Below are 64,705 nucleotides of genomic sequence, written 5' to 3'. Positions count from 1 at the left end.
CAGAGGTGGAGGACTAATGATTTCAGACACAATGTCGTTTATCAAATATTTACGGAGAACATACGCCCCGCCCGAGGATCGGACTCGCAACCCTGCGATCCGTAGAACAACGCTCTTACCTACTGAGCTAAGCGGGCGGGCTCCCCCTAGTGTGTCTGTATCTATATGTGTGAATAATAGGCGGTAAAGGGGGAAAAAATTACTGGTTGGTTCTCTCCCCCCTAGTATGCTTGTATCTACATGTGTGATTAATGTACAGTAAAGGGGGAAGAAACTGACTAGTTGATTCTTCCCCCCAAGTGTGTATGTATCTACATGTGTGAGAAATAGGCGGTGAAGGGGGAAAGAATCTGACTGGTTGGTTCTTTCTCCCCTACTATGTATGTGTCTACATTTATGAATAATATGCGATGAAGGGGGAAGAAACTGACTGGCTGGTTCTTCCAGACTAGTGTGTATGTATCTACATGTGTGACTAATATGCGGTGAAGGGGAAAGAAACTGACTGGTTGCTTCTTCACCCTAGTATGTATGTATCTACATGTGTGAGTGATAGGCGGTGAAGGGGGAAGAAAATGACTGGTTGACAGGTTGGTTTTCTCCCCCTAGTACGTATTTGTCCACATGTCTGAGTAATATACAGTGAAGGGAAAGAAACTGACTGGTTTGTTCTTTCCCCCTAGTGTGTATGAATCTACTAGCGTTAATTATAGGCGGTGAAGAGGAAAGAAAATGACCGGCTGAATAATGCAGAGTGCAGGGGGGAAGAAACTGACTTGTTGGTTCTGTCCCCTATTGTGTATGTATCAGCATGTATAAATAACAGGCGAAGAAGGGAAAGAAATCTTAAGCACGCTTGGACCTTGGATCATAAATTCTGGTACATATGTGTAACATCATGACATACTAGTCAAGTTATACTTTGAGGTCAAAGGTCAAGGTCACAATGAACCCGTACAATTAAATGGTTTCCATGTGATAATATTAGAGCGCATATGCCTAGGATCATAAACTTAGGTACACAGGTGTCATTTCCTCCTATTATCTACATACCTAAATGATTTGTTGGTTCTCTCTCCACTAGTACTTTTAGTTTTAACATGTAGCATTTTTGTTGATTAGTCAGTCTGGTGAGACCATGGATGGCATAATTATGGACCGGATATAAAACAGACCCTATTAACATTTGACCTCTAAGTGTGACTTTGGCCTTGGTGATAGAAGACTGGGTTTTACTGGTGACATATGTTCTTATCATTGTGAACATTTATGCCAAGATATTTCAAAATCCCTTTACGGACAGCAGAGTTATAGCCTGGACAAGAATTGACACATGATGTACAGACGAGCAGTGCAATTTTATTTAATATGCCCAGCTTCAGAGTGCATAAAAATAATCATGGGAGAAAAAACCAACTGGCTAGATTTTTCTCCCATTTTGGGTACAAAAATGAGGGGAGGGGCGGGGAAGCCAACCACGGGGGATGGGGGGTTTTTTCAGGAAAAAAACTGACTTGGGGAAAAACTTGTCTCTTACACCGGAAGATAACTTGAACACGCTTGGACCTTGGATCGTACATTTTGGTACACATGTGTAACATCATGACATACAGGTCAAGTTATACTTTGAGGTCAGTAGGTCAAAGGTCAAGGTCACAGTGAACCTGAACAGTTAAATGGTTTCCGGAAGATAAGTTTAAAACGAATGGGCCTATGGTCATAAATTTTGGTACACAGGTGTAATATGATGAAATACAGGCCAAGTTTGACTTTGAGCTCAGTAGGTCAAAGGTCAAGGTCACAATTATCTTATACAGTTAAACAATTTCAAGATTATAACTTGTGAAAGCTTGGGGCTATGGATCATGAAAATTGATAGGGAGAATTGGTCATAACCAGCAGATAAACCCTATGATTTCGGAGTCAGTAGGTCACAGGTCAAAGTCACAGTGACCAGGATTATTTAAACAGTTTTTGGACAAGAACTTCAGAACGATTGGGCCTAGGATCACGTATCTTAATAGGAGGTAGGTCATGACCATCAGACGACCCCTATCAATTTTGAGTTCAAAAGTTCAAAGGTCAGGGTGAACAAGAACATTTAAACAGTTTCATGACAATAACTTGAGAACGCTTAGCCGAAGATCCTGAAACTTCATAGGGAGGTTGATCGTGACCAGCAGATGACCCATATCGATTTTGAGTGCAATAGGTCAAAGGTCAAGCATATTCGGCTTTTACATTGGCTTAGTTGTGTGACAAGGCTGTATTGTGGGGTATAATTCGTCACTCCTGTGACAACGCTAGTTTGGTTTGAGGGCCACGGCCAAATAATTGAACGTCAAAACCCAAAAATTCATCACAAGTTGAGCAGATACATGATATTTTATTGCTTACCAGATAAGGATTTCCAGTATTTTAACCGTAGCTGGAAAATCAGGAATGTAAGATGACTCTCTTGCCATAAATAACGTAATAAGAACAATATATATGTAGAAATTTTATGTAGTAAGGTATGGTAAATTTCATGACACGGAATAAAAATCTATGGCTTTGTTAGTTCTCTTTGTTTCTGATAGTATATTTCTCGATTCAAAAAGAGTAGGTTTATTAAAAATACTATAAGATTCTTTCACTGGTTGTAGGTGCAGATAGGAATATCCGGCCTCGAGGGTAACTGTTTAGGCGGTAACGAGGCTCCTTGCCGAGTTACCGCCTAAGCAGTTACCCGAGAGCCGGATATTTCCATCTGCACATATAACCAGTGACAGAATCTTTTTCTTGCATACCGATTTCAAGATGTAATAATAAAAATAAAATCAATCGAACGGCTTTCGTTTTAGAACTATTTCTTATGGCAGTGTATTTAAACAAAGCGCGGGAAACCAACGTCCGTAAACAGGAAAGACGTCATGACGTTTCAAAACAAACAACAATGATTAATTCCGGTTTTGTTTTATCAGTTGCAGCGTAACGTTATGAATTTTTGATAAAATAACGTGATTTGAATCGAGAAATGTACTATCAGGAACCAACAGGAACTGTCAAGGTATTAAATATTTATTCCGTTTTTTAAATAATAAATAAATTATTACATAATTTTTCTACATATATGTAGTTCGTTAGACGTCATTTACTGCACGAGAGTCATCTTACACCCCGGGGTGTAAGATGGAATTTTCCAGCACCGGTAAAGATACCGGAAATCCCCGTCTGGTATGCAAGAAATAACGTTACGCTGCAAGTGATGAAACGAAACCGGTACATAACGCTTTTATTTGTCTCTGAAATTTCATGACGTCTTTTCTGTTTGATTTTCCGCGCTTTGCATAAATACGCTGCTGTTAGAAAACAGTTTTACTTTTTTTGAAACGTTATGCAAGAAAAAGATCATATCACTAACTGAAGTTTCAAATGGGAATATTCGGCTCTAGGGTTACTGTTTACGTGATAACTCGGCAGAGCTTCGTTACCGCCTTTGACAGTTATACTCGATGTCGGTTATTCCCATTTGTATCTACTATAATACTTTCTTTCAAGAAACTTTTAAGGTTGGATGTCTGTCTGAGCAACATATTATTAAAATTTAAAGACGATTTAAAAAACATCTAATGAATGCAGTTTAGCCTTAAAGAGGAATAATGTTGATTTGGATGGTAAAAATATCATAAATCTTATCTTTTCATGCCGGAAATAAATAAAAATTTACATTGGTTATCTCAAAAATGTTATTATCGTATAAAATGTAAAACGTTGGGGTTGATGTACCCAACCATCCACGTAAGTACACATAAATGCAGAAAGTCATAAGAACTTCTAATCCTTTGAAGAAGAAACATTACGCTGATGTTTGCAATAAAATAAACGAATAATAAACTGAAATTTCAGAAACCTTTGTAAGCTAATGTAAGTCGTAGATTGTGTTTCATTTTTTTTTATCTCGGTAGCTTTCTTTTAATTTTACTACTTTGCGCAAAATTAATTTAATTCCAGAAAAAAATTGACTTTAAGCAAGTAAATTGGTTACGGGTTCCACAATTGAAGAAAAAAAATTGACGAAATATTCTGTCATATTCAGCCATACCAAGAAAACGCATAAGTTGCCTTTTATTGTATGGAGCTTGAAAAGCAGCGATTGATTCAACCTTAGGATCAATTTGTTTTTACTTGTCCCTGTCCCACAATATGGCCTTAGAATTTAACACAAGTCTCACAAAATTGACTCTTTGATAAATTAATTGTCAACTTCGCTTCGCTGATTCTCTCGACAAATTCCTTCATGGTCTACAGATGACTTTGCTAAGAGTTGTGGTATATGACTAGATCAGCAGTATATCGACCACACCCTTTTAAGTCTAGAAATAATAGAATTTTTAAGTTGATGTAATTTTGCAGGCAATTGTTTTCGTTCCAAATGGCGTAACTTTTTATTGAAATAATCCTTCGGGTGTAACCATGGCTGAAGCTGTATCTGTGATAGGAACTTGCTAAAATCCCTTTAAAAATCAATTTTCGTTACAAAATTGAGCATGTTCAATTTTAGCAATACAATAGCCAAGTCTTGGTATTAGAATCAGATTTTGTGACACTATTAACTATCCTGTAATCTTGGTTCAATGAAATCATTGTCCAACAAAAAATTATTATCTTTTTTTTTTAAAATGGTTTTGTTTTGAACGGTTTATTCTGTATGGATTTTTTTTGATTGCAGTAGAATCTGTAAGTTCAATGTCATGCAAAATTTTATCAGTTCTAGAAGCCACATCTGGAAACAAATGCTGATAGGATAAGTTGTTTCAGCTGTTCTCTTTGTTGAGGTATGTCATTTTTCCCCTGAGACAAATTACTGTTTACTAACCTAGTTAAATGATTTGTTTTCTATTATAGTCCAGAATATTCTATTGTGTTCTATAACAATTCAGAAAACAAATATTTTTAGAAAGGTTTGTGCTTGATTTTTCCAGAATGTTCTTTGTTTTCTTAGTTTATCATGAAAACTCTGGACCCTTCCATAATACAATAAATAGGTTGATGTCTGACATTAGAACTAGAAACTAGAAGATAGAAACATGAGTATAAAACTTTGATCGTCCGAGATCAACCACTGCTATAGTTTTGAATTTATTATTTCAATTTAAAATTTTGAGACTTTCAGCTAAAATTTAAAGATTAATTTGTGTTGGAAAACTTCTTGATATTTTTGGTACAGTATACACACCAGCAGCTATCAAAATGTCGTTTGATTTTGATAAGTTTGTGGCTGGGCCATCCCAGGAGATGTTCAAGTTAGCTAAAAGATCTGATTTACTTCTGCTTGCCGAACATTATAACATTTTTATGAAGTAAAGTCTTCCACGCTCAAACAAGAAATTAAGAATATAATTGTTCAGTATTTCATGGAGGAAGACATTGTTGATTCCTCTGCTGAGTCACTTATTGTAGAAACTCAGATTTGAAATTAAAAGAAATGCAAGTAATTTTGGAATTTCAAGAAAGAGAAATGGAAAGAGAGGAAAGAATGATAAACTTAGAAATTTAGAGGGAGAGAGAAGAAAGAGAAGAAAGAGAAAAGGAGAGAGAAAGAGAGAAGAAAGAAAAACGAATGCAATATAAATTTGAAATGAAAAAGTTAAAATTGGCAAGTAGAAGTGCAGAACCTCCAAGTTCTTCTTACATTGATGTCACCAAACATATTAAGTTAGTTCAATCTTTTCAAGAAAAAAAAGTTTACAAATATTTCATGCATTTTTAGAAAATAGCTGAAAACCTTTAATTGCCTAAGGAAAATTGGAGTCTTCTTTTACAAAGTGTTCTAATTGGTAAATCCCGTGAAATTTATACACAACTGACTGCAGAAAAAAGCTCAAACTATGATTATGTCAAAAATATAATCTTGAAAGGTTATGAGCTAGTTCCTGAGGCTTACATGCAATAATTTTGAAATTGCAGAAAGGAGTCTGACAAGACCAATGTTGAATTTGCCCAAGCTGAAGAGCAGTTATTTGATAGGTCGTGTACATAAAAGAAGATAGCTACTAGTTATGACAAACTTAGGCAGTTATTGTTAACTGAAGAATTCAGAAAGTGTGTTGGCATCGAGGTCAAAACTTTCTTGGATGAAAAACGGGTTGAAAATTTAGAAGAGGCTGCATGATTGGCTGATGATTATACTTATACCATTTCTTTCAACATACCAAATTACTTGAATATTAAACCATATTTTCCTCAAAATAATTCTAGATTCTCATCTGGTAATAATTCTAATACAGAAAGTATTCAAAAGTCAGCATTTTTAGCTATTACACCTGTTGTTTTCGTGAAATTATCACGATTTTTTCAATATTTTATCGATATATATCTCAGGAACTGATAAAAATTGGTTTAAATCAGTGGCAAAATGTGCTCTCTATTGTTTTAGTACGACAGGACAAAAATCAATCCGTATTTCTATAAGATAAGGACCTAAATGTAAAAATTGGTATGTTTCTAAAATTTTGGTCATCTTGGATTTCTAAAAACGTACCATGATGCGGCAAATGCACCTAAGATTTTCTGAAAGTTGAGGTATTCCCCTACACATTGATGTATAAATTAGCTCTGGACATTTTTTGCACACGAAACATCCCTAGGGAGTACTGCTGGAAATACAGGTAATAAACCTGCTGAAAAACCCTTGTCTCTACATGGACACATTATCTCTCTAAAGAAGAAGCAGGGAAGAGATGAGGCAAAACCTACAGGCCTTACCTCTCTAAAGTCTAAACAACAGTCTTGTTCTGAAATATATACTGTTATAGGGTCAAGAACGCCAATCCTGATTCTATCATGGAGGTTTATGAGCCATTTATATCCGATGGTTCTATACCACTTGTCGGTGATTTTACCCAGTCTACTCCTATTAATATCTTGAAGGATACTGGAGCTTCTCAGTCTCTTATTCGTGGAGATATTCTGCCTTTTCTGAGGAGACTTCTTCTAGTACAAATGTACTTATTCAAGGGGTGGAGTGTGGTTTTGTTTCTGTACCCCTCCATAATGTTTATTTAACCTCAGATTTGGTTACTGCCCCTGTGACTGAGGGTGTTAGACCTGATTTACTATTTAAAGGTGTCCATTTATTGCTAGGAAATCTCCTACCCGGAAATAAGGTTGTGGTAAATCCATGTATAACTGACACACCTTGTTTGGCTCAAAAACCTGATCCAGTTGAGCAGGAAATTCCTGACCTTTACCTTTCTTGTGCAGTTACCCGTTCTGTGGCCAAGAAAGCCAATGAGTGTGATCTTGTGTAAGACATTGACTTGTCTGATACTATTATTAATTCTGAGACAGATAATTCTGTTTCTTCAAATCTGTCTGTTCCATTAACAGACTTTGACTAAATCTCTGATCATTCTTTGTTCAATAACCAGTGTAATAACTCACTGTCAAAGTCACAACCTATTTTGGAACAAAACAATGATCCTGGAATTCCATCATTATTTCAAAAGGTTGTTATAATCTTCCCAAAAGCTTCACGCTTGTGATAAGTTTGTCGCAGTACAGTCGATATGGAGCCTCAGGAAGCTCCGATATCAGATCAAGAACAACTCCGGCACCTATCCCCAGTTCATGCCGGCCTGCACCTGCACCTTGATAGGGCTCGAAATGAATGAGGTAACCAAGCCTTGTTGTAAGGCACCGCAATTTAAACCCAAACCTTATGGAATGAATTGCTTGGCACTGTGTTTACCAAAGTAAAGAATCATGGCTCCGCCGATAGAAAGATCTTGTTCCATTTGAAAAAAAAAGCGGCCTAATCTTGCTCATTTTATCATTTGGATTTAGTTGATTGTTGTCACAGACATGAAGGTATTTCAGTATTTCTTCAAATCGCTTCCTTGACATACCATTACAAATTGCCTCATTTTTAGTGTCGTAAGTAGGGCTGCCAGTCTTTATCAAAGAAATCAGGTCGTCCAAGAGTCCATGCAAAATGTCTGTCTCTCCGGGCATCTAGAATATCTTGTGTTATCCAGTGACGGCGTGGTGCAGGTTGGCGTCTGTCTCTTCTAGGAACATTACGCATTCCTTGCTCATTCTGATTCTGTTCTACAGCTGAACATCATAGTCAATAGTGCTATCAGATGCATCGGATACAGAACCTGATGAGGACGCACTTTCCCCATACCCTGAGGTTTCTGAGTCCTCTCTGTTAGTAAGGTTAGAGATTGATCCTGTCGCATTTCTCACAGAAACTGTTGCATCCGCGCGTAATTGGTTTCCGGTCAGATTGTTTATGTTGCAACCAAGATCTTAATCATCACTATCTTCGTCATTTTTTGTGGCATCCTCTGGCCCAGTCATATAAATATTGCCTTCTTGAAAGTCTGTATCGTCTTCAAGGAGATTTAACACCTCATTTAGGGTGAATCTGTAAACATAAATGTAAATAAAATATAAGTATAAAACATTCTGATATAGTTCAAATACATAATAATATATCGCATTTTGAATACATAAGTGCTTAGCGTCCCAAATATGGGACAGCATAATGATTAGTAAAAAGTGTAAGATAAATTAGCAGATACTTATATTTCTAGTATGGCATTATATCAAAGACACATATATCAATATTACAGAAAGAATGAATAAACACATACCTTTTTCGAGCCATATTCATCTGAAGAAAATTTTGTCCATTATCTGTAAGTTTGGCCTTGTAAATGCCAAATATCTGTGTCTGTTTCATCTCTAATTGGTATTACCTGATACAATACCTCAGCCACAATACAGAGATAATAGTTAACGTATATTAATAACAATGAACTGTTACCAGATTCCCTAAGTGTTTTAAATATAGGACGCTAGACGTTAATGGGTTAAACTGGTGACAGCGTTTTGGCACTTTTACCTATATCTGGTAAACCATTACAAGCTAGATATTATGGTCCTTATACTGAAGTCAAGTGATCTTAATTACATCATTAACACTCCTGGGAGGCGCAAGCAAAAGAGCTTAATCATATGAATATGTTAAAAGAATACATTGATAGAAATAACTTTGTCCCACATCCAGTTAGTGTTAGTTTACATATTAATAAGGAAATTGAAAATTCAGCTAAATGTCATTTGGAACAATATAACAGCACTGTTCATGGTCAAATAAAATTTCAAATTTCAGACATTCGTTAACACCTGGATGAAAAACTTTTCATATTTTCATGTTTGGCACCTCAACATAGAGAACAGCTGAAACAACTTATTTATGAATATGAACATTTGTTTCCGGACGTACCTTCTAGAACTGAAAAAAAATCATGACATTGAACTTACAGATTCGACTCCAATTAAACAACATCCATACAGAATGAGCCCAACAAAATAGAATCATTGAAAAGAAGAAATTCAATATTTGTTGGACAATGATTTCATTCAACCAAGTAACAGTGAATGGAGTTCTCCGTGTATTCTTGTTCCAAAAATCTGACAAATCTGGACAACGTCACCAAAACTGATCCATTTCCAAAACCTAGAATGATCATTGTATCGATATATTGAACAGGCAAAATTTGTAACAAAATTTGATTTGCTAAAAGTATTTTGGTACGTTCCTCTCGCAGAAAAAGCTAAACAAGTTTCAGCCATGGTTACACCGTTTGGATTATTTCATTATAGAATTATACCATTCAGTACGAAAAACTCACCTGCAACATTTCAACGACTTGTAAATTCAATCATTTCTGGACTTAAAGTATGTGATAGATACATTGATGATGTCGTCATACACCACGGCACTTGGGAAAGTCATCTAAAGACCATCAGAGATTTCTTCAAGAGTCAGTGAGGCAAAGTTGACAATTAATTAATCAAAAAGTGACTTCTTTTAGGTCATGTTTTGGGACAAGGTCAGATAAAACCTATTGATGCAAAGGTTGAATCAATCTCTGATTTTCTTGTTCCAATTAATAAAAGACAACTTATACGTTTTCTCTGTATGGCTGGAAATAACAGAAAATTTTGTCCAAATTTTCTTCTATTGTTGAACCTTTTATCAATTTGCTTCCTAAAATGTCAAACTTTATCTGGAATGATCAATGTCAAAAATCATTTGAAAATTTGAAGGCTATACTCAAGAGTGAACCAGTGCTGTTGGCACCAAATTTTGAAAAAGCTTTTAAGTTAGCAGTAGATGCTAGAGATATTGGTGCTGGAGGAGTTTTGCTACAAGACGACAACTCTGAGATTAATTATCCTGTCTGTTATTTATCAATAAAGTTAAATAAACATCAGAGAAATAACTCTACTATTGAAAAAGAGTGTCTAGCTCTTACTTTGGCTATTCAGCACTTTGAGGTGAATTTATATAACCTATTGTTGTCTTCAGTGACCACAATCATGTCACTTTGATGAATAAAATGATAAAAATCAAAAATTAGAGAATGCTTAGATGGAGTCTTTTATTTCAAGAGTATAACTTGGATATTCAGCATATCAAGGGCAAAGATAATCTTATAGCATATGCCGTATCCATGATTTGAAACAAGGGTTCTATATCATATAAATAATGTTATTTAGTATCTGTGTTAAAATTGTAAAATTGATATATTTAGTATATGTGTTATAATAATATAAAAATGATATAATTTTTTTATATGCATTATGTATGTTTAATTTGTATTATGTTGTAAAATTAAAAGAAAGTAATATCACACTTTCTTTTTCTATAGGTGGGGAGATGTTATGTATATGTCATTTTTCCCCTGAGGCAAACTATTGTTTAGTAATACTTACCTAGTTAAATGATATGTTTTTAATTGTAGTCTTGATTATTCTATTGTGCTTTATAACAATACAGATAAAACTGTTTTTAGAAAGGATTGTCCTTGATTTTTCCAGAATGTTTACTTTAATTCTTAGTAAGTTATCTTTGAAAAGAGGAATTATGATTTTTGGATATACTTAGTTACTGTGTGACACATTGTGGAATTTATTTTGATTGGATTTAAGTATGACCTGGACAGAATTTGGACTATTTTTACGTATAAGGTTGGATTGTACGGCTCTTTGTCATTTTTAAAGGTATTTGTTTTGTTACTTAAATTCATGAGCAAAATTTTGTTATTGTTAATAGTTGCTGGTTTGTCTTTCTGTTACTATTATTTACTGTAACAAGATTATTGTTGAAGATGAAGATGAAGGTGAAGATTTTTTTTTCATCCAGATGTTGTAGAATGTCAGAATTCTGAAGTTTTATTTGACCATGGACAGTACATTTATCTTGTTTATTGTTACTTGAATTTTCAATTTCCTCCCTGACAGATACAGTTACGCTAACAGGTTTTGGGACAGAGCTATTTCTATCAATGTATTCTTTTAACATATTTATATGACAGCTGCTTTTGCTTGCGCCTCCTAAGAACGTTTATGGCGTTATTCAGATTGCTTGACTTCCTTTCAATAGTGTAAGCACCATAGTATCTAGCTTGTTACGGTTTTCTAAGTGAAAATGCCAAAAATCTATCATAGTTGATTTGAAAGTTCTTTCTTTCGCACATTGACCATATCTTGCTTTCATTTTATTTTGAGGAGATTGCAAATTTAAACGTGCCAATTCTCAGGCTTTTGTCAATTTAGTTCTGAAGTCTATGACTTACTGTAGCAAATTTAAAGAACTGTCATCTTCGGAAGGAAATTTCCCTTTAAGTAATTTTAAAGGTCGACAGACAGTGTGACCAAACACAAATTCAAATGGATTGAAGCCAAGTGATTCTTGTACAGCATCTCAAACTGCAATAGCAATAAATGACCTTCTGAGTGATGCATCGTTTTATGCATAAGCTATGTAATATTTATGAAATATGTAATACATTATAAAAGATCTTTGTCAGACAGTATAGATTTAGTGAGATCAAATGTGAAAAAAATAATTAAGGTCTTAACAATGGATTTGACCTTAATATTTCTTAAAGGGGTAGCTTCAGGAAATCTTGTTAAAGCACACATAATTGCCCAAAGATACTGGTTTGGTTTTAGAAAAGGAACCAACACAGTCCACTATGATTCTACTGAAAGTAAATGTGGGTATTTTGCTGAAGATGTGCCTTAGGTATTTTCTGATCAGGTCTGCCTACCATTTGGCACGCGTGACAAGACCTTCAAAATCGGGACACATCAGATCTTGAATCAGGCCAATACCCCTACGACTTACAGACAAATCCAGCAGTACCACTAATTACGTGTTAATTTACTACCATTTATAAAATTCCAATTATCACGCTGGGTCAGCAGTTCCGTTTTCTGGGGTGCTGTATGAAATGTTCAGGATATGTGCCCACTCAGATTAGGATCAGGAAAAGATAAGTAAATTAGATTTATTTCATAATGACCACAGATGATATGTTCAAAAAGAATATATGAAATCAAAGTGAGACATTATATAAGAATATGTCAAACAGTTAACACTATTAATGAGAAATTACATGATTCTAATAAAATAATTATGTACTCTTTATTGAGCTTCAGCTGGTGTATATTAGTTGATCTAATTGAAAAGACTTAAATACAATATGTGTGACCAATGATTAATCTTGGATTTGACGATTTCAAAATCAAGATGAAGAATTTCAAGCAACTATACTGGTAAACATGCATAGGCCATATCGATACCCAAAGGAAAATTGCGTATCAATAATAATTCTAATTATCAAATGTTTCTATAAAATAGAGAAAAGTGGAAACTTCACAGGTCGCTCAACACGACAAAAACGAAAATGTTGCAGGCTCGGTTTGATTGAGCCTGTTAATGGACGGTAGTGGAAATGCATGCTACCGTCCACGCCCTCTAGCCCCGGGTTGAGCAGAACTCAACATTTACACATGCTAAAAGTACAAAAAGCAATTTAGAGACATCCGCAGATGTATTGAAACGGCGGTGAACATGGAACCTTCAATGATACACGTGTTGAGGCGTGTAATTCCATAAAGAGCGGCGTTTGGTCCCCAGATAAAATAATGGATTTGCCCCAAACGGGAAAACAATGGGCAGAACTTAACAAACTGGAATTTAGGAAGGGGATCTGAGGTTATGGGCATAAAACTTGAATAAGGTTTTCATTAGCATAATACATTGAATTTTGTGATGTTAGACACACTATTTAAATATGTATTCAAGGGGAGAGGTGGTCTAGTTGATAAGGTTCGGTCACTCAAAGCAGAGATCGTGGGTTCGAGCCGTACTCGGGTCGTGACCATGACTTCTCATATGACACCAGTGCTGCATGGTTTATCCAGGAAGCGGACTCGAAAATGGTTTAAATAAGCTTGAAGCTGTCATTACAATGGAGCTAAAAGAAATTAGTATATGTCCTTTAGATGTCATAAGTGTTCTCCGCAGAAATTTATTTTAAACTGCTATATTTTTGTATGATAAATGACATTTTTCATTAATTTTTCAAATGGGGCATAAAACGTATGTTTATGGGTCTATAATGTATTTTCAATCAAACAGAATCATCAATAAGATGTGTTTATCGAATTTAAAAAAAAATGCAGAAATAAACATTTTGAGAAATACAAATTAAGCAAAAAGTTATGCAATTTCAGAATTAATTTTGCGCGCCTGGGGAAAACACTACATTCAAGTGAGACTGTCTGTAGTTTGGGATTATTTTGTTTTTGAACATTTAACAAACAACTTATTGATAACAAACACATTTCGTGTGCGTGTGTGAGAGCGTCACGTGTGTGTATGTCGTGCTCTAGACCCAGGTTCCTTGATGCATGGAACTTAATAATGAATTATTTCCCTTTATTGTAATCAAAGCACTGAAGGGACTTTTTATTGAACAAAAATGGCTCAGACCTAGGGAAACTTCTACCTGATGTTTTAGTGCCCTACAGGTTTCAACCGGAGTGGACTATGATTTTACCCCTGTCCGTCTGTTTGTCCGCAAAAAAATATGTGTCCTGCAATTTCTTGAATATAGTTTACATCTACCTCTTACAAAAAAAATCACACACATATGTATGCCATTTATCGTTAATGCCTGTCCTCTTCTTTTTCTTCTAACTGCAAGGTGAAGGTCACACTTAGCGGTCAAAGGTAAAGAATACGTCCCACTGTTCATGTCCGCTATATATCTCCTAATCTCCTATACCCTTTCAGTAATATTCATGAAGCCTGTGTCAAATTTCGACCATCATGAGACGATGAGCAGGACACAAAACCCTGGTCCTTAGCTCCAGATCATGGTTACACTTAGAGGTCAAAGTTATGGTCCATTTTTCGTGAATGATTGTTATATAAAAAAACTTAGGTGAAATGTTCACCATCATGAAACGATGTAAACAACGCAATACCCTGGTCACTATCTCTAAGGCGAAGGTAGCGCTAAAAGGTCAAAGGTAAAAAATCAGGGCCTGAAAAGATTTTCCTTCAATTTCTTGAAAACTATTACAGATAGCGCTTTCAATATTTAAAGGCACTGGCCTCCAGATTGTCCGACAACAAAAATGTAAGATTTGTTTAGATATCTGGGAATAAATGCTGTATTTCTTAAGAAGTATATTACGGAAACACACGGGAAGTAGTTGTTTTTACTACTTTTTGCGATGAAAATATCTATATTTAACGCGTACTTAACACTAAATCCCCTATCGTGCTATTGGTAACGACAGTGTAAGTCTTTTTTTATTGCCGCGGCGGTCCAGGTTCGATTCCCAACGCGGTCATCTATTTTTCTTGATTTGGCATTTTTAAAATAGTTTAGAAACGAAAACTGATAATGTAATATTCATAATATGACTAAACTTCAATTTGAAAGACAGATGATGTTTTAGCCTAAATCTGGAAGACAGTGCCTTAAAATATGTTCTACAAAGCTTAAGTTTTGACATTAAGAAACAACTTTATCATTTCATCTTTGCCGACTAAATACAATATACATGTATTGTCTTTTCCATGAGACAAAGTGCCAACACATATGCTATTCCTTAGCCTTCCGTGTATTCAAAACCATGATGTTTCAATGGATGGCAGCAGAAAATGACACAAACAGAACATATTTCACAGTGATTTGAAATCATTTACCTGATTAGTCTTGATGCATGCATTACTTAATACTAAAAAATGATTTTATACATAATCGGAGACAATTATTGAATAAAAGATCTGTATAGTATCAGACAGTGACTACCTTTTCATATAAATATATACTGAGTGGAAGTAGAATAGTTTCCAATTGCATGTTTTCACATATGAAATTACACAATAAAATGTTACTTGATCCTTATCGTGTATCTACTGGCAATTGCCCCGAGATAACATATGGTAATGATAGTCAGTGGATCCCCGTGGATCCCTGCGGTGAAAAACTGATTTCAGGTTTCACAAGCAATAATCTCCTAGATATAAATTCAAGTCCAAGAAAACTGGTCAAAATCATAGATATGGTAGTAAGTTGCAGGAGTGCCAATATAAATTGATTAAAGATTTTGTGGTATTATGACTTGGGCGTTTCATGAGCCAGGGTAAGAACTTCCTGACGATAAAATTTCATGACCACAATTTGATAATTAACGGTCCATTCATTATCAACAGGAACATCTGCTGGCCGCCATTTTCACATTAAAATACCATATTTAATAAAATAGCAGAAGGGAACCTTTGAGGCTTCATCTTCAATAACAGGCTTTTGAAATGATAATGAAATTTCAGGATCCTTGTTTTGTTCTTGAAAAAGCTGTCACCTTGACTGCCAGATATGACTTTGGTCATTGAAAAGAGAATGATCAGAGAAGGTGTCATAGTCTGTAAGTTGAATAGACAGATTTGAGGAAACAGAATTATCTGTCTCAGAGTTAAATGTTTCATTGATAATAGAATTAGACAAATCTATGTCTAAAAAAAGATCGCTCTCAATGGCTTTTTTAGCCATGGAACGGGTAACTGCACAAGATGGGTAATGGTCATGAATTTCCTGCTTAACTCTATCAGATTGCAATCCTAACAAGGTATGTCAGTTATAAGTGGATTTACCACAACCTTAGGTCCAATTCCTAACAGTAAATTGACACCTTTAAATGACATGTAAGGTCTTATACCCACGGTGTCAGGGTCAGTAACCAAGTCTGAGGTTACATTATGGAGTGGCACAGAAATAAAGCCACACTCTACACCTGAATAAGTACAAGTACATTTGTACTAGAAAAAGTCTTCTCAGAAAAAAGCAGGACATCTGCCTTATAATAGATTGAGAAGCTCCAGTAGTCCTTGGGATTTTAATAGGAGTAGGTTGGGTAAAATAACCGATAAGTGATATAGAGCCATCAGATATAAATGACTGATTAACCTCCACGAAGAATCATCATTAGAGTCATTTACCTCTGTAACAGTATTAATATCAGAACAAGAGTTGGCTTTAGATTTCAGAGAGGTAATGCCTGTAGGTTTTGCCTTATCTCTTCCCTGCTTCCTCTTTAGAGAAAAACAATGGGAGATAATATGTCCAGGTTTCTTGCAATAGCTGCAAGTATGTAGAGACAAGGGTTTTTCAGCAGGTTTATTAGCTGTAATTTCAGCAGGTGTATTATTTGTAAATTTTGATTTTTAGGAACTTCCTGTATTAGAATTATTACCAGATGTTAACTTAGTATTTTGCGGAAAAGCGGGTTTCTTGTCGAAATAATTTTAATTGTTGAAAAAAAATTATGAATCAAAGCCTATCTAGCAGCCTCTTCTAAATTTTCAACCTGTTTTTCATCTAAAAAAGTTTTGACCTCGGTGCCAATACACTTTTTAAATTCTTCACTTAACATTAACTGCGTAAGTTTATCATAACCTGTAGCTATCTTCTTTGATGTGCACCACCTATAAAAAAGCTGCTCTTATATTCGGGAAAAATCAACATGGGTCTGGTCAAACTCCTTTCCGCAATTTCGAATCTTTTTCTTGTAAGCCTCAGGAACAAGCTCCTAACCTTTGGACATCACCTTTTTGACATAACTATAATTTGAGCTTTGTTCTATAGACGACTGTTTATTAATATCAGGGGCTTTGCCAATTAGAACACTAAGTAAATGAAGACTCAAAATTTCCTTTTGCTATTTAAGATTTTCTACTATTTTTTTCAAAATGCATGTAATATTTGTCAACTTTTTTCTTGAAAAGGTGGAGCTAACCTAATATGTTTGGTGACATCAAAGTGAGAAGAACTTGGGGGTTCTGCACTTGTACCAGTTCTATTTATTTTCTCATTTCTGATTCAAATTGCATTCGATTCTCTCTCTCTCTCTCTCTCTCTCTCTGTCTCTCCCTCTCTGTCTCTGTCTCTGTCTCTTTCTCTCTCCATTTCTAACTTTGTCTCTTCTAAATGAAATTCCATCTTTAAATTTTCATCCATGAAGTATTGAATTCTTAACTTTCTGCTTGAGCATGTATGATTTTACTTCAGATATGTTGTAATGTTTTGCAAGTAGAAGTAGAAGTAAATCAATCGTTTATCCATAGTCCTGTAAACACACCCAAATACCCAGAAGTGGACATGATAACCGGCACTCGGGCAATATAAGTTTAGTCACGCTAATAACCACTTATGGCTCGCTATTGCCGTTTAATAAGAGTGTGTTTTTTAGAATAATATTGTTTTTGAAATATGTCAATACCCATTCCAGAGAGTGAAGTGAATACAGATCATTACAACATGAAATTAGTAAATGTTTATGCTTCGATGGAATACGAAACACTGGACCCCGATACAGGTGTGTATGTTTTAAAAATATTTATTTTGATAATAGAAACGAACAAGCTTGAAGTCTACAGAAGTAGCTAATGTTATGGAAAGATATTTAGACAGACCGGAATAACGGGATGACTGAAGAACCTACACATACAGCCAACAATATAATATCAACTGCTATACAATGGAAATACCACATGAAAATCAACGAGGAGAATAATGATACAATGATTTACATCAAAACACACATCATTCACATGGTTCAACAATCATTATGTTGAATTAGAGATCACGACCTAAGATGATCAGGTACCAAACAATGAATGCAATGATGTTGTTAAACTGTTTTATCGCACACCAACCGTGCCTGTTCTCTAGATCATTATATTTGCAATCTGCCGGGTAAACTATATACTAACTGTGATCATATAATTACGATAAAAAACATTGCGTTGTTTTTGCGAAAATGGCTACTATGAAGACAGATGTATAGAACCGTTGATTTGAAATTTGAATATAAAATGAACGGGAGTTTTTTTCTGTTCATTGAGATTTGATTTCATGGATTTATTCAACCAAGAAAAAAGATCTGACCACAGGAAATGATATGTAGCACGTGATTATGCAGATGATTGTCATAAGAATAAGAAATATTCTATTCTCTTAAGGCATCGCCACAGTCACAACTCAATATCAGCTCATATTTTCAGGCCGAGTATTTATTATTATTATTATTTACCAGATTTTTATAGCGCTCTTTTCATTCATAAAATAAACGTTTAAGAGCGCTGAAAATTGCACTAAAGCCTTTTTTCTTAAAAATTGCACTAAATCCTTAACAGTTGGTCAAATTATCACCAACATAGAAGCATATGATGATTTATAGTAAATACGCCGCTTGTAAAATGTTTGATCCCCGTTTAGTCGAAAGTTTACCCTAAAATATTGAAATCTTACGCATAGTCAAACTCCATTATAAAACATATTACAAAGACAAAATTTGTTCTTTTTGAAGTACAATATGTTTACTACAAATTCTTACGGATTTTTTGTCGAAATTGTTCCTGGTTATTGCAGTAGAAACAAAAAAGGCAACCCCATGTAAATTTAATTTAAAATATTGTTTGTACATGCATAATTGACCACAGCTAGCTAGGTAAAGCATTACGCAAGTTGATATCACCTATTTATATACGTGTAAATTATATGTGAACAGATAAAACAAATTGGATAAACTGATGGTATTTGGATTTTTGTGTATAATTCAGTAACAAGGTAAAATTTCAAAATAATTCCCTAAGACTTTGTTCTTCACGGTCTGCTTTACAACTGACATTATTTTTACATCTATTGAATATATATTGAGTTTAAGATAGTTCTGCACGTTTGATAAACCGGAATGGATGGCAAAACGTCATTTTTCCGGAAAACGTAGAATAATGACTGGATTCGGCATACGGAAATGAAAATCATTTTATGAATTAATCGCAACATATGAGTAAATTTATTACAATGGCACTGTTGCTATATTTCTAAAGTCAAAACATTTTATTAAAACATATCACAAATTAAATAATTCACAAAAATGCCTTAGAATTAGTGTGAAATGTCCGGTTTACTTTAATCATGGCAGAACTACCTTAACTGCAGGTAAAATTACAAAATTTTGTCATTTTGGCAAGAGAAAATATCGAATAAAGGCAGAATACAGGTAGTGAAATGCTATCCCTTTACATGCAAATGAGCACATAGATATTTAGAAGATAATTATGACAAAATTATTGACTTTATTGTTACAACTTAGTCATCTTTTATTAATATGAAAATTTGCATTTATAATTTGAGCAAAATGACCGCCATTGTGGCGATGCCTTCAATGCCAAAACGTGCGCGAAGTTAAAAAACTTTAGAATAACTGCTCTATGTTAGAAACGATGTATGCGTTAGACAAATTGAAAAACAACATTTCCTCAGGCAAAGTTAAAATTTTGTACGCATATCAATCTATAGTCATCACCGGAAACTCATATGGGCGACTCCTTCATAAGGCTGTTAGTAACTTAGATGGAGAATTATGCAAGATACATGAAACGCTCAGACTTTCAGAAGATTTTGTTTGTTCTTTATCTTACCAGGTGTAAATAGACTAACCTCTATACTGATAATAAAAACTTTGTAAAATTTTAACTTTGTCATTTTTCGTTCATTTTACGAAATAGTGACAAATGCCAGTCCATTTTAGAGATTTTCTCAGAGAACTGATTGTAATATTATGATGTTGAACATAGGATATAGTCCGGCTAGTTCACATATCAAAGATTTAAAACATATATCAAAGTCTAGGAGCTAGTCTAAGGTGTAAAGTACACAGGGCTCTTATCTCAATGTTAGCGCTAGGACTCAAGGCCCTTGGTTTCTTAGACAGTGTTGCCTCTGGGACACTGTATCCGCTCTATATTCACCGTTTAAAGGGCAATGTATCAACATTTCTGATACCCTATGTGTGTATAAAGTAGTAATTATACGTTAAACTACTTTGTATTGTTGTCAGTTTAACCTTTATTATTCTGTTTCGTAACGTTGTACCATTTATCCGCTTTTAAATATCACCTACGTCCATATTTTGTTCCCATTTGCATTTTAGGCATTGATAAACAAGGAAGTAAAATTCAGTTGGATTACAGTTGATTTAACCTGATTTTTCCCAGTGTTACGCTATATTTCAGTGATATTATTGTTTGCTATTTTAATAGCTTGAGCGCAAAACGACAGATATAGGTTAAATTTTCGTGGGTGTGTGACGATTGTAACAAACGTAAACATGTGAAATGGTTAGAATAAGGGTTGGATTGAGGAAGTTTGTAATTTCTTGCAGTCCGAGTATACATTGATTCAGCAGCGCTGCACATCAACGAAAGTAACAGTTATTCTGTTGACTTAATATTATATCAAATTTAACTGCAAACGTAATATAGTATAACAATTAATTTGAATCTCTCAGTATCTGGAAGAAGTGCTATCTAGTTAAACAAACTTTTTATCTCCAACACTGAAATATAAGCACAAAATTGACAAAAAACTGTTTTAACGATTTATCGAAGAATAGCTCATTACATGCATTAGCTTCTAATATGCGGGAAAAGCTACATAAACAGAAGAGCCTTTAATAACATTAATTAAATATATTATATCCGGGGAATACGCTTTTCAATAGGTCTTATAACAGTACAAACACTTTCCCAGAAATACGACTGTCAAGCGAATGATATCGTGAAATACGGAAAGAACGAGTGCATATTTTACGATGCAATATAAATGATCGTTTTGTTACAATCTCATTTTACTAGTAATTTCACATTTTGTTATTTTGTACGAGAACAGTTATTAAGTTATGACTTTAATGTATTTTACACTACAAGGGTATCCAATTTACATTGTCTTCAACGTTTATCGGCATTTGTCATAATTTGCTAGAAATAAAAACAACAACAACAAATATATATATATATATATATATATTTATACACTAACTTTTGGGAAATCTAGCCTTACATTTTAATTTTTGAAGCATTTTGTTTAGTAACATGCAGTGCAAATGCTCCTCTCTAAGTTTAAACGCTGAGCTTGCGTGCTAAACATATTTAAATGTTACTATTGTATTCTGTACACCCAATGCATGTATAATTTATTTTCATAGAATATTTACTTCCTAGTTTAATTTTCGGGTGTAACAGATGTGCATAAGCGTGAATAGATATTAACGTCAATGTACACGCTAAAATATGTTTAACAGAAGGACAAGTTATAATTATGATGTTTACGAAATCTGATGAACCATTAAGGACACTGTGTGTTTTCATTCATATTCATTCACACACAGGACTGTATGGATGAATGCCTCGTAAAATAGGATATAAAATGTGTTTAAGCTGAAATACGGTATACGGCTACGTAAGTTTTCATCATACTGGAATATTTGATTTTTAAATGAAAAGTAATGATGCACGTGACACAAAGAATTAAACTTACATTGGCTGTTTGTCTTTTCGGTAAGTATTTATTGGTAGTTCTGCTAAAATGTTTTCCTACCTATTTCTCACTTCTCCTTTTACACTTTCTCCTTGGAACTTACTTTTTTAACTTGATCAAAATTGATAAGATCCCTCATTAGTTATTGTTTTTCAGTATAGTCGGAAATCTTTTTGTAACGTAAATTGTTTTCTCACAGGCATTTTTAAAATCTAATATTTATTTGATACATATGCACGTAATAAACTTACAAATAAAGAGGTATTGTAAATTCATCCTTGTATGTATACACATACCTTCGTTTCATTGGAGGCGTCCCTGATATATAACTAATATTTAGAGCAGTGTAATATCGGTAGTTGGTGGCGTACCAAAAATGTACCTCCTATTATAAGTTAAGATCTATGATGTAAGTAACACATTATCGCCAAATCACCACCTACATGTATGACAACATCCAAAATTCCTGTCGCGGTATTTGAAAAGGATACATGGGATATTCCCTGTTAAGAGCCTACAGTTTTGTTTAACATATTTCCCTAGGTTGAGCAACTATTTTCTAGCTGAATTTTGTACCTTCCAAGTTCGAATTAATGTTCAGCAAGATTCGGTTTTCCAACTTGCACTGAATTCCTAAATTGCATAAGCTCGTTTAATTGATAATTTAACATCGATTTATTTAATCAAATTACTGCGTGAGAAATGCGATAATGTATATGCAAACATCGGAAGAAAAACCTAAAAGTTAGTAAATAACTGGCGAAATCCTAGTAAAAATTAATAGCTTTTCCAGTCAGTATATATGATTTCGTTACTCTCTATATACCTCTTTAGCTCCACTGTTGTTAGGGTTTAATTCTTGGAAGGTTGTATTAACGTGAAAATTGCACACTATCACAGTAACAGATGGGATGTGTGGAGGTTCACCCTCAGTATATTGTTCTTGTCTTAGACAAGGAACTAAATTTGTATATGTTGCTATATTTCTCGATTATTTTCGGGCGGGACTACACACGTATAGTGAACTAATCGTGCGAGGAATTACAAAATTAAATGTTTCCTGTAAAAGACAATGTGCCACGCACAACTTTCAAACACCTGGCTTAAATTTGAAGGTCACAGTTGGTGGTTAAAAGTTTACATGGCACGAACATGGTCTGTTTGGTGTCCTGTCCAGAACTCTGCCATTCATTAAGGGATTGCGATCTGCTTTGCATGTGTGTTTCCCATTATAAATCCACGTGTCATGCGCAACACAAAGACCTCTAGCTCAAAGGTCGAGGTCACACCTGGAGATCAATGTCAAAGGAGTTTTGTTCTTTTTTGGTCAAGAACTCTGGCATAAATGTTCCCATTTAGTGAAAAAAGCGTGTCTTGCACAACATAAAGATCCTAGCTCAAAGGTCAAGGTCACACTTGGAGGTCAAATGTCAAAAAGGTTTATTTCGTGTCCGGTCCACAACTCTTTTATCAATTTAAGACTTTTAATATTGATTTGCACACATGTTCTCCATGAAGAGGCAACTTGTCATACGCAAACCACGGACCTCTAGCACAAAGGACAAAGTCATAATTGGGGGGTAAAATGACAATGTGTCTTGTGCAAAACCCATATCTGTAGCTCAAAGGTCAAGGTCACAGTCGGAGGTTGAAGGTCGGTTAGTTTTGTTTTCTGTTTGGTCCATAACTAAGCCACCCATCAAGGGCTTTTAATATAAATTGACATAAATGTTCCTAATAATGAGGCGGTTGTTCATGCACGAGGACGAATTTCATGTAGCGGAAAAGTGTGTCAAGGTATAGGGCTTGATTTTCAAAAAGGGGAGAAATGTGTAGGCGGTCGGGTAGTTCAGTCGCTAGAGCTGGAACGATATTCTTAGACCCCGGGTCCGAGTCCCGGTTTGGCTGCATTTTTTTCTCACCCTGTTTCATTTGTATTGCATGGCAGTACGTCATTAACTTGTTTTACCTAGTTTAAAACATGTCATTGCATGAACCAGTCAAATGCAGTAACATAAGTGCATCGCAAATCTTTTTTAAAAAGTATAATCGAATGTACTACACATACTCAAAATATCGTTTTCATTCAGTGTAGATTTGTAGCCATTTAGATCATTTGTAGCTCATTTGTCATTTTTAGGTTTTGCTGGATCAGTCTGTTCCTACACTTGTCCAGAAAATTGTAGGATATCACATGAAGCTGCGACATGTAACGTTGATACCGGAGAATGTTTACTCGGTTGCCAGCGAGGATATGCCGGACCAAATTGCACTTTTGAGTGTCCGATCAGTTGTGGCATAACGGACGAGCTGTACACACAGACTTGTAACGCAACTTCAAGCCAATGTTTGTTTGGTTGTTTGCGAGGATACGGAGGATCAGACTGTTCTGTTAAGTGTTCATTGACGTGCAGACAACCTTCAACTTACAACATTGAAACTTGTGACAAAACCGGTGAATGTTTACATGGTTGCTTTCCTGGTTATGTTGGTCCATATTGTTCTTATGAATGTCCTGAAAATTGCTCGCACAACATTCTTAGCACTACAAATATATGTAATTACAGTACGGGTGAATGTTTACATGGTTGTAAACCAGGAAATGCCGGTCCGTTTTGCTCGTACGAATGTCCTTCAAACTGTATGACTCCAGTAGATATGGAAACAGAAACCTGCAACTACACAAACGGTGAATGTATGCATGGTTGCACGGATGGGTATGCTGGACCAGACTGCTATTTTGAATGTCCTTCAAACTGCATTTTTTCATCTGAGAACGAGACGGGTACATGTAATCATAAAACAGGAGAATGTTTGCATGGATGCAATCAAGGTTATGCTGGAAACAAATGCTTTGTTGAATGTCCACAGAACTGTGCTCATACTAACAATAGAGGTGACGAAATCTGTAACGCAAAGTTTGGGGAATGTTTGTACGGTTGTAAAGATGGCTTTTATGGTCGAAATTGTACATACGCATGTTCTGCTGTAGACCCAAATTGCAAGCTATGTACTGCAAAGAATGATGACAGGTAAATATAAACAGAGTTTTAAACATTTCAAAATACCAACATATGGACTTGGTTGAACGATTATTCCTACAGTTGAAACTTGTGTAATGGTATATCGTTTTATTTCTGTTAGATACGATAAATATAAACAGACAAATATCCAATGGGGTAAGGCAAGGTTTCAAGAACGCAGACAATAAGTTGAATATTTCAAGGACGTAGCAAATGGTTTCTGTGATAACCTGTGCCTGACACCTTTTAGATAATACCGTCACTAGTCTAAAACTGTTTTCAATATTATCGATTTTAAATTATTGCTTTTTTAGAATATAAATGAGAAGCTTTACATGTTATGTAACAAATAAATACTTTGACTTTAATGTTGACAAACCATATTAATTGTCATATTTTCATTATGATCTCGTTTATCAGCCGAGAAGTACAAATCAGGACATTTTAAGGTGTTGTACGCGTTCATAGAGCGAAGTGCCAAAAGATTATTGACATGTCGCCATGTAGGACAATATAAATTTCATTGATTAAATCATACCTGATTCGATTTGTTTCGAACTTTTGAATTCGATTTACTCCTTCCTTCCTATTTTTTTTCTATCTACGGAGCGTCAGCTAATTATCATTATATGTCAAAAGCAATCATACACTACAAATAGTCACGTGACCAAGAAACGGTTAGCGGTAAAATAAATCGTAAATTGAATATCCTTGTTAATTTGAACGAAAATTATATCTTGGATTTCCAGCTGCTGGAATTACGCAATGGTTTAGGCACAAACAAGGCACCTAAGATGTGCTTAAGAAACCAATGCATCTTTTTACTCTATAGAACATTTGAAAAATATTTCATATTTGGTCTAAAACCTGTACTAAAGAATTCAACACTGTGAACATGTCTAAGTCGTTAAATGACGTTTTGAAGAACTGCGCTAACACTTATTGTATTGATATTGGGTGTTAGCACGGCAAAATCATCTCATAACGCAGCTTGAACATTTTTATTCTACTTGAACGTGTTTTGGGGTATAATTATGCTCCCGTGCAATTTTCAGCTCACTGTCCGATATTTTCTTTATTTTAAGAAAAGATCTGTCTGAAAATTATCGGTCTGATTTAAAAAATGGTGATACGCACGACCTGTAAACACTGGCTCGCCCTCTTTTAGGAGGCGAGTTGAAAAGAAAAGCCTATGCTACTCCGGAGGCGGTGCTCTTTTAAATGAACAATGTCGTTATAAATGCAAGAGGGTGCAATTGTAAGTAGCCTATAAGGTTTGAGAAGCCAATACTTATTTTCATACTAGTAAAAGACGTTATAAGTTGAATGAAACTGCAAAACACTTATTTTTATCTAGACTTAATACCAGCAACATCTACGCTAAGGTTAGGCGATCATATAAGGATAAATACAGTATGGTGGAAAAATATAAAAGGAATGAAATGGTTAGCATCCATTGCAAGCGTTGGATTTTTGTGAATAAGTATAAGAAATGTGTTAATTGTGAAAACACAATTTCTGTGGGAGATTTTGTCAAAATTGCACTGGATTTTCTCGTTTTTGGCAACAACCTTGTTTCACCTTATTTAGTGCAATATCTAAAAATATTTTTGTTCTGGAATTTATCCAGAAGCCTATGCTAAGGGTCTCATATTCCAAATTAAAAGAAGAGATAAAAAAGAAAAGGAGGATTTTTAATAAAATTTATGGCAAAGCAAGAATTATTCTTGTAAAGTAAAAATTGAATAAAGTGTGTGAAAAAAAAGAAAGTATATTTAACAATATAAATAGGAAAAGTGGAAAAAATCATGGATAACATGGGCTACTTTAATGCATTGTAATCCAAAAACGGATTAGTAAATTGAAATGGTATTGTTCTATTATAGATCATAAGTATGTATAAACTACCTGCATCAAAGTTAGGATTTACAGAAATAATCAAGAGATCATTTTCGGAAAAGAAATTGAGCCGGAAGAAATGATCCAGGGTAAATATGTAGTATAAATAGTGACAACTCAACAAACACTTTATTGTTTGTTAATAGGACTAGGTACATTTCTTCTCCTGCAAACTAAGCATGGAAAAAGTATGCATTATTACTAATGATCGGTTTGAGCAGTGTCGTAAATTGGCCAGTCATCGGTGATTTTAAAGACATAGTGCCTTTTTTTAAAATGTGGTTGCCACATTTTCCGCTATGCACATATATATATGAATTTCTTTTTAAGTCCTATTTCCAGTAAATATTTTCTCTATTATTTGTCAAAGATTTGAATATTGATGAACACAGTCAAACGTTGAATTGAATCTTGTCTTGATTACCTCCCTTTATGGCTCTAACTGTAACATTTCATTAGCAATATTAAAATAGGTCTTTTCTTCAGTTCATAATTTCAGCCGAGTATTTCTCTATTAAAAATTGCACTAAAGCCTTAACAGTTGGTCAAATTATCATCAATATAGAAGCATATGATGATTTATAGTATATACGCCGCTTGTAAATTGTTTGAGTATTGTTTAGACCGGAAGTTTACCCAAAAATATTGAAATCTTAGGCGCAGTCAAACTCCATTATAACACATATTACAAAGACAAAATTTATTTGTGTTTGGAAGTACAATATATATACTATAAACTCTTACGGATTTTTTGTCGAAATATTTCCTGGTTGGTTATTGCATTAGACAAAAATAAGACAACCCTATATAAATTTAATTTAAAATGTTATTTGTACATGTATTACTGACCACAGCTAGCTAGGTGAACCAGTACACAATCCTATAATATAACCATGTAAATTATGTGTGAACAGATGAAACAAACTGGATAAATTGATGGTGTTTGGATTTTTGTGTATAATTCAGTAACCAGGTAAAATTTCAAAATAATTTCCTACGACTTTGTTCTTCACGCTCTGCTTTAAAATTAGCTGTAATTATCTTTTACATGTATTGAATATATATTGAATTTGACTGCACGTAAAATTGCAAAATTTTGTCATTTTAGCCAGAGAAAAATATCGAATACAGGTAGTGAAATGCACATCCTTTTACTTGCATATGTTCACATAGATATTTAGAAAATAATTATGACAAAATTATTGACTTTTTTTTACCATTTAGACACTTTTTATTTTTATGAAAATTTGCATGTAAAATTTGAGTAAAATGGCGGCGCCACTGTGGCGATGCCTTAATCAACAAAAAGGCGATTTTAGTAAAAGTTAGAATCCACAAAATTGTCTATGTGAAATATTGTGATAAAACTATTGATGGAAATAGTCTCAGAATAATTTCTGCAGCCTATATATTTACTAGAAATATGTAAATATTTAAATAAACAATTTGAAGATTATTGGATACATAACTATTATTCTGTATTGCAAGTAACATAGATTTCTTTTTCCATTGCTTTGAAACGTCGAAATGTATAGGACTGAGTTGACAAATGGTGTTCCCTCAACAACTTACATTCTATAAACATGTTGTTTCCTTTGGGTGAAGAGCGTGTAGGGTAGGTCTCTATGTTTTACCTTGTATGATAATTGACAAATAGTGTTAAAACAGCACAAGATAAAAGGTAAAGGTATATTTCTCGGAAGCACGTATTTGTCATTTTATGTAATTATTGGATTAAAGCTAAGATAGCCACCTTCGCTTTTACATTTTCATTTGTTTGTCAATGATATAAGCCATAACATTGAATTTAAAAACCTTGCGGGAACGGGTATTAGCATACTATGTAATATTTACGACAGATAAATGAAGTATACAAGTACAACCGGATTGTATTGTGACTGCGTATTCAGAAGAAAGGGTCTAAGAATAAATGTTAATAAAACCAAATTGTGTGTTTTTTAATGTAGGCAGATATACTGTCATATATTGCTTGAAATGGTCCATCAATAATGAAATAATTGAGGAAATAAACAGCTTTTCTTCTCAAAAGACAAATTAACAAAATCCGATTATTTGTACAGCCACAAATAAATTTGGATGCAGTGTCTAGAAGAGTATCCTTTGATTTCAGGTCTATTTTTATGAGCTCCTAGTACCTTTTTGTTATATTGATCGGAAGTGATAGGAATTTTTATTTAAGAAAAGTTGCTGTTCTTCATATTATCAGATTTTGTAAGCGAATTAAGAAGGAAGACAACAAGATACAAATAATAGTGAATTGCGGCAAGATCATAGAAAGGGCCCCAAAATACTGAATCAAAATAAAAGAAATAAAATCTACAATTCACAACCAAAACATATATTTAGAAACTGTAGTAAGAATAATAGAACTGGTGTCTGCTGAGCAAAAATTGTCAACTTAATCAGTTAGCATGAAAATTTGAATATGGATATTAGCTACGTTTTATCCACACCAAAAATAATAAGGAATCACATGTATCAGAATGGCAAATGTCTATCAATGCTACACCTAAACGTAAATGTTATGCACATTTTAAGATTGCGTTTGAAGTTGAAAGTTATTTAGAGTAATATTTATAAAGACTGCTTAAGAATGTTTGGTAGTAGATTTCGTATATCATCGCATAACCTGGCCATTGAAACATGTCGTTAGATAGAAATGATAGATTAAGACAAATAATGAATCCGAGTATGCTTTTTATACATTTGTTTTTTGTTGTTGTTTTCTCGAGTTTTTGGCTCGAGCCTCAATTGGGGCATTAGATTCTACATGTGAGGTAGCCATCCAGCGGCTTACCGAACGTCGGTGGTTCTACCCAGGTGCCCGCTTGTGATAAAATAATGCACAGTTGGGTATGCGGGATCAACTCTGGAAAGTCGCTATATGATCTATAATGACGTTTAAACCAACAAATCAAAACAAACAAAGGAACCTTCCTTCGATTACATATAAATGTTCAATTGCACGACTAACGCATTTGAGAGATTAACACATATTATTGCAGAGACTTAAAGAGAGTATCTTAAGATAAAAAATGTTCATAAAACGCTCTGAAAAACTTCATATTGTATTTCCATTGCAGTAGTATTTTCTAAATTATAAGGAATTGGCGTAAATGTTGAGGCACTTTGAAGCAATATTATTTAGTTATAAAAATTGAATTCTTGGCATAGATAAAGCATCCTAATAAAGTTATTTAATTGACGTTTCAAGTGTGAGTATGTATGTGGCCAGTGCGGGATTTTAACTTATGACAACGTGATCACCAACTTAGCGCTGTTTCTTTTTGGGCAATGCCCGACACATTACAGGACATTTTATTGAGAACAGAACAAATTAAAAGTCTGAGTTTTTAATACGATCTTGTCTACATTTTAATTAATACACTGAGTGTCGGTGCCAATTCTAAAACAACTTTAACTGACAAATACTTTTCATGGTGTTGAATTCATGAGTTTAGGTTTGAGGCTAAGTACTTCTTTCTACAGGTTAAAGAAGACAAAATAAACTGCTTTCTTTAGTACACCATGTTTAGGTTTGTGTCAGATTATTGCGGGAAGCAGAATACGGACATTAAAATTACAAAAAGCACTTTCACGTTGATACATTTGGTCAATGGCTATTTTATAATGCATTTGTGTATGAACTGGACCACCAAAGTCGGCAAAGAACTGTTTGCCATAAAGAATTGCATTATAATCGTTGCGAAGACAATTTGTTCGGAAAAAGCATTGAATGTATGAAAAGCGAAACTGTCAACGCAAGTATTGCTCTTTTTAAATCATAGACTGACACTTATCACACAACGAGTTTGAGCCATATACCATATGGTAAAAACAACTAATATATGGTTCCCGACTACATGTATAAATTAAGAGCCAGAACTTAACTAAATGCATACATATACATACGCATTTAAGGTTATGCCAAAACTTTACTTACACTTTTGATGTTTGACTTAAATAAATACTGACATTATTTGCCTGGTAATTAAAAAATCAGGTCTGATATTATGTTTCCTTTAAAATGTAGTTCTTGCATTTAAAATTAAAAGACGGACGAATATCCAGTAGAAATCCGCTAGGGAAATGATTTTATTTAAATGTGGAAAAGAAAATAAGCGTAGAGTCAATATTGTTTTCTAGTGGAATCGTATGCGATGAATGCAGCAAAAACTTCTATCGAGGCAGTGGTAAATGCGTTGCATGTAACTACTGGTGTAAATGGGATCCAACTAGTCCTTTACCGACTTGCAGGGAAACTGACGGATATTGTAACTTCGGTTGTAAGAGGAGTCGCTATGGTTCGGTTTGTGTATTCAGATGTTCCTCTACCTGCAAAGATATTTGTCATAGAGAAACTGGTAGGTTATTGTTATTATCCTTAGATAGACACTTCATTTCACATTTAATAAAATGAATAATTCAGAAACATTAAGTATACAATTATATAAAACATATTTACTCAGAGTAGGAAAGGACTTTGTCTCCATGTTCATAAAGCTGGCTATATTGCATTTTGATCAGAGGTATTTTACTTTAGACAATGACAATTATGTAGAAAAATGGCAGTTTCAAAGTACATTTTTTTTCAAGTACCTAAATGATATCCTGCAGATATATCAACTTGAAATACGAAATATTTAGTCCAAATTGTAAGTCCAGTTTGATTCACCGATTCTGTAAAAGAAAGAAGCTAACATCAAGTAAACTATACTGGGCATTGGTCCAGTTTCCAAAATGGTTGAAATTAACAAGACTGGATTAGGATGAATTCTAAATATATTACCATCTATTAAATATAAATGAGTAATATATCAATATTTTCATCAATTGTTAAGAGACATTGACAAAAGCCTTTTACAGAAAAGTAGGCTCAAACAGTATTTTCTGATATGAAGTTATCTACAGCTTATATCTTTTGTTTGGAACTATTCATCAAATAATTTCTCCACAAAAAGAAATCCTCACTTTATTCATTATATTTTGGTTATTGCGTCTTGCATCAGAAAACGATTAAACGAAGAGATCGAAAGCTTGTGTTTTTGTTGTCAACATATCTACTTCAGTCGATACATCTCTTTTTCTTTCTTCTCCACTATCAAGGGTAGGGTAGTGCTGTCTATTTTTACCACAAACTAAAGGGACAACTGTAATGAATAATTTTTAATCATTGCAATTCACTAATACAATGTATGTGTTCTCGCGTATCTGTTTAAGGAACGTGTTTGGGAGGATGTAAATATTCAAGTTACTGTGGACCAACTTGTTATCTCGTATGTCAAGACAGTTGTGTATCACAACAATGCAACCAGTCTTGTGACTGTGTAAAGGGATGTAATCCTAACTACTGGGGAGAGAAATGCAAGCAAAACTGCAATGTAAACTGCAACAAGCCATTAGACGGCAGCATTGCTACATGCGACAGCATTAATGGGACCTGTCTTTCGGGTTGTAATGAAAATAAGTTCTGGGATAATTATTGCGATAAATCCTGCTCAGACGGTTGTTTATATGGAACATGTCAGAAGGAATCCGGAAACTGCACTGACGGGTGTACATCTAAGACTGTATATGGCTTGCGTTGTGATGAAGCATGCAATGAAAATTGTCTTGATGGCACGTGCGAGAGAGACGACGGTTATTGTGACGTTGGTTGTTCTGCAGGAAGCTATGGGAAACGTTGTGATAGGACATGTAATAAAAATTGTATAAATGGCACGTGTAACAGAGAAAATGGAAATTGCGATAATGACTGTGTTGTAGGCAGCTACGGTGGTCCGTGTGATTTAGTTTGCAGTGACAAATGTTTGAACAATACTTGTGAGAGAACAAATGGTAACTGCACTGATGGTTGTATATCAGGATACGAGGGAGTTTTCTGCGAAAATGTCGAGGACATTAAAACAATGTATTATAACAAACAAGGTAGGAAAACGATTGCTTACTTATTGCAGTATTCACTTCTAATCAGTTAATGAATTGTATGAAGCATGATCTACCAATGTTACAAAATGAATGACGTTTTGTAAGGAACGCAAATAATGCAATGACTTTCAAATCGACAAATAAGTGCAATGCAATGTATTGTCATATTTCAAATATTGCAGATTTGATGTGACTGGACATCACTGTAAACTTCTCTTAATTCATACTCACTTAGATTTTACAATCTCAAAGGCAGTAAAACAGTAAATTTGTCATTTTACGGATCAGTTTATATACGATATTACGTGAGTGTTTCTTTTATACTGACCTTGTTAAACGACGTAAAATAAAATGATAAAGTGAGATGCCCTGTCGAGCATGTAATCATTTAATTTCACTTGGTTTAATAAATGACAAAATGCAATTACATTAGTGTAATACCAAAAACTATGGCATGCCTTTATTTCACTCCCATGAGGTCAAATATCTCATGAAGAGAGTTTTACATAAAAAAAAACAGTATCATATCCATAATGATTTTTTTCCTTTATCCTTATGTTATAATGATAGCCCCAAAAGTTGAGACCCTATATGTGTATTTGGGTTGCAACTGATGTGGAAAGATGGGTCATTAAAGTAATCATAACAAGTTTATGTCATGTGAATCCTGCGAAATTAGAAAAGTCTAGACCACATATATAAACATAAAATGATTTATTTTATCACATATTTGACGTCGTAATGACGTAATAAAGCCAATACATAGATATGATTATACACTAGACTAAGTGTAATAAAGCTTTTTATTTTATGGTTTCCAGTAAACTATAGAGTTTTCTCAGTGAAATAAAAGTGATAATCCACAGTTTTGAAACAGTTACTGTAGATTATCATTTTTATTTTTCACCGTTTTTGCCGAACTAGTTCCGGTCCTCCGTCGCGATTGAAGTCAAATTGTATACCGAGCGTTATGAATACCGGAGATCATAATGACGATGACGTCGTTAAAAATGACGTCATTTGTGTTATGCTTTGTGCTGACCTTTCCCGCGATTTTCGACATTTTATAAATTACGCAACAAAAGTAGAGTTTTACACATGAAATAAAAAGAAAATTTGTTTGTGTCAGTGAAATATCAATTTTATTTCACTCTATGACGTCGTTTATCTATAGAAGACGTTGGCTGAATTTAGTTGGTCTGAAATATCTAAAGAAAGAAGAAATTTGGAAAGCTTTGCTCGTGGAATAAAATTGATAAAATGCTTGATAGAGCCTTTTATTATTTTATTCAACTCGTTTAATAAATTCAGTCTGAAAAAAAATCACTCATGTAATGTCTTCTATGTATTACAATGTGCAGGTTTTAAGATGTTGTCTTGTTTCTAAATATGATAAAAGGTAATAGGTAAGGGTAGATTTCTCGGAAGCACAGAGCACCAAAAACACAGCCCAGAGGCACGCATTTACATAGTAGGCCCACAACAAAAAGAAGCTGAAATGGAAAATATTTCAGACGGGTTGCTTCAAACATACATATTAAATTATGCTAAATATTGATGGAGGGGAAGAAAACGGCAAGGGGCGAAAAGGGATCGGGGGTAGGGGCGAGGAATTAGAAGGGGAAAGTTGAACAAGGACGAATATACAAGGGAATGCCATATTCTTTAAAAACAGTCGCACTACAACGTAAAACACAATAGCGCAGACACTCATGTAACAAAGATAAACACACAACTACGATCAACTAAATAACATAGAAAAATGAACAAGCAACACGTAAGAAAACAGTAGGGCACCGTTATAGACTCACAAGCATACAAACGCACCCACACAAGTAGGAAAAACAATCAAGTACCGTCTTGGGATTCGGCTGCTAAAACAAAGGGGAGCCACGAAAACTTACTAAAAGTAAAGTGGGAGGGGATGCAAAAAGTAGCGTAAGTGCAAGGGAAAAGAGAGGGCAATAGGGGGAGTGGGGCGGAGGAAAAACGCTTACAACAAACAATAAAACATACGCAACAGACAATACAAGACAGACAAAACAACCAGTTGAAAATAGGGGCACCACCTTGGAACGGTCAGTAACCTAAATAAAGGAAACTGGGGGTTTAAACGCGTTTAGGGCATGCCAACCTCGCACTTACCCTATTTTCAACAAGATAAACAACACAATGTAAATAAAATCCCCGCTGAGAAAGGCTCTAACATTAGTGCAAAAGTAACAGATAAATAAAGCAAAACATACAGTTAAGGTAAATTTAAGGTACACTTACACCAATGTACTCAACAACTTGTCTGAAGTCTGAGCAACAAGAGCCTAACTTTTAAGGGCACGACTAAGAAAACTGTAAGACAAAAATCAACTCCCTCCGCCCGTTTTATGTAGGATTTAGGAGAAAAGCATCATGTAGTCCTACACTTTATTAGTCATCGCACCATCAAATAGGAAAGCGTAGCAAATAACTGTAGGGGGTCAATCACTAAACATGCACTGTGCTTCACGATTTTCGCATCGTATCCGCTTTTGATAAACTTTTTAACCAATTTTACAAAAATTTGATTAAAATAAGAGGTATGTTTAATTTTCCGAATTTTATAAACTACAGCTACATAGTATTCCGGGTGTGTAAGTCCAAGTTTTAAAAGTGTTTTAAGGGTCGTATTGTATTTTTCTAACAGTTTTCTGTCATTAAAATCATCTATCTTTCAGCAAGCTCTTGCAAAACGAATATGCTGTGAAATATAGACACCGTATGATGTTGCTCGAGGGACATCTCCATCAAGATGGGGAAAGTTGACAATTTCAAAATAAAATCGTCCCTTTTATCATGTATTTTCGTTTCTAGATTATTATTCACAATTCTTAAATTTAAATCCAGAAATGACGCTTCTAAATCTGAAGTATTAGCCTTGTTAAGCTGCAACTCTTTCGGGTAAATATATTTCACCATTTCTGAAACATATTGGTTGTCCATACTTAAAATATCATCAAGATATCTTGAGGTTCCATTAAAAGCTTCAATAATTTCAAATTGTGTCTCAGTGGATGTAAATAAGTGTCTAGATATTTAATGAATTTACAAAAATGTACTTCCAACACACTAGTATACAGTATTGTACAACTACAATTCGTAAGTTGTTTTAACTTATTTCTTACCACGAGTTAAAGGCCATGGTTGCGATCGCCGGCTTGCTATTTGTCATTTGTACATCACCATTTATATCTAGTGAATAGTTGAATGTCGCAAAATACTGTGCATTCAGATAAGGACGAGAAATATACAAATCAGTTGCATTCAAAGATTCTGCACTGTTTACTTCCATCAACGGTTTATTTTCTAATGAATTAGACACATCAATTTACCAGGAAAAAAAACCTTAAAAACTTAACGTTTCATTACACTAGCGGTGAGTGTGACATGTTTTACAACGAAGTACTTTAAAAACAAGAGGGTCATGATGACCCTGGATCGCTCACCTGAGTAATATGAGCTATATGTTTCAAAGGTCAAACTGATGCTAAAATATTAAGAAAGTAGGTCAGTAGGTCACGTTTATGGTTACTGAAAGTCAGTTTTAAGATCGGCATGCAAAACTGTACATGTCATCCAAATTTTAAGACTGTAACTTAAAAAGCAAGGAAGTAGGTCAGTAGGTCATATTCATGGTCACTGAAATTCAGTTTTAAGATCAGTCTGCAAAACTATACATGTCATCCATATTTCAAGGCTGTATCTTAAAAAAACAAGAAAGTAGGTCAGTAGGTCACATTCATGGGCACTGAAAGTCAGTTTTGAGATCGGTGTGCTAAACTGTACATGTCGTCCAAATTTCAAGGCTGTATCTTAAACAAGAGGGCCAAGATGGCCGTACGTCGCTCACCTGAGAAACACACCATAATACACCATAACAGTGTAAACATGTTTGACCTAGTGATTTCATGGAAAAAACTATTCTGACCAATTATCATTAAAATTGGAGCAAAAACCTTGAGCATAAACAAGTAATTTCTTTGATTTGACATAGTGACCTAGTTTTTTGACCCCAGAAGATCCATATTCAAACTTGGCCTAGATTTCATCAGGGCTTTATGAAGATCAATTGAAAAATACAGCCTCTATCGCATACACAAGGTTTTTCTTTGATTTGACCTAGTGACCTAGTTTTTTTAACCCAGATGACCCATTTTCGAACTTGACCTAGATTTTATCAAGGCTAGCTATCATTCTGACAAAATTTCATGAAGATCAGTTGAAAAATACAGCCTCTATCACATACACGAGGTTTTTCTTTGATTTAACCTAGTGACCTACTTTTTGACTACAGATGACACATATTCAAATTCTACCTAGATTTCATCAAGGCAATCATTCTGACTTACTTTCAGGAAGATCAATTGAAAAAAAACAGCCTCTATCGCATACACAAGGTTTCCCTTTGATTTGACCTAGTGACCTACATTTTGACCCCAGATGACCAATAATCAAACTGAACCTAGATTTTATCAAGGCAATTATTCTGACCAAATTTCATAAAGATCAATTGAAAAATACAGCCTCTATCGCATACACAGTTTTTCTTTGATTTGACCTAGTGACCTACTTTTTGACCCCAGATGACCATCAAACTCAACCTAGATTTTATCAAGGCAATCATTCTGACCAAATTTCATAAAGATCAATTGTAAAATACAGCCTCTATCGCATACACAAGGTTTTTCTTTGGTTTGACCTAGTGACCTAGATTTTGACCCAAGATGACCCATATTCAAACTTGACCTAGATTTTATCAAGGCAATCATTCTGACTTAATTTCATGAAGATCAATGAAAAATATAGCCTCTATCGCATACACGAAGTTTTTCTTTGAATTGACCTAATGACCTACTTTTTGATCCCAGATGACCCATATTCAAACTTGACCTAGATTTCATCAAGGCAATCATTCTGACAAACACTCATGAAGATTAATTGAACAATACAGCCTCTATCGCATACACAAACTTTTTCTTTGATTTAACCTAGTGACCTAGTTTTTGACCCCAGATGACCCATTTTCGAACTCGGCCTAGATTTTATCAAGGTAATCATTCTGACCAATTTTCATGAAGATCAGTTGAAAAATACAGCCTCTATTGCATACACAAGCTAAATGTTGACCGACAGACAGACGACAGACAGACGACAGACGACGGACGCCGGACATCGAGTGATCATAAAAACTCACCTGAGCATTGCTCAGGTGAGCTAAAAACAAGAAAGTAGGTCAGCAGGTCGATGTTACAGTCATGTGACCCCTAATTACTTGGGGTCATCAGGTAATTATAATTAAACAATCTAGGAAATATAATCAGATATTTTTTGAAGTATTTTTTTCCAATATTACTTATATACAAGTGACCCCCGGGACCAAACCCCAACGCAGTGATCTCCCTTGTCGCTTCGCTCATTGATCACTGCCAACACAATGTTTTTAGCTAAAATTCAGCTAAGTGGACTTCTTTTAATTACATGATTATTTAGTTATTTTTTTCCCAATGTTTTCGAAGTTTACACTTCTTTTAGCACAGGCGAATGTTCCATAATGAAAAAAAATAATGATTCTGAATGAAAATAGGTATTTATTTACACGACCGGTAAGTATCCTGAAACGAAACTGAAAGTAAACAAACGAGTATGTCGACGTTAATCTTTGGTGCGGGTCACGATTATAATGCTGCCATCTGACCCAAGCCGAAACAGATGGAGGCTTTTGAATATTTTCCTGCTGGCCAAGATATGTTATTGTCTAAAGTTTGGTGTATCATAACGAAATATTAATATATAAGTTAATTTTTTAACCGATCTGACATCACGTGATGAACCATGGTCACGTGAATATTCTGGTGGCAGTGATCAATGAGCGAAGCGGCAAGGGAGATCACTGCGTTGGAGTTTGCCCCGGGGCAGGGCCTCTTTTCACCCCAGGGGCATAATTTGTTAGATAACCACTAGTCAATGCTACATACAAAGGCTTAAGCCTTGAACTTTCAGACAAGAATATTTTTTTCCTATATAAGTCTATGTAAAAGTTGCTCTCCCCCCCCCCTCCCCCCCCCCTCCCTGGGTGGGTCATCTTTTCACCTCAGGGGCATAATTTGAATAATCTTGGTGAAGGATCACTAGGCAATGCAACCTACCAAATATCAAAATCCTAGGCCTTGGAGTTTCAGAACAAAGTTTTTTCCAATGTAAGTCTGTGTAAAACTTGGTATCCCCGGGGCGAGGCCTCTTTTCACCCCAGGGACATTATCTGAACGAACTTAGTAGAGGACCACAAAGCAATGCTACATACCAAATATCAAAGGCCTAGGTCTTCTGCTTTCAGAAAAGAAGATTTTTTTTCTATATAAGTCTATTTAAAATTGGCACGGGACGGGACCTCTTTTCACCCCAGGGTAAAAATTTGAACAATCTCGGTAGAGGACCACCAGGCAATGCTAGATACCAAAAATATCAAAGGCCTGTGTCTTTTTTATAAGACAAGAAAAATTTTAAAGTTAGCTAATAATATAAATAACAGCTTATTAAGGAGGTAGGTTACCTTGTTACCAGGGTAAATTCAAATGGATGGAACCGCAGCAATATTTTGTATTTCGTGTCATTTAATGTTTTGACTGCTACAGTCTCAATTTCATATATCTCTGTCCCTTCAAGTACAATTTTTATCCAGGTTTGAAGTACATGACCCTCTAAATGTATTTTATATTGAAAGAAGAAGGAAAATACGAATATTTAACACTTTTCAGTATATTTTGGTTTCATTGTTATCTGTAGAAATCTGCATAACTGATAATTTTACTAGTATGCGCATTAGCTTTCTAATATAATTTTAAAATGTATATGTCGCGGCGCTCGAATTTCCATGGTAACGGATTTTCTCTCTTTAAACAACTATGAATATTATTAGCAAAATACCAAGCACTTTACATGGTACATTATTTTCCTTAAAGTATAAAGTAACAATGGCAACTTAGATGTTTGAATATCTTATATCTTTCTTTTTATCATAATTTCATATAAAAAATATTAAATGAAATTATTTTTCTTGTTAATGTAGATTTTAAACATCTTATTTCTAACGTAAGTAAAATTTTCGCAGTAATGTGCATTTATTTAAACAAATGTCACAACTTGAAATACTGACAGCAGTACCGCTCGTCTGACATTTTTTTGTGGAAAATCGTTCTGTATGCTGCTACCATTCTCATGGATATTGTTGAAATGCAAATAAAAGTCCAAAGTTGTGATCCTTAAATAGACCAGTGTCAACGCTTTTGAATTTTACAATTAGACATATAGGTCACGGGCTTCGTTTTCGTGGTAACATCAATTTAATTCAAGAAACCACAATTTTCTTGTGAAATTTGAACAATTTTAGAGCTAAGTAACAAATTATCAACGGAAACTAAAACAAAATAGGTATTGCAAATCAAACTGCCCAATTTTCATTTGCAAATGGCCGTAATAAGTAACTTTTCACCCAACTATATTCCCAATAACATCAGTTACAATCATTAATTTTCTTACATTCCGCATAACATTTCAATATAACTACATAAAAGAAGCAAAATATTGATCATTGTCAGAGCGAAAGATTCATAAAAATATTTTAGCAAATAATGGTTGTTTAAAAATTAACAACAAAAAAATGCACAGAATTATGTACTTTCAAAATAAAAACTATTAATTTTGCGCGGTAACTGACACGTATCGTCATTACGTCAGTGACGTCATTTTAAGGCAACGATGTATTCAAGCGTTTCAGCTGCAATTTATTCATAATTTCTGTATTAACCAACCATTTAGCATGAGATTGGAGACAGGTCGATGATTTTATTTCAGAAGAATGGATATACAAACACATTTAGTTTGTTGTAAACGTCGTCGTAAATCGTCACGTTAGCTTCCGGTTGGGCATGCGCACATACAAATATTAAGGTAACCTACCTCATTAAGGTTCTAAAACAATTTCTCATTTGTTTCAACGAATGTTCGTTCTGTTCTTTATGGTTGGGATGAAATATATCAAGACCCAGACAATCCTGAATACTGAAATTGTCTTGGAGTCTTTCGGGACAAACTGATCTATTCAATTTCGGGATTCAAGAAACTTTAAAACTACAAGTCACACGTCAGCTGCTGTAGTGATGCACATATAAATTGAATCAATATTCACGAACAGGTGTAAGCTGAACAGACCATAACTGGAAAACAGCATTAAACTCACATCAATTGAACAATGTATAGAAAAAGCGAATTCAGGGTGGTTGTATGTAATTCAATAGTACATACTGATATGTTAAAAAACGTGCTGCATTGAATCAATAGACCGTGCGTTCTCAAATTTAATGAAAATGTCTTATTTCATATAGGAATTATTTAAAACAATCACTCATTTGTTGTAGAATGTACTCAGTAATTCGGTTTGTTTTCAGACACGGCATCAGTAAACAACATATTGATCGGTGTTGCTGTGAGTGGATGGTTGTTGTTTTTGGTAGTACTTACAATCTTATCAGTCACAATAATAAGACGAAAATATCAGAATTGCAAAGGTAATAGCTTTATTGATGAACTTTATTATTCTGTTTTTATAACATATAACCCTTACTAATAAGACCAGCCCGTCAGTTTAGCTCAATAAGGAGAACGCAGTTCTACGGATCTGAGTCGTGTGTTCGATCGCAGGGCAGGACATATGTTATCCGTGACGATAAGACATTGTGGCTGAAATCATTCGTTCTCAATCTCTGATTCACCCCTAACTTCTAAAATGGTGTACATATATCAATTACTATAGTACAATCGTAGTGTACTTTACATATTTAATGTATTGGTCGCTATCTATTTTATTAGGATTTTGGCTCTATGTGTGCTATGTAGTATTTCAAGATTACATAAAGTAACGTAAAACAATTGTAGTTTGTTCATTATATTTTGCTTTTTTCTTTATTTCTTCGTTAATTTGGTATAGTAAGAGAACACCCAAACAATTATAACAAAATTATTTTATCGTTGTGACAGGTATTAAAAACAAGGATACGGTGAATCAGGAACAGCAACCGCCAATTCGGTAACATTTACGATTATATACTTGGTGCTTTGCAAATATACTAAATCAAGTAAAATATAAATGGTACAAAAGAAATATCTGATTATACTTATAATTAACTGTAATTTCCATTCCATGTTTTCAGGCAATTTCGTAGATTTGTTTGATCTGGCAATGAACTTATTTATGTTCCATATATGATAACTTTTACTACTTTGGAATAGAACTAGTATTTAAAGTTTTCTTCTGGAGTACAAATGAGTGTTATTACCTTGTTATTTGTTATATTTGAAATTATAACCAGTCTTTAAATGTTTAAAGTATTTGTTCTGTTTATTGATTTTATTGATTGTATGTGTGTACAGTTCGAATATCTGCCATTCAAATAATTTGATGGAGAGACATTTACACATTGTTTGTTTTTCAATATGCGTTATTCGGCACGGTTCATATATGTATGAACACCATTAAATGATTTCACCCTATTAATTGCTGTGTTTATTGCAGTGACCAGCACGAATATATGACTTTACAACACGAGCAAGGGAATGCAGATGATGTGACAAACTATGAAATGTTGAAGCAGGACAAAGGTACATATGATTTCAAATCCCCCTTAAGGGATGGGCTGGTTTGAGGTTTGTCCCCTGCCCCGATTTGTCGCGCCCTTAATGGTGTTCTCATGGTGCTCTGGCTTAGTAATTAAAAATATATATTTACATTGATATGGATTTAATTTTCATACCTTTTTAGGCCAAAGGCTCAGGGTGAGCTATTGTGATCGTTCACCGTCCGGCGTTCGACCGTCCGTCCACAGGTTCCTTTAAACAACATCTACTTCACAGGAATGATTCTTGGATAGCCTTCTTTCAAAATATTTCAAAGAATTGAATTCCACACAGAACTCTAGTTGCAATAGTAACCGAAAGGAAAAACTTTAAAAAATCTTCTTGTCCAAAACCGCAATGCTTAGAGCCTCGATATTTGGCATGTAACATCATCTAATAGTCATCTGTGACGATTGTTCAAATTATTAACCTGGGGTGAAAAGAGGTCCTGCCCTGTGGGTCCCAAGTTTTACATATACTTGTATAGGAAATAAACTTTAAAAATCTTCTTACCTGAAACTGCAAGTCCTAGGCTTTTGAAATTTGGTATGTTGTATTGCCTAGTGGTCCTCTACCAAATTATGCACCCCGAGTTGAAAAGAGGCCCCACCCAGGGGTCCCAAGTTTTATATAAAGGTTTATAAGAAAATGTTTTTAAAAATCTTCTTGCCTGAAACTGCAAGGCCTAGGCTTTTGATATTACGTATGTTGCATTGCCTAGTGGTCTTCTACCAAAAGTGTTCAAATTATGCCCCTGTGGTGAACAGAGGCCCTGCCCTTGGGTCCAAAGTTTTACATAGACTTATAAAGGAAATGTTTTTTTTTAAGTCTTCTTCTCTGAAAGTTCAAGGCTTAGGCCTTTGATATTTGGTAAGTTGCACTGCCTAGTGGCTCTCTAACAAGATTGTTCAAATTTTGTCCCTGGGGTGAAAAGAGGTCCCGCCACAAGGGTCACTTGTTTGCATGAGTTATATAGGAAACAATTCTTCAAAAATTTGTGTTCAAATTATGCCCCTGTGGTGAAAAGAGGCCCTGCCCTTGGGTCCAAAGTTTTACATAGACTTATAAAGGAAATGTTTTTTAAGTCTTCTTCTCTGAAAGTTCAAGGCTTGGGCCTTTGATATTTGGTAAGTTGCACTGCCTAGTGGCTCTCTAACAAGGTTGTTCAAATTTTGTCCCTGGGGTGAAAAGAGGCCCCGCCACAAGGGTCACTTGTTTGCATGAGTACTATAGGAAACAATTCTTCAAAAAATATCAGATCATATTTCCTAGAGTGTTTGATTATAATTACCTGACGACTCCTAGTGATTAGGGGTCATCTGACTGTGACCTTTACCTACTTTCTTGTTTTTAAGATACAGCTTTGAAATTTGGAGGACATCTAAGATTTGCACATCGATCTTAATACTGACTTTCACTGACCATAAACGAGACCTAGTAACCTTCTTTCACATGTAGCTCAAACAGCAAAGACATTTGGATCACATGTATAATATTTGATTCAGATTTCAATTCCCAGATTGAATAGACTTAATTATGACCTATTGACCTACTTTCTTGTTTTTGAAGTTACAGCATAGAAATTTGAATCACTTGCAGTATAATTTTGATACTCATCTTGAAAAGTCTTAATCTTGACCTAATGACCTATTTTCTTGTTTTTGAATGTACAGCATAGAAATATGGACCACGTATATAACTTTTGATACAGATTTCAACACTCATATTTAATATTCTTAACCTTGACCTATTAACCTACTTTCTTGTTTTTGAAGCTATAGCAAAGAGATTTTGACCATGAGAATATTTTGATGTTTTATCACATTGTCCTGTGGTAACTAATACATCTGGCGAGGAATAATTTTGTTTACACTATATAGTAATATGACAGGGGTTAAGGTGATACTTGGTGCCTGTTAACAAGTTTCAACTTCCCAGTTGTGGTGTTGCCAGTGATCGTTCTAAAGTGGTGCCCAGTTTTTAAACCACAATCATACTATAAGATTCTTACTGCATTTCTCTTATTCGTTGAAAGATTTTCTTTCTTAAAATAGATTAAGCAAATAAAGCAAACTGTGTGCCCCCTGTTAAATAAAGACAGTAGTTGTTTCACTAAAATAATCACAATATTCAACGTTTGTTATATGTTATCAGAGTTTTGCATTTGCGTTGGTGTATTATTTTTCCGTGTTTTTTTTTTTTTTTTTCAGAGAGAACTATAAATCAGAGCAACTATGAGAACTTTGAAAACACTGGACTTTGAAAGATTTTCGTGTATATATGAAGAGGAAGAAACCTAGTTATATGTTGCATCAATTTAATATCATATGTTGTTATATTTATAAACTTATAATGATGTTAGTATATTAAATGCCTATTCTGTCATAATTATAAAAGGCCAGCCGATTTCACTTATAAAGCAATTCTACAACAATGTAATTGTTACTAGCCAGTTATTTTATATTTACAGAAAAGAAGAGTGCGATTTTGTGCATGTTTTAGTTTTAAATATCTTCCTTTTGAATGATAATACGACGGCATTGCATACTTCTAGAAAATGTCGAGAGTCTCTGAATTGTGTGTGATTTGCTCTAAAATATTTTTAGAAAGCAATGTAGTATAAGATGGACAATGAAACGTGAAGCCATAATTATTCCCATTTTCATTTTGTACATATGTGTTTTTACGGACAATAGCAGTGTATTATTTACTCGGAGACATATAAATTGAATCAGCAATCAAAGAACTTATGATGTTTTTAATATGCTTCTGTAAATAATAATAAAATGATTGTGAGCCAAGTCATAAAATATAGATCTGAAATGAATGTGTACTTTTATGTTAAATTTGTTAATCTCCTTGCGTAATATATACATACTCAATAAAGTTGATACTCTACAGAGAGGTTTAGACACATGTCTGTTTGTGTGACTAAAATGCAACGGTGTATTTGCCAATGACCTCCCCAGGTAATGTCCCACTGTGTTCTTCTTTGTGTTTTTTTCGCGCTCGTTGTCTATGTTTTACTTTGTCTTCGTATTCGTTGTTTTTACACATTTATTGTTCTGTCTATTTTGTATATACGTTTATAATGGACACTTCAATAAATGCTGTGCTAGGGGATTAAATCATGACGGGCTGAGTGCTTTGAACATGATTTTTTTTTCTGTTGGATATTATTCCTTGTTTTCAACGACATGGATTTGAGAAAACGATATAAATGTCAGTTTGGAAAGAATGACTTTTATATAGACTCCTTATTATCGATTAAGCAGTTGCATATATAGACAAATATATGTGTAGACATATAGAACAAATGTTTTGGTCAATTGTACGCAGTGTGCTTGCTTCTGCTAGATTTCAAATCGTCAAAATGCAATTATCTCATTAAATTTAAAAGATTTACTAACCTCACGTATCAAATTTCGATCATGCAGTAAGTTGAAAATTAGGACGATGTGGAGTGTGAATTGAATTTCATTTGACTCATTCAAACATAATTAAATTATATCATGTGCAGTAGGAAAGACGATCCCATAATGGTAATATGGTTGAAGCTACTATGCTCCAACCTTACTTTGTTACGGAGTGATATAGATTTGTCTTTGTTTAAGAGAAATTCTATTACACAGATATTGAATAGACTCCATGATCTCAAAGGACCAGAAAACATAACAATACTGAATCCAAGTACTGGGAGACTTTTTACAGCCGCCACAGTCATGACACTTAAAGATTGCTGTAGTGATAGTGAATATAGTTTATAAAAAGATCCGTTGGAAGCATAGAATGCAACCAAGCAAATTTATAGCAGATTCGGTTTGACTGAGTCTGTCCATAAGGGGTAATGAAATGTGCAACACCTTTCACGCCCCCTAGCACCGGCCTAAGAGAAATCCTATTACAAAAATATTGAATGGACTCCATGATCCCATTGGCAAGGAAATATAACAACACTGAAAACACATGAAACAATACGATAAAAAGGGAATTTTCAGCACAAAATTGTTACCATTTGTAGGTACTCGTGTAATAAAATATCTTAATGTACAGTACTTTCTATGCATGATTGTGTTTTCATAAGACTGGATTCTATTCAACTAAAGGCAGTAACGCTCAGGAAATAATGCTTACATTAAACCCGAATTACATGTCTGTCTATAAAGGACTTGATTACATGTTAAAAGGTTGTATTTAGTTGTATATAGAATAAATCGCTTTTTAATATTCCTATGGAATATTGTGTGGTTTTAATTGATCTAACACCAATGTCAGACATTATAGTTATCGTTTCTTTTTTGATTCCTAAGGAAGGCAAAATCATTGCAAAGTGTCTGCGACCACAGATGAGCTATTGTTCTTAATATACATGTAAGTTATAACAACTCGGTAAAACACACATTAGTACTTATTAAGAACACGGAAATATTGTTTAAGAATAAATTCAATATAGCATTTTTAAAGTTAAATCTAGATTTCCTGAAATAAGGATCACACCCTATGCAACCATCTAAACACGTGGCAATGAAATTTCCGAATGGTGATTGTAAAGTTTTACAATCCGGTTAATGGATATTTCAGTCCGCACCTAGGATATCGGTTACACGAAGAAATAACTTCTGATTATTCTTGAGAACGGATTTTTGAACACATTGTCACAGATTTCAGGACGAAACGTAACTAGTTTGTGAGGAGTTATTTATACGAATATTTCACGTACAGATAAGCTAACTGATATGAATTAAATTGTTTCCCTTTATGCACACTTTAAATTTTTATTGAATCCCTGGATGCAGATACTTTTCACAGTTGGAATGTATAGCTTCTCTGGTCAGCTTAAAAACTACATCACTGCTGATATGTAAGGCGCGATAACAGGGAATATAGTCTGTATACATTTGTATATTAAATCTAAATATACATTTAGCGCAAGCGCTTAAGAGAATCCATGCAATTTCTTAAGACAGCTGATCTTTTAATATGTGTATAGTGAAAAGGTATGGCATTTTATTTTTTTCTTTTAATGAATTTACGACTGCCATTGAAAGTAGAAACCTTAGACGTACGGAGAATCTCGAAACGCAATCTGAGTCATCCACTACAAAACAGGTCGAATACAAATTTACTCTTTCGATCCTGAAATTATCCCGTCAGCTTGCAACGTGTAATCAAGTCATAATTAGTATACAAAACGCTCCAAACATCTAACTGTCAACGGCAGAGTAAGGATCCTTACATAAGTCAATATTGTCACCTTTGACATTGACGTTTTGGCAGCAACATTTCTTACACATTTAATATATATGGCCATTAAATTCAGTAAAGGTAGGTTGAGCATTAAGGACTGGGGTAATAGTCATCGACTCAGTCAAACGTCTACGTACATAGCTATGTAAATAGCCGAACGATGCCATACAAGTTCAAGAATGGGACAATTTTGTTTATAATGCTACCGTTTTACCATTTAAGAAAATTTATATTTAAAAAATGATATTTTGTTAATTCTACTCCCAATACGTCGTCATGCATATGTGAGCGCAAAAACTGGATAACTGACATTTTCATAATTTTTCAGGAGAGCCAAAAAACTAATAACTCCTACTTTAATTTGAGCTCATTTTTTACGTGTATAATTTTCCAACAGTTGAAAATACATGAATTTATACCTTAGATGTATTTTCTATAAAATTATTATTGTAAAAGAGTTTTTGTTAAATATACATATAGCTTGATTTTGTTCCGAAATTGTTTTGTGCAAAAACAGGTTAAATGCTCATAACTGGCTTTTGCATCATTTTTGTGTGTGCAAAAAGTAGCTATGTGCACTTCCCTAATGCATATTTGCACAACCAAACTCAAAATAAAGCTTTGTATATGCTTAGATAATAAGAAGTCAGAATAGATTTCAAAGTTGACTCTTACATTACTCATGACTAGTATGTTTAGAGAGCATCTGCATGATTAAAGATACTATGTTGTATAGCGGGATATGTTTTACTTTACTACATTCAGTTACAATTGGTGTTAATTATTATAATCATTTATGTTAATGATTTGAAAATGTAGAAACCTAGTGCAAGCCAGTGACTGAAAATGATAACTTAATAATCTCAATTATCTTTATTAACAATCTAATGCAACATAACATAGGGGTCCGGCAATGAGTGGATTGAGTAATGTTTGTGTCCTAGAGCCTATAAAACTCATATTAATATGACTACTCCCTAGACTATAATATGGCTCTAGGACACAAAATTAAGTAAAAAAAAACTCAATCCACTCAGTGCTAGACCCCTTTGCAACATAATTATATAGATAGATAGATACTTTTATTCTTCCATTAATTTGAAGTATAAGAAGTTTGTTAAAAAATAACGTAGACTTCTGCTGTCAAATGTTGCATTTTGTGTACATAATAATTGTGAAATATATCGTTGTAATTCGGAATCTTTCTGTACATTTCTGTCATACATTTTTTGTAACATTTTTGCTGATAGGTGAAGTGCGTCGAACGTTTGTATTCATAGCTACGCATTACCAGCAGTCGCTTTTTGATCTGTCATGATTTGAATTTGATTGCTAATGTTCGCACTAATAATACACATGTTTGCTAAAGTGCAGCAACACGTCAGGGCAACATGCACCTAGAGTATAGCGTCATTCCGACGTGGGAGGCGGAGGAAAACAACGTTTAAACTAAGTATTACTGTTTATAATGCATGTAATGTCGTCATCAACTCGCATGGATACTGAGACAGTTGCTTAGTTTTAGAGAAATTTTGGCGAACAGCAACTGAAACTCATAAACTAATGAAGCAGACACCACAACAATGTTCAGTCATTTGTTTCTTTATCTTCAAGTGGTACAAATGTTTCCTCAAATGGTTCAGAATTACTTAAAGCCAGTGAAGATGGAGGGCAAAAATGAAAAAACTGCGAATGAATGTTAACGCCAGTATATGACGCCGTAGATAAAGACCAAGTACTCACGTTGAGTACCCTGTCTAAGATGCATGTCATAAGTGTTCATACATTGTTAGTACTCTAACAAAAAAACTTCTTATGACTTAAGTATAGCTCATGAAAATTTATAAAATACATTTACAAATATAAATGAATGCAAACTTAATGAAAGCATCACAATGTAGGCACGACGTTGTTAACCTCGTTGAAATATGATCGCTGTGCGCCGGGTCAGTGTAACTGTAAGTAACTTTTTTTCGAGGAGGTGTAACTCCGTCATAATCACGTCAAATTTGCAGTGCAGTTAGAAGAAAGATTGCAAATCATGATGTTATATTTCTCGTTTTGCTTCATTAAAGAATGTAAAAGCTAGAGAAAAAGTCTCGTTTTTTTTGAAGAGCTTTCGTAGCACAAATACACTCTCCAACAGAAAAGTTGTTAAATAGATGGTAATTGTCATTTCCTAAATAATTCAGAATCAACATCTAAATGTTTTATCTTACCTGTCAGGACTACAGTAATGTGGTTGCTTGTTGTTTAATAAAAATGCTGTTTAATGGAATGTATTTATGTACTGAAAATGTTCGTGAGGGATTTTGAGTGGTCATTTAATAAAAAGAATTGCTTAATAGAGGTGGTCGCAAGTACGATATCGACTGTAATGCTCAAGTCAGATTTTTAAAAAAAATATTCTTATTACTCTGAAAGCCATTTTCTTTGTTTCGAAACTGCCCTTAGATTTAGTATTTTATAATCACATAGTAACGTTAGTATAATGATTATATCATTTATAGCATAACACTTTTTCTTGGCAGCATTTCATTTAAACATTGGACACTGCTGAAGATGAGATTGATTCTGTGTAGTGTAATTGTGACTGTACTATTTTGTACTGATAATTTCAGTATATGAACAGTACTCTATACTGCAAACCTAAGCATATGTTCAAGGAGGCATGGGGGAGGGGAATACCATTTTTGGAGTATTATATAATTATATATTGCTATATTTTCTTCTTATTTATAAGCTCATACTGATAATTATATCCTAAAAACTCACTGGAATTCAGCAGTTGGCTGTTGAAATATTCAGAACCATCTGCAGTAATACTTTCAACAAAGATCTTGTACACTAATAAAGATTTCTACTAAAATACGTTTTTTTTCAAGTTTTGATGAGATGGCAATATGTAACTTAAACAAAAGTAATTGAAAACCATAATCAGTGTTAAAATCGCCTTAAAATTCAGGATTTAGCACGCACAAATTGCAAAATTTTACGTTCCCCCTTGTACAGAAATAATACAATATTTTCTCAAAATAAAATTAACTTAAGATGTAATATGCCTTATGCAAGTACATATAGCTATTATTTAAAGGCATATAGCTTTGAAACTTATTTTTTCCTTTTTCTATAATAAAATATCAACGCCACGGGCCACAGTGTCAACTCCCATAACTCTGACATGCATTTTGCTAATTATACCCCTTTTTGTACTTTGAAAATAAATCCCGGTTACTGTTATAAAGTTTGGGTACAAGTTACTATCTCCAAAAATAATGCATATATTGACTTGAAACTTCACTAATGTCTTAAACTAGGTAATAGCATCAAGACCTATAAACCTGACATGCATTTTGACCAAATTATGCCCCCTTTTGGACATAGAGAATATCCTGGTTAAAGTTTTGCATTCATGTTAATTAATGCAGATACTGGATTGAATCTCTATAGATACTTTTATGGTAATATTCCTGCTTCTTGGACAACAATTCAAAAAGTCAAGCTTTGGCAAGGACAGTTTTTGTTAAGAATAGCTGTCAAACACACAGACAAAATAATTTGAATAACAATTTTTATAATTTCAACTATTTACAGACTGTGATGAACTGATTATAAGCTCTGTAAAATTTCATAGGCTTTAAAATTGTAAATTATGAACTACGGCATTCTGTCATTTGTTGTCACTGGCAATAAATTGAAAAATAATCTTAACTGAATATTTAACACGTCTTACTGCTAAGACAAAGCTGTTCAATATGGTCGTTTCTATTTTGCATGCTTTTTTCGTCCGTTTTTGCCCCCTTTTTCTGACTGGTTGTTTGTTTTTCGTGTCGTTATCTGATTGGTAGGTGCTTGTGTTGCATTATGGGTGTGTTTTGAATTGTTAGTGGGTTTTTATTTGAATATTTTGGCGGGAGATAATATTTTTTTCTCTTTTTTCTCTTATTGCTATATATATGTATTATATGTTTCATGTTATTTATATTATATGAGAGGACAATCTAATACATGTAGGCGGAGGTGGTCCCGGGGTCCCTCTCTATATATGCGGTAGAAGGAGAGGGACCCCGGGTCCACCTCCGCCTACATGTATTACGTCACGAGGGGTGGCCACCTGTCCTGTTTTTGCTCTTATTTAAAATTGGTTTGCAGATAGCAGGTTTTTGCAAACTTCTAAAAAAGGGTTTTTTTAAAATAAAAACTTGTAAAAATAAATGATGGGTATATATCATTTTGGACCAAAATATGCAAAAAAAGTAATTTCGAAAAAAAAATCGATATCCAGTTTTTGCGCTCATATGACGATTTAACTCTGGAATCTCATTAAAAATATCATTAGAAGATGTGGTAATTGACTCTAGTTTCTTTGACATTTCATTTAATTACAATACAGATTTATTGTAGACGAGTAAACTAGGGTATAATCAACAAATATTACGACACGTGCAGAACACACTGAATGTAAACTTATCAATATACACATATATATTTCATTGAAGTATATGTAAGTATATCTTTATCAGAGTTTAAGCAAAATGCAATCATAGCTGATCATTAAAATATACAATATCATGGACAGTCTTCAATTTAATCTTACGGTTATAACTCAGATATAGTGCGTTTTATTTGACCTGGCGGGGCGGAGTTAATCTCTGGCTTATGCAAATAATGGTAATCACTAGAAAACGAGCAAAACAGGTAGAGTTACAGTGATTACAGTGTAAGGCAGATGGCCAGTGAATAATTAATTAGGTTGCCGAATATACTACATATCCTGCACAATAATGCAGTGGATGTTGCGAAAACCCGCCCCGCCAGGTAGATGAAAATGGACTATACACTACATTCAACAGATTTAATTTCTCATGATTCAACCGACGACCTGGCGAGGCGGAGTTTATCTCTGACTTATGCAGATAATGGTAATATAAAAAAAAAAAAAAAAAAAAAAAAAAACAACAACAGAAAACTAGGTAGAGCAATTAATTAATTCCGTAATCTTTGGTAACCAAAGACTAAAAGTCAATACATTGTTAAATGTACTATATATCCTGCCCAATAATGTAGTGGACCGTCGCGAAACCCCGCCCCGCCAGGTGGAATAAAATACACTTTAAATACCATCGAACTACTTTTCTATTGTCAGTAGCATACAAACATTTTATATAACCATATAACCATACAACACAATGTAACAAAACTGTCAGAAAATGTAAAATATCACATGAAAATATGAAATTTTACAAAGGAAAGTCACTTCCTTATGTGAATGGTGACAAAGTATGACAAAACTCTTAAACTTGTTTACTTGATTTCTGACAAGAAATTATGTAAACACCGTCATTGCCGTTTTCACTAAGACGGTATTCCTGGTTTTATTTTATGCCATTCATGAATATGTGACCTACATTTATATATATTTACAATCAGTTTTAAGAAAAAGAGATTTGGATTTCGATATCGTAAAAAAGGTAATATTAACGGCCTAAGTTTCCTACATAACCATGGCAATTGTTCTCGAGCTATTGTTTTACAGCCGTGAAGGTATATCAGTAAGATAATTTTACAATACAATTTTTAGTTGTTTATACGTGAACGCTTCCTTGTTTGTTGTTAAAACACATAATTGCTGTTTATTCTAACACGAACAATTCAAATGTTTGTACATTACATACGTGACAATTAGGTGATATTTTAAAACAGGAGTTGTGCAGTTAATTCATTTTTATTGATATGCTTGTATTTTATTTGTATAAGGCAATGATTTGATATTATTTAAATAGGATAATATACCTTGGGCATCACTGGAATATAAATGCTGCTGGAATAATGTCAAACAACAAAGGAGCTTTGTTAAAAGTGTTGGCGTGTTTCTGTGGTATGTATCTACATTAATTTAATATCTAACGACAAAAACACAAGAAATAAAATCGTTTTATATTTTATTAAGGTAGTAGCATACATTGGCCATGGCTGGTATGTTTAAAGAAAGTATTACGAGATGTCAACCATATTCATAGACAATGAAAACAAATAGTTTGCCTTCTACTTCGGCAACGGTAGCGAAAATATAATTTTATGCTATTTGTGCCCATTACAAATATCCTTTCAGGAGATTCAATACATATCTTTAAGAAAGAGTCTCAACAAGTGAAGATAATTCAAAATCTGTTTAAAAGTAAATTGCCCACTTTGAAGAAACATATGCATGTGTATACAATGTAATGTATGTCCATAGAGTCTTTTTCAGGAAATGCTTGAGCGTTCATTGACATCGTCTTCCAGACATGACATGATCTTGTCTAGTATACTTCTACATATCCTGAAATACATACAAAATCTAGAAAGCAAATAAACTGTGGCGGAAGGGTTAGCGTGAAGTAAATTACCCGGAAATTCCTTGTCTGAATGATGCTATAATTTTTGTTTCTGATGGTTGCTTGCTTCCAGACCTTCGGACTCCGTCTGCAATCATACGACCCTCATCTCCCGCTTCTTACTTTTCTTTCCTTCAACCTGCTCTGCAATTCTTCTCTTTGGTATCTCGATGGCGTTCGGGTGGATACGTTTGAAAAATAGCCATAAAAAGGGGCAATTGGAGCTACAGAAGGCTAATCATTATTATTATCATCATCATTAACAAGAACATCATCATTATTTTCATCATCATCATCAACAACAACACCATCATCATAACCCACACAGTCATATCATCATCATCATTATTATCATTATCAACAACAACATCAGCATCATCATAACCTTCATCATCATAATCATATTCATTATTATCATCATGAACAATAACATCACCATTACATAATTTTCATCATCATAATCATCATCGAAATTTTAGAAATATTATTTAAGCTATCATTTATCACTTTTATATCTATCTTATTTGTAGCTGATAAAATGTATCGTCATGTCTTTTCTTTATGACACGTAGATATTTATATTTTACATTGTTTTTATGAACATCTACATTAATGTTTTAATAAAATAAAAACAAATGGAATCTATAAATGGTCAGACACGCATATTTTACATTGTTTTATGAACATTTACTTTATTATTATTAAAATGAAACAAAATATACATAAATGGTCAGAGATGTTACCACTTTAAAGTGTCGAGCGCGAAAGAACGCAGGTATTGATTTTCTGCATTGTATACCCACGCTCAGTTATTTCTTGAAATTCGATGACATGACCCGTTCTTGAAACATAATTCCTGGAAATCTACGTAGGAGTTTGTTTTTGCACTAGGTAAAATGATTAATCTAAAGCTATTAAACGGTACATTAAGCTGAAGGATACGAATGACTTCGGTACAACGTGTATTCTTTGACGAAAACATCAAAATATTATAAACATATAACATTACTGAACTTGAAATGAATGAAAACTAATCGAACCCAGCTTTTCGTATATTTCTGATAAAAAGGTATCCGGCTAACTCAAAGAATAAACATACTGTTTCTGTGATCATAAAAAGCAATGGGCGGACACATAGTATCTTAAAAGCTTTTAAAATACAACAATTCGATACTCTTTTTGACAGAATGTCAGTCAGGCCATAAAATGTAATAAATTACAATCTATATATTTATGTATACGCTTTTATTTAAACGCTTTTTCCAGAGAAAACATGTTTCTCTTTTTTTTCAATTAATGTATTTTGCCGTTGTAGTAATGTTTAGCATTACACCATCTGAACTGTTGACGAATTTCCTAAAGCCCTTTCTTTTCCAGTGAGCAAAAACAATTTTTAAGCATAATTTACTTACGATGGCAGTTTTTGAAATGTAAACATACCAAGGTGTTACATAACTGTCCGTTTTCTATCGAGTTATGCCTTAACCGCTGAACGAGATTTCTACCTATTAGATACCAATGGATATTTGTCTCATTTCCCCAAGTGACAACTGTCCTGAAATACTTCACTAGGGCTATAATGAGAAATCGAAAGAAATTACTTCATATGTTTTTGCCACGGGGAGACATACTCCTGACCCAGAACAGTGCAAACATTATGAAAGTGTATTCTTTGAAATGTACACTTTTATTTCACGAATGGTATGCTGACATCTATATGTACAATACAAGACACTGCCAGAGACAGGAGAGTTCGGAACGGGTTGATTGATACATGTAGTTTGTTTTGATTCTTTTATCTTTGGCGTATAATTTACGGTATAGTCAGGTTTTTGAATGCACTTGTTTTGTGCGGAAATTAGTATTTTTACCTAAACTAATTGTGAACACGTCAACAAAAAGGTATTTACAGGCGATTAAACTCATTAATCCTGATATCTTGATAATACTTGTACACTGAAAGAATTATTTATAGCCGTAACCAATATACAGCTCCGAATAATTTCTGTATTATGAAAAAGGTTTTTTTTTCAAGAGTTAAACATTATGTTACTCATTCTTCTAAACTACAAACAAAATAAAATTCCAATAGGAATAACCACCTGTCAAGAACGAAGTTAAAAAAAACAAACCCAAAACAATGCCATGCAGGTAGTAAATTAACGGGTGTGTCCCTGACTGATATTTACACAAAAATGAGATCAAGTAAAATACTCAGACATGAAGAATAAAACAAACAAATGAAGGAACACACTGTAACAGTGTAAATAATTGTCATCGCTAAAAAGAAAATCCCTAACAAATCCCTGTAAAACTAAACTGATACGAAATGTGTAAACAATGCAAACCTTTTAAACCATACACGCTTGTCATTAATGGTTTGTTTTTGCAGAAAACTAAGTCACAAGAGACACTCCATCAAAGGACACAAGCCAGCAGACAAGTATCAGAACATATCAGTCCCTGCGGGCTTTAAGAACTGCCTTTCATGCGTCTTTCACCTACACATCATAATTATTCATGTAGACACCGTACTAAGAGTTCTTCGCGTACTATGATTGTTGTAATGGAATTGGATTAATACGTGAATCGGTCATGAAGCGGTAAAATGTAAACATGTAACAAACGCATATTTACACACTTTATTTCCTCTTTGCATTTATTTTTTAGAACAAACCAGTCGACATAGGAGTATTGTGAGAGTTAGGTATTGCGCCAAAAAGTTGCTTTAACCCCTTAGGGTCTAGGTGTTTTGCATTAAAACACAGAAATATTTAATAAACAAACCAACAATTTATTATCTATTACATGGTCTAAAGTATTGTTCCGTAAGACTGGATACTTCAAATATTCCGAAATGTTGCCCCCCTTTAAATACGAATGCCATTTAAAAAGAAGTACAAACAAATGCTTAAAACTACGTCCCACCTAGTTATGTGAACTTTTAGCACTGGGACTTTATTGCAAATGCATTGAAAATTATGAGCTTTTGAAGGCGTGAGACACCGAAATATGGCACATTTATGCAGTCTTTTTTCATAATTCAATGTATATATCAATAAATTGATAATTTATTGTAGTGTATTGCGGGTTGTATTTAACGAACTGTAGTTTTTTTTATATAAAAGTATCACCCCCTTGTCTTTTTGTTTTTCTACAGTAGCGATATAGTTCTTTATGGAAATATAAGTCTCTGAAAATCTGATATGCTAAACAACGTCGGAAAAACGTTTTAAAATGAGTGGATTTTATATAAAATAAAGAACAGCCGGAGTGGTGTTCAGCCATAACTCCTTATATCTAATGAGTTTCAATTTTAGATTTTTTTCACATTTTTTGTTGAAAGTTTCTACGAAACAGACTATGGACAGTGGAAGTAACTTCATACAAATGTTCCTCCAAGGTGACCTTTATTCAAAGTATTTCTTATAATTATATTACGGTAAAAAAATAAAATTTCCCAGAGTGAACATATCATAGCATTTAACATGAACCTTAAAAAATCTCAAGAAAAATGTACAGCAACCGACATAAACTGAAACGGTTTCTTTTCCAATCGAGATAGTCAAAAAACAAAAACGTACAGGTCTTTCAAAAAATTTGATGGAGCCAGAATTCGGGACGACTTATCAGCTGCACCTTTTCACTTAATAGAAACATTGTCTGACCCAAATGAATCACTACATTTTCTTTATTCTGTTTTAAACAATATCTTGATAAAGCATACACCTACATAAGGATAAAACATTTAATGAATACAAGATTTTGCGAAACAAAATTTCAACCATGATAAAGAAAAGTAAATACGTATATATAATATTGCAATAAAAGATAATAAAACTCCAAGCTATATGTGGAAAAAATATCAGAAATATATCAAATAATAGTACAGAAGAAAATGGCATACAAATGTATCATTGCATCAATGATAAAATAATAGATAAGCCTTCAAATATATTAAATACTCCGAACGACCATTTCATTAATATATCAAATATCGTAAAAAAGACAGAATTTGTAACTTTGGAAAAGTATCTCGTCAACAAATTGAAATTTAACATTTTTAATATTGAACCAACAACGGCGTTTGAAGTTTGAATAATATAGATAAATTAGATACAAACAAATGAACGGGATAAGACGGCATTTTTCCTATAATATACATAAATATTGTGGTGACTATATCACGTCTGCAATTGCTTGTGTGACAAACAAGAGTACCGACACATGTACGTTCTCAGATTCTTTAAAAGAAGCATTTGCTGTTCCAGTATTCAAACATGGAAACAAATAAGATCCAAACAACTATCGCCTTATCTCAATTTTACCGATAATATCTAAAATATTTGAAAGACATTTTGCGATTCAAATACAATCTTTGTACAAGATCTAACATCATACACGAAACTCAGTCAGGATTTAGACCCATTCGTTCATGCCATACAGCTCTCATGCGATTAATAGATGCCTGGTTAAAGACGTAGATTCTGGAAAATATATAGGTGCTGTATTTCTTGACTTAGGGAAAGCATTTGATATTGTTGATCACACCATTTTACTACATAAAAAATGTATAAATTTAGACAATACAATTGAATTATTCCAGTCGTATTTATCTAACCGGAAACGGTTAGATCCAAACAAATGGTTGTTACTTCCGGCGTTCCACAGGGGTCAATTCTCGGTCCCTTATTTTTTTTACAATATATCAATGACATAGCATTATCAACAAGCGAAGGAAATAATGATCCATACGCTGACGATTCAACAATATATGAATCTGATTTTGATATGAAAATTGTTGAAATATAACTCCAAGAAAACTTTAATTAAATCGAAAAATGGTGTTTTCCAAACGACATGCTGTAACATCTATCAAAAACAAAATGTATGCTAATTGTATCAATTTGAACTTAACTATTGGTGGTTCTTTCATAGAAAATGTAAAAGTTCAAAAAGTATTAAGAATCTATATCGACAATACACTTCCGTGGGATATACAAATAGATAAAGTATGTTTAAAAGTTAACTCAAAAATTGCACTATTGAAGAGGATTGTTTATTTTTCAACAGAGGATATGGAAAACATTATTCTGCAATGCATATTTTGTCTGTTAAGATTACATTACTGCTGTTCAGTTTGGTTTACAGGCAGTAAATGTTCATTAACAAAGATTTTTGCACTTCAAGGAAGAGTTGCTAAAATTGTTTTGAATAAAGAACTGCAGACAAGTAAATCTGAAATGCTAAAAGAACTAGGATGGATGAAATGTTCTGAACGATGCAAATACCATGAGTAACAAATGTAATATACAAAACTATAAAAGCTTGTACCATCGTACATATCTGATATTTTAACATTTTCCAGCAATGAAAATCATGGCCTTAGATCAATTGTACATAATGATATTTTAATACCTATATATCACACAAATTATATGAAAAGGTCATTTGGCTATATTAGTGCTAAAGTATGGAATATCATTCCACAGAATATTCGTTGTGTGGTTTCGCTTACTTCTTTCAAAAACAAATACCGGTATAAAACATGTCTGTTAGGATATAAATAAACCACATCTTCTCTGTCATTGCTTTTTCTTTATCTTCTTTTGTGTGGGTGTCTGCTTATGTGGGGATGTATAATGAACAAACAAACTGCGTTGTGGTTTCCAGATTCGACCTTTACTCTATGTGTTATGTGTAACAAAAACAACGTTACGTAGGAAGTGACGTCAACGTAAGCGCGTTACGTCACGTTACATAAATGCGCTATAAATATGTTTTCGATTCCCGACATACTCGGGGCCGCAAAAAGTAATCAGAATAGAATAAAATATTTTAATAACATAATTACCCTAAAGAAACCACTATTACTTAAGAAACATTCTTACGTAAATCACATCTTACATGGAACAAAGTCTCTGATTCAATTATCAATTTTCTTTGAATTTTCACAGTCACTTCGTGAAAGTTAATACACTTCTAGAGGATACAATTTCACAATTGCGCGATTTGTAAGTCCATTTTGAGTTCGAATTTTAGCACTTCGAATAAGTCCATCTTTTCCTGGAACAAGTTCTTCAACCACAGCAAGTTTCCAAAGCAAACGGGGAACATCGTCGTGGACCAGCACAACGTCTCCAACAGATATCGTCTGGACATTTCTGCCTGTCGTCTGATGACGTTCTCTTAAAGCGGTTAAGTATTCGTGACGCCATCTATCCCGGAAATGGTTGATCATCGTCCTTTGTAGCGTAGCCCGTTTGATAACTGACGGGCGGTCACTCGGTACAGGGTTTGTAGGGACATCTTCTTCGTATGGTAGTTTGGTGATTCGTCTGCCGTAAAGTAAGTGTGATGGTGTAAGTACTTCCGGTTCATCTAATGCGCCGGAAGTGACATACGTCAACGGCCTATCGTTAATCATCGCCTCAATTTCCGTAATCACAGTTTGTAACGTTTGGTAGGTGACATAGGACCGTCCCAACACTTTCTTTATCGTTGTTTTCGTCAGACCTATAAGACGTTCCCACATTCCACCGAACCAAGGTGCGCGTTTTGGTATCATCTTCCACTCAATTCCTCTGTCGTTGAGTTCTTCTCTAACTGTGATAGACTGGACCAAATCCTGTAACTGTCTGGATGCTGATAAGAAGGTGTTGGCGTTGTCTGACATCATGACGTCAGGAACAGATTTTCTGCTACAAAAACGTCGGAATGCTTGTAGGAATGACTCTGCTGATAGATCTGGAACTAGTTCTAGATGAACTGCTCTCGTAGTAGCGCACGTAAACAAGCATAGGTATGCTTTAACGTCGTTTCTGTTGTTATCTCGAACCAGTAATGCCCCAGTGAAATCTACTCCTGTGTAGGTAAACGGCTTGACGTCAGAAACTCTACTCTTTGGTGGTGGAGGTGGATCAGGTGCTGAGTATGGTTTACCAACAATCTTCTTACAACAAGTACATTTACGTAGTATGACCTTCACATTTTGACGGATAGACGGAATCCAATACTTCTGTCTTCAGTTGAACTAACGCCGGTATGTAGTAATCTTGAGTGTGCGTCCTTGATAACCAAGTTGGTGAATGGATGTTTAGCTGGTAACAGGTACGGGTACTTGGTCATTTCGTCTAGTGGTGCATTGTGGATACGTCCACGGCACTTCAAAATTCCATTGTTGAGAAATAATTTAAGTTGTCTAGATAGTGGGAGTTTGTATCTCTTGGTCTGTATATCTTTCACTTCTGCTTGATATTTAGACATCTGGCAGCTTCGTATGCACACCTTCTCTGCCCTGTGAAGTTCCTCTGTAGTTAAAGTTTGTTGACTTCCAGTGGACCTCCCGCCTCGACAGTTATCTATGAAACGCAGTACATAAGCTGTAACTCTGAGTAACTTTGCCAACGAGCTGAATCTTGACATGTCGACAAAACTGCTGTTGTTCACTGGTAAAGCTGTATCTTCCGATTTGCTAGTAGGTACTGGATCTGTAATCGTTGCCATAGTAACATAAGTATCTTTTTCTTGCCAAACTGGCCAACTGTCAGGTGTAGTGAGCCATTTAGGTCCGTGGAACCATAGATTACTAATTTTGAAGTGCGATGTCGAAATTCCTCTGGTGAGTAAATCTGCGGGATTGTCCTTCGTCGGGCAATACCTCCATTTCCGGTTATCGGTCAGCTCGTGGATTTCAGTCATACGGTTCCTAACGAATCGCTGGAGTGTCTTGGACGTCTGGAGCCAGTACAACACAATCTGACTGTCTGACCAAAGGTGTATCTGTGGTATGCTGGTGTTCTGCTTCAGGTGCTTACAGAGTCTGGAACTAATCACTGCAGCCATCAGCTCTAACCTCGGTAACGTTAACTTTTTCAACGGAGCAACACGCGTCTTAGCCATCATCAATGTAGACTGGTTGTCTCTGCAGACGTATGCCGTAGCACCATAAGATAACAAACTAGCGTCGCAGAATATGTGAATACAGGTGTAGTTGGATGTATGCGGTGTATTCTCAAAGTAGGATCTAGGAAACATAGTGGTTGTCACTGAATTCAAGTCTGTAATTAAACTACGCCATTTTTCTTGTATGTCGTGCGGTAAGGGCATGTCCCATTCAAACTTCTGTTGCCATAATTCTTGGAGAAGTAGCTTCGCTCTGATAGTAACTGGACTAAGTAGACCTAAGGGATCGTAGAGTCGGGACGTATGCTGTAATATTTCACGTGACTTACAACTGCAGTCATACACGATACGGATAGGTGTTGTATTTGACTCCTTCTTTACGTGATGATGTGGTATGTAATGTACAGGGTGGGTGGGGTTGGCGTCTGCATCACATATCTCAATAAATCCGCGTTTCAACTGATCGTCTATGATTTGTCCATATTTTTTTAGTAAATCCGGTTCTGTTGAAAGTCGTTTAATTGTGTTCTCTGTACGTCTCTTGCAAACTTCGTAGTTGGTAGGAAGCACGGGGTGATCTTCTTTCCAAGGCAGCTTGGCCACATAACGCCCATCTTTGTACGTGATACAGTTTTCTTTATAGGTGTTTAGTATACCGGAAGTAGATGTTTCAGCCTCATCTTCAGATATCCCCATTGATTCGAGCTTCCAAAATATCTCAAGGTCTGTGACATTAGGTGGCGCTGTAATGACGTTAAACATGTAGCTAGCAGACGACTTTTTATTAGCAACCGGAAGTGGTCCTGACAGTAGATACCCGATCTTTGATTTCACTACCGTCGGTCCGTTACCCCTGACGACCTCATTCTGGACGATCTGCCAATAGTAGTCGGCTCCAATCAAAAGCGATACTTCAAAATCGTCGTCAGCGTCAGAAATAGGATGCGCAAGTTTAAGACATCTAATATAGTTCATGCATTTCACTTCTTGCTGTAAGTTTAGTAATGGCACGGCAATGGTCGGAACAATAAGTACGTCTAGCGGTATGGTCTCTCCCTGTTCGACGTGTAGAAACACTCTGCCCGTGGGTATATAACGACACTGTTCTGATTTGCCACCAAAAGATACTAAAGATATAGTGTCCGAACCGGTGTGTTTTAATTTCAGTTTCTCAGCAAGCCCTTCTGTAATAAAAGACCTCTGCGCAACTTCATCTAATAATATGTTTGTAGCAGTTGTAATATCATCTTGCGAACTTACTTGAGCGACTGCAGTCTTGAGTAGAACTTTCGACCTTTGATGTGTAGTTGAATGAAGTTGAATAGCGGTTCCTGGCGTTCCCGTTGGACCGGAAGTAGAACTCACGAACGGCGATGCACTTGGATTCAAACCTTGCACAGATGATGGTTGGTCACAAATACTGGAGTGATGTTTTCTCTGACAATTTCTGCACCGGAATTTGGAACGACAATCCGAAACTTGGTGTTTTCCCAGGCAGTTGTAACATAGGCGTTTAGATTTTACGATAGAAAGTCTTTCATCAAGGGTTTTTACTTTTTCACAGTTTAGGGACGTATGTTGATCTCCACAGAATAGACACAGTTTCTTTGATTTATTGTTATCACTGTTAATCGTGCGCGGATGATTCTTTGTTATGTATTTTTTCTTTCCGGTTCCAGTGAATAAAGACGCCGTTGGCACGTGTGGTTCTCTATTGTCGTCGGTCTGACCCACTTCTAAAATGTTAATTTCTCTAGCTATAGCTGGTCTCAAATCTTGCAGTTGCCATCGTGCGTTTCCGTGTTCTCGCGCTAAATTCTGTCGTAATTCGGCAGGAAGTTTTTTCATGATTACAGGTACAAGTAAATCTCCATAAGAGTTCTGACATTCACCTAAAGATTCTAATCCCCGGATGTAATTCTCCATTTTGTCATGAAATCTGCGTAGACTCGCCACGCTATTGTCTGGAATCGGCAAATCTAGAAGCGACTGCATGTAAGTATCTATTATCTTGTGAGATTGTCCGAATCTTTCTTGTAACAAATCTATAGCATTCTGATAATTTGCGTTAGTCAGTGGAAAACCTGCTATGGCGGTAGGTGCAGTGTCTTGCAGTAAGGAACGTAAGTAGTTAAACTTTTGGACATCAGACAGAGTTTGGTTCAAATGTACAGCAGCCTCATACGAGTCCCAAAATGACTGCCATTGTGTGACATTTCCATCAAACGTCGGTAAGCTCAGTTTCGGTAGTCTATGAAATGATGAATTATCAGATGGTACTCTATGAATAGATCTACTAGAATGAGAAACGTTCTCACCTGATACAGTTCTAGCACTACCGTTAAAATCCTGCGAATCACGGATCACACTGCCGTTATTAGTTTCACTAGACTTCGTGATGTCCTCCTTCAGTTTCCGTAGTTTCAAACGTAAGTCAATGGAATATTCATCACTATCTACCAGTTCTGTTTCCAAATCTTCAACATCTGGATGATTTACAATCTTCTCGTTCAGATTCTTGATGATGTTTGCCTTCTCCTCCATGATTTCGAGCAGGGCTGTCTTCTCCGACTGTGACAACTCGTTGTTGAATTTCTCCAGTTGTATAGAAATAAGACGACGCTGGCCCTCTCTAGTAGAAATAAGCTTTTGTAGATTCATCGTAATGATTGTAGAATTTCTCACGGCACCAACAATGTGGGGATGTATAATGAACAAACAAACTGCGTTGTGGTTTCCAGATTCGACCTTTACTCTATGTGTTATGTGTAACAAAAACAACGTTACGTAGGAAGTGACGTCAATGTAAGCGCGGTACGTCACGTTACATAAATGCGCTATAAATATGTTATCGATT

The 64,705-nt window shown here is 34.6% G+C and overlaps 1 protein-coding gene and 1 long non-coding RNA gene across 2 annotated transcripts; both read left to right on the top strand.

Annotated features, from left to right (window-relative positions):
* The first annotated feature begins 17,633 nt into the window (after positions 1-17,633).
* Positions 17,634-32,667, top strand: LOC128554811 (multiple epidermal growth factor-like domains protein 6). The gene is made up of 6 exons (XM_053536124.1): positions 17,634-17,739; positions 23,887-24,778; positions 26,127-26,214; positions 26,656-26,662; positions 30,836-31,053; positions 32,023-32,667. Exons 1-6 carry the CDS (start codon positions 17,634-17,636, stop codon positions 32,665-32,667), a joined length of 1,956 nt encoding a protein of 651 aa, XP_053392099.1.
* An 8,289-nt stretch (positions 32,668-40,956) lies between these two features.
* Positions 40,957-45,229, top strand: LOC128554812 (uncharacterized). The gene is made up of 4 exons (XR_008369702.1): positions 40,957-41,214; positions 41,684-41,732; positions 42,219-42,304; positions 44,530-45,229. It is a non-coding gene; the product is annotated as an uncharacterized LOC128554812 (long non-coding RNA).
* The last annotated feature ends 19,476 nt before the right edge of the window (positions 45,230-64,705 follow it).

This window comes from Mercenaria mercenaria, unplaced genomic scaffold, assembly GCF_021730395.1.
Source record: "Mercenaria mercenaria strain notata unplaced genomic scaffold, MADL_Memer_1 contig_766, whole genome shotgun sequence".
NCBI lineage: Eukaryota > Metazoa > Mollusca > Bivalvia > Venerida > Veneridae > Mercenaria > Mercenaria mercenaria.
The sequence above is the reverse complement of the archived record's forward strand: the minus strand, read 5'-3'. Positions and strand labels throughout refer to the sequence as shown.

Bases quoted from the DNA above. Each gene is read 5' to 3' on its own strand.
- LOC128554811 (XM_053536124.1), top strand. From the start codon at position 17,634: ATGTCAATACCCATTCCAGAGAGTGAAGTGAATACAGATCATTACAAC. The intron at 17,740-23,886 runs GTGTGTATGTTT...TGTCATTTTTAG, and splicing joins AACACTGGACCCCGATACAG to GTTTTGCTGGATCAGTCTGT. The intron at 31,054-32,022 runs GTAGGTTATTGT...GACTGTGTAAAG, and splicing joins TATTTGTCATAGAGAAACTG to GGATGTAATCCTAACTACTG.